Source organism: Haplochromis burtoni, unplaced genomic scaffold, assembly GCF_018398535.1.
Source record: "Haplochromis burtoni strain Fernald_Lab_line unplaced genomic scaffold, NCSU_Asbu1 Contig_454, whole genome shotgun sequence".
Lineage (NCBI taxonomy): Eukaryota > Metazoa > Chordata > Actinopteri > Cichliformes > Cichlidae > Haplochromis > Haplochromis burtoni.
Genome location: NW_024582815.1, coordinates 43,182 through 114,174, shown reverse-complemented (window position 1 = coordinate 114,174; position 70,993 = coordinate 43,182). Strand labels below are relative to the sequence as shown.

The following is a 70,993-nucleotide window of genomic DNA, read 5'->3' as shown; positions in this document are numbered from 1 at the left end:
AAGAAAAGAGATGATTTCATCCCATGAGTCATAATGATAAACAATTAGAAAACATTTGGTTAATATCTACTATGATGCAGTAAGGGGCAAAAATATAAAATGAATGCAGGTCCTGTGGTACCAGCAGGTGGATTCTCTGTAACCTGAAACAGAAGGTTTTCAGCTGAACGTCCAGTTAGTGGAGCAGAGAACTGTTTGGATCCGTTAATTATTCACAGCCACAGTCATTTGGATGACCTCTGAGCTGAATCCACAGTTTAACAGCTGCTGTATTGCCTGAATAGGTAGAGGTTACACTGGATCACCTCTCCAGTAGGAAGTGAAAATATGAGGGGACAGGATAGGCAAACACTTCCTTTCACCTTACAGCCCATTTATTCCTGTTTATCTATCATTACAATGTTGGTAAGGAAGTGACATGATTTCACCGATAAATAGTCCGAGATAAGCATTTTATGATCCTGAAGAAATATGTCAGCTACATAAATGATCACACTGTTGAGGAGTTGCGTTTAAAAGCTGTCTGTTTCTCTGATCACTGAGCTTCTCTTTTCCTAACTCCTAATTCTCCTTCACACCTCGACCTTGTGACATTTTCCATTGAGTGATCAGATATAGAAGAGGTCATTTTTTGGGGCTATTTGACTGCAGCCCTCGTCTAAAGCTGTCCCACATTCTACTTTTTCTTTACAGGTAAACTTTTAAATAAATATTCACCAGCTGGGACCACATCCTAAATTAGATTTGACTGCCAGTCCAATGAGATTTAGACTGGCGGTGGCTGCTGGGCTGGGCAGATCCTTCATCCACTCCCAGTAGCCTGATCATACTTTAAAACATAACAACCTACAAAAAAGTAAACAGGATTTAGGATTTAAAACTGTACTTTGTAATTATGACATTGTGCACCAGTGGGAGGAAAAATTTAAAGTAAAAAAAGTTTCAGAATAAATATATATAAACACAAATCAGTTAATAAAATGTAACTTTTATTTATCCAAAAGTTGAGGTTTTTAGGGGCCCAGCTGATAGAAACCTCGGAGACTGGTTGTTATTAGGGTGTTGGTTCACCAAAAACCACCAGAAGAGTTCATAATTCCCATGGCTTAACTTCTACAACAGGGAGGGCACATGCAAAGCATGATGGGACATGCCATAGATGCATTTGGCAGTTACAGTTAAAATCATGTGACACTTTGAGCATTTTGCCTTTGAGTATTTTTGTTGTTCTCTCAAACACATAAAGTTGCACAGGAAGGAATGCAGCCATCACACACAGACACACCTGTCTGCTGGCCCACATAAACACACACACACATGCAGGCATGCGCACACAGGCTCACAGGAAACTCCACTTCCTGACAAAGACCTCCTACACAAAACCACAGAGAGAAAATTAACATGTATTTGAACTTAATATCAAGTGATGACCAAAGCTACAGCGGAAGCTGCGTCTGGAGGCAAAAGTCTAATCTGTTCCGTTTGAAATAAAAATTCTAATTATTTAATTAACCTTTAGTTTTATTTGATTTTAGTACAGAGAGAGAGAGAGACAGAGAGATGGGAATGTCGATCCTCTGTGGTTAACTCTAAAGACTATGTGAAATACCCTATGAAAGTCTAGTAGAAGATGTGAATGCCTCATTATGGACACTCTCTACTGTGACCGTCACTGCTTGGCTATACGACAAACAGTCACAAGGAGCAGTACCCACCTTAAAGGACACTAGAAGCAAAAATATCAAACCAGTTTTTGTACCTGCAGAAGTCTGATGACAAAAGGGGCGCCTAAGAAGTACAGCAACCTGCCCGTGCCTAAGGCTTTGCAAACCTCCAAGCAAAGAATTCACCTAATTGTAAAGGTAGAGGCAGGCCAATAAATCAGCAGTTCTCCACTGAACCATCCGAGGTGTACTCTCAGTGGCAGGGGAAGAATATGAGAACAACCTTCCTGAACAGGATCTAGTAACCATCACCGTGGCAGGCACCCAGGAAAGAGAGTTGGACAGCACCAGGCCCTGACATGATTCAGACCCACTGGCTGAAGAAACTGACTGCACATCAGGAGCATCTGGCAGCACGAATGAACCAGCGGTCGAGAGATGAAACACTCACCTAGAATGGAAAACCAAAGGTCCGAAAGTCCTGATCCTGAAGGAGCCCCATCGAAGTTTCTTATTGTATTAGTATATTTATAAAAATTGACCATTGTGGTTGCTTTGAACTCTGGATTTGCAATACTGGATTCCACTAGAGCAGGAGTGTCCAACTCCAGGCATCAAGTGTCAGTGTCCTGCAGGCTTTAGATATCACCCTGGGTAAACACACCTGAATCAAGTGATTAGGTCTCTGGAGAACCTTAAGACACGTTGAAGAGGTAATCTAACCATTTAAATCAGCTGTGTTGGATCAAGCACACATCTAAAACTTGCAGGACACCGGCCGTTGAGGCATGGAGTTTGACACCACTGCACTACAGTAACTTTGCATCATTAAAAATTCTAAATGATCCTTATTTATCTTAAACTGGGCCTTGGTGATTCCTCTCAGGTCATCCTGTGTGTGAAACAAGCTTTTTAGCTCCTTCCCCTTCAATAAAGCTTTATTCTGATTGGTTGCCTCTTGCAACCACCACAGCCATATTAGGGATATTTACTCTGTGTGACATCATACAGAGCGCAGAGTGGACCGCCAGAAACTGAGTAGCAGTATATATTTGTAACAGTATATTTAGTATATGACCACAAATTAAAAATAAATAAAATAAAGAAGCATTTCAGTGTTGTACTTAATTCAGGTTGAGGTGGAAGGAGAGTCATCCATTCATCAATCAATGTTTCTGATTCTTTTAAACTGCAGAGAGTAATAGAAACCATTGAGACCATACATTGATGCATCAACTTGTGTTATAATCTGACCTCTATGTGCACCCCTATGTGTGGACACCACACATAGGGGTGCAAAATCCAGGGGTCCAGCATTCGGCCCTTTAATGTGTTCCACTCATGTGCGCTTGTTCACTTATTGCAAATTTTGGTGAAAGATGACTCATCTGACCACACTGTTCTTTTTCCACTAACTCTGGCTCTGTGGTTTTTAGCAACACTGAGCTCTCACTAATGCACTCTTCTTTGTAAAGAGAGCCCTGCCATAACATCTTCTCTCTCTCTCTCTCTTTGATTGTCTGACCGTGCGAACTGACAGTGTGATCACATCCTGCACTTACTCTTACAATCACCTTCATGCAACGTATTGCACTGAGAGCATCACGGCCATCAAATGAAAGCCATTGGCCACAATTTCCGTCGCTGCTTTTACGGATGTCTGCATGCAGACGACACGCTAAGATGAGCAGTGTTTTTGACTAAAGCTTCTGCTAGCAATAAAACTTTTTCAAAGTCATTCAACTCTCAAGTTTAAGCAACAAAAATAAAGTTGATGTAATTATCATGTCTACACCATATCTGTGACAGACAGTCTGAAGTGCTCCAATATCACTTAGACAGATAAGTATGTCATAGACCTCTCCTCATCAACACAGAGATCAGTGTATTTTATGTAACTGGGCCTCAAACGTCATCCAAACACCCCTAAAAGCCTGTCAGCGTTGGCGACTCAGTCTTTAAACCGCATGAAATATGAGATATCTCTAAATCTCGTTGTGCGTGTCTTAGTCGTGAGTGAACAGAAATGGAAAATTACATTGAAAGTCAATCAGCAAATGTGAATGTAAACCTGTGTTGTCATTTTATTTTTAAGTGGACTCAGGCAATAGCTCTCTAGACTTTCTGAAGGTCTCTCAGAGATTTTCTTTGGCTGCTTTTCCCATTCTTTTTCCACCCTACTATTTTTAGAGGAATATGGTTTTGTTTTGACTTAGGATTCCTAAGTCAAGTCAACTGTTGTTGTCTCATACATAAAAGTGAATCCAACTTGACTCTGGATGTGAGAGGTAAAAGTACTCTAGTAGTCAAAGCAGGGAAGAATAAATGTGTTGTAGCAGATAAGAGTGATATAATTATGGAAATTATTCTGATCTTAAGAGGCTAATCAAAGGCCTAGTCAGTGAAGCTAGCTTAATGTAGCCCAAGACCATAGATTTTTATTTTGAGGAATAACTAATACGTCAAGCTAAGTTGGAGAGATAGAGTTGAGATGATTTGAGGCATAGTGGATATATTAGAGAAAGGATGGTGAAGATGGAGCTAGTAGGTAGGAGGAAAAGAGGAAGACCACAGAGGAGCTACAAGGATATACAGTGATGAATAAGGACATGCAGAGGGTTGTGTGACATTGGACGATGCTAGGGATTTGCATTCCCTAAAGAGAGCAGTCAAAAGAAGAAGATGAACTAATCCGTTAGATTCATTAGTTTAGAAAGCTTCGTGGCAGATCAAAGCTACTGGAACTGTTTGATAGCAGGTGGCCATATTAACCTGCAGTGGTGAAAAAATGTTATGTCTTTGATTAATCTAGATTAAAAGAGGAAGAGGTATATTTGAACATAAAAGTATGCCAGGAATAGAGCCCTGGGAAACTTTTCTCACTAATTCAACTCTTTTCTCGTTTGTTCCTTTCTTCAGATCACTCTATCCGGTCGATCATCTGCTGCTGCTGTGCTGTTCAGACCAGGTGGGCATTTAAAGAGTCCAAAACAAACATAAAAAAAACCAAGGAGCTCGTTCATTTTATAGATACTGATCAAAACATTAAGTTATAACTGATTTAAAATGATGGGAAGAACAGGAGGTGGGAGTGCAGCTGGCACCAAAAACAGAATAACAAGGCAGGGGAAGTAGAATTAAACCCAAGCACATGAGACTCAAGACTTTCAAAATAAAACAGTGCTAACACAGACTGACACACAGACCAAGGCATGTGAAATAAAGGCTGCCTCAAACCTGAATTTTTAAAATGGTCACCAGGAGGCGACTCTGCTGGTTTTATTGCAGGGTCCTTGCCTTAAAATATAAAGCACCACATGGCAACTATTGTTTTGATTTGGTGCTATATAAATGAAACCGAAGTGAACTGAATCAGTTTGGGTAAAAACAAAAAAACATATGTGGCATATAGACTCACTGATTGATTGGTTGATTCCAGGGAGTTCAGCACTCGTGTGGAGCTGGAGAGCAGAACCTCCCTTTGTTTCCCAAACCGACGGTATTCAGGACAACCCACCCGGGTAGGTCAAATGGGTTTGCTTCTGTGTGTTTCAATGTTTCATTCATTTCTATGAATTAATCTTTACTTTTTGTCTCAGTTACAGGTCGAGAGGTCAAGGAGAAAGCTCCCCCTCCCCCCTCCCGAGGGTGAGGACGGTGAAGGTGAGGGCCTCTTGAGTGTCGTGGCCATGTACGACTTCACCGCCAAGGAAGACACTGACCTCACACTCAAACAGGTATACACACACATGCAAACAAATAGAAACACAAAAATAAACTGCAGAGATTTGTTAATCTTTTGTGTTGTGACCACAGGGGGAGGAGTACATCATACTGCACAAGCAAGACCAGCTGTGGTGGCGGGCGCAGGACAAGCATGGGTACTTTCAATTTAAATTTCAGTGTTTGTGTTTGTTACAGCAAGAGTATTTTGAGCAATATTACTGCTCATATAAGATATCATAGAGCAATTATTGGTGGGATTGTGCTTGATCAGTAAAACAAATAAATATTGCTTTGTTATAGGAATGTGAAGTTTTCTGGACACAAAAATATGTCTGTTTATTTTTAATAACATATAGTATAGATAAAAATATTTCATAGTGTATGAAATACACCCCACAAATTTTCATTTTGAAATGTAAATAAATTTTTCAATCTAGAACTATTTTTTTATTTAATTCTTAAACATCTTAAAGATTCTACATTATCAGTGTTTTTTCTTCCTACTCTGTTTCTATCAGAAATAAAGGCTTCATCCCCAGTAACTATGTGACAGAGAAAAACAAAATTGAGGCAAACCCGTAAGTTTTACCATATTTTTGACTTTTGCCTTCTTTTTTTCTTTTTGCTTTTGTTTTTAGTCATTTTAGAATCACAAAAACAATCCTTTAAATTCTCATTGTCCATCCTGTAGGTGGTATTGCAAGAACATCACTAGGACAGAAGCAGAGCAGCTGCTAAGACAAGAGGTATTTATGCACCTATTTAAATGTTCTCTAAGCCGAGCAAAAACAATGGTTTAGCAGTGAAGCGTTCATGTATGCTGACATGGCCCGAATCAATGAATATGAGGTACATCAACCATGCACTGAAGTTTTTACCCCTCTCTAGTCAGTGTTTTTGAGCAGTGTTTAAAAATACTACTACTTAGATAATTGTTGTTTCCTGGAAAAAATGTTTTTGTTTGTTTGTTTTATTTTTAGCTTATCAAATGTGAAAAGCTGTGTCTGATTGATTATTTTAGTCAAAGTGGATGCTTTTATGCACACACTCAGTATTATATTAGTGAAATTTTGAAATGTAATCTTTAGAGTGTTGGAGATAACCATGACCATATTTGGTCAAGAGGGCGGAGCATCAGATTATCAGCTAATGATGGCAAGTTTGGTTAGTAAACTGTCTTCGAAGATACGTACATGTGATAACCTGTGCAAGACAAGTACCAGCCTGATAAAACAAAACTAAAACTTTGCTCTTTAAAACTGTAGCAAAAATATCCTGAGCTGTCTGTACCGCAGTAATTACTGGATAATTCAATGTTAAATAGTTTAACATTACAAATGTTGTTTTTTCACAGCACAAAAAGTGAACTAAAAGAAGAATCCAAATTGAGACACATTATGTTATTTTAAAAAATGATTAACGATTACTCAAATAAATAATGTTTATTTCTTGTTTTCTTCCAGGACAAAGAGGGGGGATTTGTGGTCCGGGAGTCTAGTCGAAAGGGAGTCTACACCGTCTCTGTTTACACCAAAACAATAAGGTGATTCATGTAACCTGAAGGGTTAAATCTTAGCCTGTCTGACAAAGACAAAAAATACACTGAATTAAAATCACAAACAAAGCACATCTTAACCTACAAACTGATCAATTCTTCTGTTTCTTTGTCTTTAGTTCCAGCGGAGATGTCAGGCATTACCAGATTAAAATAACTGACAATGAGCAATACTACTTAGCTGAAAAACACATTTTCAGCTCCATACCTGAGGTCATACACTACCATGAACACAATGCAGCAGGTAATTGAGCACATGGTATTTGTAAAAACAACACTGTCAGTTTTCCATTCAATACTGCAGTTGATATGTTTGTTTGCGTGTTTTGTGCAGGTCTAGTGGCCAGGTTGCGATATCCAGTCGGACCAATGGGAAGGTGTGTCCCTGCCACGGCAGGATTCAGCTCAGGTATGTGTATATAAACACTTACAGATCCTCTCTAGTATTAGTCAAAAATACCTGCTAAATTTAGAGATGGAGAAACACGTCAGCTATAGTTCTTACTGAGCCATTGAAACGGTTTTCTGTTATACTCATTTCCTAACTCACACATTTTTTATTCTGGGACTGGGCTAGAGTAGCTTTGCATGATTTGCAGTTAAGATACTTATATTTATATCTATGTTTCTATCTATATTGGCTCTTTAGTCATGTAGAAGATCAAATGTCTAAAGATACTGAAGCGCACACAGAATTTCAACAATTTTGGGGGCTTTAACACATTTTGCCCTTGTAACCTTTAGTGCTTGGCCTGTAGCCTTCATCGCCCTGATGAAAGCTAAGGTTAAAGTGGAGTGATCAGTCAATGAATAAAGTTGTTCTTCTTACTAAAAGAATATGATGAACTTTGACAGCTTGCTGAAACTGGATCTTCAACCTCTGTAAAGTAATATATTTCCACATAACAGTGGAAATATATAAACAGCTGTAATTAGCAGCTTAAACGCAAACTTCTTTCTATCAAATTGCTTCACTGTTTGCAGTCAAGTTTTAAAATGTGGACAGAATTAGGTCATTCAGAAACTGGTTGTATAAATGTATGCAAATGCATCCTTAACAAGGACAGGAATGAGAAGCAAGCAGATATGACCAGAGCTACATCTAATATATAGCAAAGTAAATGAGTGAACACAAAAAGGAAAATATCTTTCATTTTGAAAATAGCTGAAAGTACCTTTCATTTTTGTAGCCTGATTTGAAAAAAGATACAGATTAGAATATAATGTCTGTTTGTAGATGATGTGTTATTTTATATCAGAATTTGTTCCTCTTTCATTTCCCACACATGCGACTAATAAAGGTTATCTCATCTTAACATTTCCTGTGGCATATTGCAATTATATTATTATCATAGACTAAATGTGGGTGTGTTCTTTATTTTTGAATTATTTTTGAATAAGTGTAATCATTATAAGCAATAGGAAAGTGAATCCAAAGTTAGAAACATTAAAAAGCATCTAAGTATTTAACTAAATAATATAACTAAAGTTTTTTTTTTTGTTTTTTGTTTTTAAGAATTAGCAGTTTTCATGAAAAGCACATGAAATTCCCAACTTGTATTTATTCTGTTTCTTATATACTGGTTGGTTTTTAGGTCTCATAGAGCAAAAGGTTTTGAGATGACCTCACTCTTGTCTTTATTCACTTTATCTTGTTCTTGTGTTTTTTCTTCTAGAAAAGTGGGAGATCAATCCCAGTGAGCTGACCTTCATGAAGGAGCTGGGTAGTGGTCAGTTTGGCGTGGTGAGGTTTGGCAAGTGGAGGGGACAGCAAAGAGTGGCCATCAAGGCCATCAGGGAGGGAGCCATGTATGAAGAGGACTTTATCGAGGAGGCCAAAGTCATGATGTAAGGATGTCGGGATGATCCGGATGTGGGAAAAGGAAGAGCAATTAAAGAGCTCCTTAAAAACATTTTGTGACTGATCTCTCTTTTAGGAGGTTGTGCCACCCGAAGCTTGTACAGCTGTATGGCGTTTGTTTGCAGCAGCGCCCCCTGCTGATCGTAGCTGAGTTCATGGAGAATGGCTGCCTGCTGAACTTCCTGCGGCAAAGGAGCAGAACTCTACCGGAGTCGTGGCTTTTGTCTATGTGCCAGGATGTGTGTGAAGGGATGGATTACCTGGAGGGACATAGTTTCATCCACAGAGACCTGGTGAGCCAACACAGTAATTCTATATAACATGAGTAACAGTCTATGAAATCATGGTATATTTTTTGTAAGATTTTAACCTGTACAGAGTTTGTACAGACTCCTGTATCATGCATCTTTGACATCTTCAGATTCAAGGTCTTTATTGTCAATATAACAATATACACAGTATTCAGTGTACCAAAATATCCCAAGATCCCATGGTGCATTTATAAGAGTATAATATTTAAGAATATAAATATATATATATATCTTCAAGAGAGATTAACTAGAAATTATAAATAAATAATAACTAAATTTAGGTAAAATAAAATATAAAATACTAAAATATGTGATTTGGTCGGCTAACCGAATTTCCCAGAGGAACCCACCCGAGGGATTAATAAAGTTCTATCTTATCTTATCTTAAAACAGAAGAAGGACAAGATTCAAAAAATAAATTTCAAAACTTGTGCTGCTCAACCCAAAGATTAAAATAACTAAAATGCTCAAACATACAGTGGCTTGCAAAAGTATTCGGCCCCCTTGAACTTTTCCACATTTTGTCACATTACAGCCACAAACATGAATCAATTTTATTGGAATTCCACTTGAAAGACCAACACAAAGTGGTGTACACGTGAGATCTGTTCTAGCTGAATATTTGGTTTATAATGTTTCTTTTCCATATCCAGGCAGCCAGGAATTGTCTGGTTAGTGAGCACAATGTGGTGAAAGTCAGCGACTTTGGAATGACCAGGTATGTTCTTTTTTTATTTTAACCACATTTGTTATGCAGACTACCTATAGAATCTAAAGCATGGTGAATAACTACTCCTGCCACCTGTTCTCTGGTTATATTAAAATTCTTCAACTATGTTTGCCAGATACGTTCTAGACAATCAGTACACCAGTTCAATTGGTGCCAAGTTCCCAGTGAAGTGGTCTCCTCCTGAAGTTCTCCACTACAGTAAATACAGCAGCAAGTCTGACATCTGGTCCTATGGTGAGGAAACACAGGCCAAATACACCAAGTGTATAGCTCCTGAGTAGTTGTAGCTTAAAATAGATTGCAGCTTCTCTTTGTCTTCCCAATCTCTCTCTCTCTACGTGTGTGTGTGTGTGTGTGTGTGTGTGTGTGTGTGTGTGTGTGTGTGTGTTATATGTGTATATGTGTGTGTGTTATATTTTTATATGTGTGTATATGTGTGTGTGTGTGTGTGTGTGTGTGTGTATGTGTGTGTGTGTGTGTGTGTGTGTGTATGTGTGTGTGTATATGTGTGTATATGTGTGTATATGTGTGTATATGTGTATATATGATGTTGTGTCTAGTATTACATATATGTGGCTATTTTTCTCCAGGTGTGGTAATGTGGGAAATATTCTCTGAGGGTCGGACTCCATTTGAAAACCGATCAAATGTGGACGTAGTTACTGACATCACCAGGGGGATCCGGCTGTACCGACCACAACGTGCTTCACAACCACTGTACGCCATCATGTACCGCTGCTGGCATGAGGTATTAAACATTTTGTATTTTAATATTTTGACTGTACCATGTTTCTGCACCTTCTATAAAGAAATGCATGACATCTTTCTCCTCTTCTTCTTTTCATCTACTATTACGTCTCCTTTTCTTCTTCGGTGGTGGTGCAGAAGCCTGATGGTCGGCCATCTTTCTCTGAACTGCTGGAGGAAATCCGAAAACTGGCAGAAAATCAAGACTAGCACACACATATTACTATATCGCTGGACTCCAAACTGTTTGTTTATTGTTGTCATGAATGTAAATATATTTTATTCTGTCTTTGTAAATAAATATTTTTATAAGGCCTTGCTTTAATGCTCTTGTTATATATTTTACTTAATGCACATCAGCTGTGGATACATACGAACAATGAAGTGATCAATGCTGTTCCTTGTTTGCTTTGAATTTGAAGGAACTTACTGTGCACATGAAACACACATGAAAGTGATAGTAGCACAAATATATCAGTAGTATGAGTATGCAGTTGTGTATATAAGGATTGAGTGACCAAATGAATAAGAGAATGCATCATTCATTGAAAATTTGAAACGGAACAACAACAACAACAACAACAAATTGGTGTCATAAAAATGTTAGCACATGTTTACATGTTTTCTATCTCCCTAGACCAGTGGACTAATCTTCACAAAGCATGGCATAATTATTTCAGAGGACACTGTGTCAACTTCCACAGGCCTATGGCTTTTATAAATATTTTATACAAATCCCACAATCATGTTTATATTTGTAGATTTGACAGTTCGTTCATCATCATAGAAGAGTGGACTAATCTTCTTGAAACTCTGTATAAGCATTACATAAATGTATCAAGAGCTTCATCACTAATATCTCTAAATACACTACAGGTTAGAAATCATAGAAAAAAGACAGAACTTGCCCAAGAATTCATGTGTTTTTAAGGTTTCTACAGTTTACAAGGACTTTAGTGACGCTTATCATAACATGAAGCGATACATACCCCAACTAAAGTTTAATGGTGAATTCGGCTTATTTAAATCCCTAAAATGTGAAATAAATACATGCTTAAAGAGACATTAAGCTAATTTACATGATGGTGGGGAAACTTCAGCAATGACAAGCGACAGGTGGCGTTACCATGGTGACAAACACACGGACACGGAGTCAAGTTGTCTTCTCTTGTGACCGCAACACGTTACGCACATCAGAGAAACGGTTTTTACTGTGAGTGCAGGAGCTCAGTGCGCATATTAAAGCGATCAAAGGAGATCCGTATAAGGTCAGCTTGTGGTTTGAGTGTGTCTAATATAACTGCCGCTGTTTGTTGTCTGTGTCATGCGCTCGTCGTACTTCTGTTTTTTTTAAATGTGTCTATTTAATCACGATTTATTCACGATGTTCAGTGATAATGAGGCATTTTTATGCATCCAGAATATTAATAATCTAACGGCGCAATTAAGTCAGCAAAACCCATTCCATATGTTACATTAAATTTATATTATTTTACAGGTTTAATATCATATCTAAACTTGTATGAACAAAATGATAAAAAAAATATACATCAAATAAAACATGTTAATAACTGGTGAGACATTTAGCCTTGTGAAAATATATTACGTTAATACATGAGTGATAATAATAATAAATCATGTAGTTGTGCATGAAAGTACAAGAGTGGACTTTTTCCGGCGTGAGGTACTCTCACTTGGATAGGTTATATAGATAATTTGCTTAATTGAAAGAACTTAAAAATTATGAAGTCGTCCATTAAGTTCAAAAGTGTGCAGGTTTAATGAAGACATTCACGACTCTGACTGCGATAATATTTTACTACTGTCTGTAGGCTACTCTGTCATTATTTGACAGGTACTTTTTTATATAACAAAACGGCAGCTGATTTTTTTTCATGTTAAAGTAATGTAATTATTTTGTTCTGAGTAATATTTTAGGACAAATTTTATATTTTCTTTTTTTGTTTCTTTCATATTTTAATGGCCTTTCTGTAGTTTGATATGGCTTTGTTTTCTACAGGCATTGCTTGTTTGGGTAGTAATTGTAAGCAAATGGGGGCGATCGTGGCGCAAGAGTTGGTAGTTTGCCTTGTACTCAGAAGGTTGCCGGTTCGAGCCTCGCCTCCGACAGTCTCGGTCATTGTGTCCTTAAGCAAGACACTTCACCCGTTACCTAATGGTAGTGGTCAGAGGGCTCGGTGGCGCCAGTGTCCGGCAGGCTCGCCTCTGTCATTGCGCCCCAGGATGGCTGTGGCTGCAACATAGCATGCCATCACCAGTGTGTGAATGACTGAATGTAGTGTAAAGTGCTTTGGGGTCCTTATGGACTAAGTAAAGCGCTATACAAATGCAGGCCATTTAAATATGAATTTGAAAACATTAATGGTGTTTTAAAATACATTTTCAATTATAGCTACTGATGAACACCAAACAGGAATCGGTTTTAAAATCCAACTTGTTCCTCTTTCCCTCTGGAACAAGAATTCGATGGAACGTTATGAATCTCTGGGTCCAGTCGGAGAGGGCAGTTACGGCACCGTGCTTAAGTGCCGTCATCGTGATACTGGTCGCATTGTCGCCATCAAGAAATTCATGGACTCTGATGATGACAAGACTGTGAAGAAGATCGCCCACAGGGAGATCAAGCTACTCAGGGTACCTGTCAATTAATCCATCAGCCTACCACTCATTCAGTCATTAAGTAAAACCTGAATGAAGACATTTACAATAACAAGAGACAAACAACCCTAAAATAACTGTGTCAGTTTCTTACCTTAAGTTTAAAAGTCACTATGAGATGATGTGTGAGAGGAACCCAACAGGTTATTGTAATCTAAAGGGAAAATTTGAATCTATCCACTAAATATTAGTGTTGACTTGACCATGAATAGTTTAATAACTTTACAGTAATCTGACATTGGACTTACAGGTTATATAAATTAGTATACAACACCTATGGTGGATAAGAGGGTTGTTGTATACTGAGCAAGTCACAGTGAAAGGAAATGAATCAGTCCTTATTTCTAAAAGTTTTTTTGTCAACAAGTGTATCTCAAAACATTTGAATATCATGAAAAAGTCAAGGTCCTTGATTTGCTGGGCCTGTGCAGCTTCGGTGACCCAAAAGCACGGATACCATCAATGATAGACTCAGTACTGTATGCATTCACAGAGTAACCACCCTTATCTTTATAAACTTCAAGCAACTGAGACACGAAAACCTGGTGAACCTCCTTGAAGTGTGGAAGCGCCGCCGCCGCTGGTATCTGGTATTTGAGTTTGTGGAACGGACACTTCTGGATGATCTGGAGCAAAATCCAAGCGGACTGGAGATAAACACATGCCGACAGTACCTGTACCAGATCCTAAGGGCTGCTGCCTTCTGCCATCAGCAAAATGTGAGGACATATGATTAATTATTCACAAGTTAGCTGTATAGTAAGAGAACACCCACACTAACTTCTGATGCCAAGCCAGCCATTTTGTTCTATAAGCAGTCCTGAAACATGAGAAAAACCAATCACAAAAAAGCTTGAAGGGTTACTCCTAGCAGGCTTTCAATGAGCAATATACCACATGATGCTGGTTCGTTCTTTTCATTTCCAGATCATCCACCGTGACATCAAACCAGAGAACATCCTCATCTCTCAGGACAGTGTGGTTAAGCTGTGTGATTTTGGCTTTGCCCGCACTGTTGCATCGATCAGTGAGGGCAGCGTCCTCACTGACTATGTGGCCACTCGATGGTACAGAGCCCCCGAACTGCTGGTGGGAGACATTAAGTATGGCAAGTAAGTATCTGTGTACTAACCTTGCTGAAATGACCTGTGCTATAGGGTGTTTGTTGATTAGAAATTTTAACATATTTGTGTGTTTGTGTGTGTAGACCTGTAGATGTGTGGGCTTTGGGGTGTGTATTATTAGAGATGTTAACAGGTCAGCCTCTGTTTCCTGGAGACTCGGACCTTGATCAAATATATCAGATCATCCGGTGCTTTGGTAAGCTCTTCACACAGCGTTAGCACATTGTCTTTCCTCTTCCCCATGCTAACTGCACTCTCTTTTCTCTGCTATAGGTAACCTTAAAACTCATCACCAGGAGCTGTTCTACAGAAATCCTGTATTTTCTGGAGTTACACTGCCCGAAAGTTCTGACAGACTCACTCTCCAGCAGCGTTTCCCTACAATCACACCTATTAGCCTGGATCTGGCCCAGGTACACTTTATTTTAATCTCAGTATATAAAAAATACTTTCTTTTTTTTAAAAAATTTTGTTCATGTGGTCTTTTCAGTAGCTGTAGCATATTGTGGATGTATCAGTTAATGGAACGTGACAACTAAAAGGCTGTGTGTGGGTTTACAGGAAAAGAAAAATATTTAGATTTAGAAAAACTTGGAGACATGTGAATCCCAGCATCTGTGGCCTTCACATGCATCTTTATCTCTTGCTTGATAACTGTTGGACTTCTGAAAGTATTTATGTATTTTTGTGTCAGTTTCAGGGTTGAACATATCAGTAATATGTTTGGTTTCTTTTTTTCTCTTCTTCTCAGAAGTGTCTACACGTAGATCCAGAAAGACGGGCTCAGTGTTCACAGCTGTTAGAGCATCCACTCTTTACACAAGACTCCTTCCACATCAGGTACCACTTTGTTTTAGATACTCTTGATGCTGGTACACCTTCAAATACATGTGAGCAAGAACAGCACCGATAGCGTGATTTGAAAATTAACATTTGGGCTGGTGAGTAGCCACTAAATTAGAATTACTATCCTGCCTTTCTCTGTGCATTTAGATTTTTGGATGAGCTAAATTCAAAGATCCAAAAAGACCACAGAGAAAACTCTACATTTCCCAAAATAACCAAAAACCCAAGAAAGGATGAAAGGGATGAGAAAAACTGTAATGGCAAGGACAAGAAACAACCTGAGGACATGGATGACAAAGTCAACAAGGAAAAGATGGAGAAAGTAAAGGGGAAACAGCCTTTGAAGTTGTCTAAAACCCCTCGTCAGTCAGAACCTTTAATCTCCACTAAACAATCCAAAGGAGGCAGCAAGGTTATCCACAATGCAGCTCAATCTCCCATGGCTTTGAAAAGTAAAGCAGGCAAAGCTGCTGGTGTAGATTTGAAGAAAGAATCAGAGATTCCAAAGATAACCAGAACCCTTACTTTTGACTCATCAGAGACCACCAAGACTGTAGCAAACCTGGATGTCACAAACAGCACAGTAGCAAAACCAAAACATGAGCAAGTGCTATCCTCAGATATAAGGGAAGACCCTATGAGAATTATAAAAGACATGCACAGCTCTGACAATACAGTGTCAGGTAGGACCGAGAAAAATACCCCAGAGAGCTCAAGACTGTATCAGTTTGAATCAAGCCAGGATTTTGAACAAAAAATGCATAAAACAATCAAAAAAGGTTCCCAGTTGTTGAAACAATCAACTACTGACCATCTAAATTTCTGCTCGTCTCCAAAACCTTCTGTGGAATCAGCCACTCATTGGTCCAAAACAGACTTGCCAATAAAATCCCCTAAACTGGGAATCAATCATCCCATTGAGGTCCATACCACACTGTCTATCACCAAACAGTTTGAGACCAATAGTCATACTGACCAAGCAGCTGATTCAGAAGAAAGAAAGACATCCAGAAGTACTGAAGTACTATCATTAAACCTCAAGCCATCTGTGTCTACCTCAAAAATGAACAACTCATCTTTGCACACATCATCTTCAAAGCTGCTTCCACAGCACATTAACTGTAGAGAAGATAAAGAAACCAAGCTGGGCACGCACGTATCACATTCTTCTGGTGGAGACTACAAGGTACATCCTGAATCTTCTGAACCTTGCTGCCTACATCAGCAGAGCACCAAACCTAAGACCTCCACAGAAGTCACAACACTTTCAAATGAAACCACAATAATAGGAGCTGGTCTTAGGACAACACTGAATGTCTTGAATAAAGAGAACCAAGAAGATTTAGCTCTCACTGTGCCCATTAGTGCAACAGCCAACTCGTCAGTGACTCAAACCTCAAATGTGTCTTCAGGTAATGACAAACAGAACAACAGCAGTGACTTTGAATCTGACATAAAAGGCTGGAAAGTTCCTCACTCCAAATATTTGGTTGGAGAATCTAAAACAAAGTCTGGATCTTTCAGAGACCACATGAGATCCACAAGAAAGATGAATGACAACCCAGAAAGAAAAGACAAAGCCAGTATATCCAGTGTCCCAGATGTGACTTCAGTCACATCTACAGAAACTCTACACCACAAACCTTTGACCAGAAGCTCTGTCCTTCACAACGAGAATAATGCAGACTTTACTGAGCTTGATCTGAGTGTCTCTTGTTCTTCTCCACCCCCTCGTCCACCATCCTCCACTCCTGCCCTCATCCCTTCATCCTCCACAACTCTTGTCAACTCCTTAGTCATCAAAACCCATGGCCCAGCCATCAGTGACCATTATATCCTAGGGGCAAGTTCCCATCCAAGAACCCCCACCCTGAGGTATCACAACCAAATACTACTGTGTTTTGTAAAATACTGATATGGTTATGTGTCAGTGTCTTCGTTATTAGACTGAGCTTCCCCTAAATTGGTCAGGCCTGTCAGGTGTTTTGAGTCCTGCTTATCTTGCCTGGTTTGGTACAAGGTTTTTGTCTTTATTTTTACAGGACTTTAGATAAGTTAAGACATCACGGTGGCATTTATACCCAAAAAACCCAACAGTTTCCATCAAGTCATGTTAAAGAATTACTCACCTTCCAGGTAACAGCTTTCTTTACAGCATAATCAGAAGATTAAAAAAACATTTGAAAATAACCTCTTTGTCCTTTCAGGAGCCAGAGAGGAGTCTAATCTGTGAACACTCCTTTGTATCTGACCGCCTCCAGAATAGCAGCGATGTTTCCAAAAATAATTCACACATACATTTCCCAGATTTAGGTATGTAGAGAAGGTATTCACACATGGTAACAGTTTTTGGCGCGCTAATGGTGACGATGGCAGCTCAATTTGACCCAGTAGTCCAGTTTCCAAGCTATATGTTAAGTGTGAGCAATAGCCCCCTTTTGGACTTACTGGGGTTTAAAAAGTCCAGTTACATTTGAGATTTGACAAGAAAAACACATAAAGAGAGCAGTTTGCTTTGTTTCAACCTGATGTCTTTCCACTTTGTAAGTCTGTGGTACATCTATGGGACATGCTAAGTTGCACTCTCCACCTCCTTTGTAAAGTTTCAGTGGACACCAACTGGATACTTAGCTAACAACTTTGGGGATCTCTATGTAGGGATGCCCAGCACTCTCACCTAATCACTTGCGCACTCATCTGCACATTCCATTTTGTTGGTATAAATTTTATTGTGGTATATGTTATTCTGGCCATTATTGTCAAATGAGTCAGAGTCAAGTGAGTCATGTCCTGTGTTCTCAGGAAAGCAAAAAGGAGCTGCCACAAACCAGCGAAAAGTCAAACAACCGTCCCATCTACCATCAGAACCACAGCAGCGTGGACACAACAGCACTGAAACACACTAAAACAAACATGAAATTTACTTTTATTTATGGACACAAATGTTTATCCTTTTGTCCATTATAAAGGTTTATTATTGGATTTTGCTTCTGTAACCAGATTTAGATTGAGTGATTTGTCAAATAACCAAAAACTGTTAAAAACACAGGATCAAAACAGTGAACTTTGAACATTTTTTCAAAGAGATAGACAATGTAAATCATTGTAACTTGTTTTTCTGTTTAATTACGATAAACCTTTTAAAGTGGCAAATAAACAGTTTGTAAATACATTTTCAATCACCGCTTAAACGAATTCATTACATTAGTGTTGTTGTTTTATTTTTTATGAGATCAAAGTAAAAGAGCCTTTAAGGATAAAATAAGGGATGGGTTGTGATTTGGTAACTAAACCTAAGCTAAGAACAATATCATCACTGAAACATCCCCAAAACAATCCTGTTACAACAGCCAGGTACAACAACTACTGTCCTAGCTGCTAGATGTGGTAGAGTTTAAAATACACTAATAAAAGAAAAACATTCACAAATCTGTAACAGAAAATCAGGTTCAAAACATGGTCATGGTATGATTTTAAGATTCATCACTTGAGTCCTCAGAAGAGAATGAACCTGCTTTCCAGTTTGCTGATGACTTGGCACTGCGTGATGCCATCTGTAAACGTCCTATCTGTCCTTGTCTATTGGCCAGTAAGTAGTAAAGGATTCTGAGGGCAGCGTTGGATTGGCTGTTAGGGATTGGTATCACAGCAGCTGGCTGTATCCTGACTGGTACTCCAGCATCTTTGGTCTGTGGTTTCTTAAGTGGCGGCTTGACAGCTGGCTTTTTAGTTGTAGTGGCTACCTGCTGCTGTAATACAAAGATAAGAGATTACATTTAACTGTAACAAAAATGGTTAAACTAGGCTACAGCTAATCTGTCAAGGTGCTACTTCTTAATATATCTAATACATCACCTTCCTGGTGATGGGGGAGGTTGTGGTTATCTCAGTGGGAGTTTCAGGTGTATAATCAAAGAAAATCCTGCAGGTTGCATCCACAGCTGAACCGTCGATCTCTGGAACCGCAAAACCCGTCAGATAGGAGATGGACCGATCTAACAGAGGGGAGGCTTATTTGTCAATTTCTTAACTTTGACATTAACAGAAACATCTTTTTTGATTTGTTTTTCTATGATAATATAGCACAACTTTGAAAGTATTACATTTAAACTGGAAGTACATTTATTGCACTTTGCATGTTTCCAAGAGTCTCTTAAGTCGTCACAGGTGGAGAAATACTGAATACATGGTAAATGCATTTTTCTTCTTGCTGGGAAAGCACTATTTACACTTTCTTTTGTGAAAAAATTCTTTGTCTGCTTTTATCCAAAACATAGGGTTCAGGATTTGAGTAGCATAATTACTATGAGTTGAAATTCAGAGGGTTAAGTTTTAAATTACAGCTCCACAAACTCATTCAGCCTGCAAATGCAGACATATTTACAATTTAAGGCCAGATTCAGTAGTCAGTGGTGAACCTCTATCTTATCTACACCAAGGTCAACAGCTCTGTTTTGTATCAAGGTGTGTGTGCCGCTATTTGATCTGTCAGTGTGCTGCATATTTCATGATGACAGGACTGAGGTGTGTTTTCTTTTGTCTTTGGTTTGTTGCAAAGCGGCCATGAAGATAGCATACTAAAAATAGATCCATTTACCAAATTTGTATTTACTGTATATGTTGTTTAATCATAAACATTTGCATCCTATGGCTTAAGTTCTTCAGATTAAAATTAGTTTACTTGTACTCACCATTAATTAAGTCCACACTCTGAACTTTGAGGAGGAGCAGGAAAATGAAGGGTGAACTCCAAGACATGACCACCGGTGCAAGGAAGGGAAAAGAAGGTAGACAGAAAGAAGACAGAGAGCAGAGTGACTTAGGAGAGCAAGGTGTTGAATAAAAGAGGCTGAAAGGAGGGAGGAGAAAGAAAGGGAAGACGTGTACAATGTCTAGACTGTAAATATTAGTCAGAGCAGGACTGACAGATTTGTGGTTCTGTTTTGCAACAGAGTAAAAGCCACTAATCCTTGCTGCTTTTTTAAACTTTATTCATTTAAGGTTTATGGAGCAATGTGTTCTCCATTGCTGGGAACTTTTTCCAAGATTTTGTCATATAAAAAAGACTTTCATAAAATGGAAATATAGTAAAACTCCTCCTCAAATCGCTTTTATAGCCAAACTGTATATAAAAACCTGGATATAAAAGATTTTTAAGTTAAATGTTGCCATAACTTTAGCCTGACTGTTATTGAGGGATTGAAGAACCTGCACATTCACCCAGACTACCTTCATCAGTCAGAGATTACAAAATTAAGGCAAAGCTTAGTGAAATACTGTAAAGATATCGTGCTAAAATTAGCATGATGGTACCTGCTGGCCAGTATTTACTGTATTGCATTTGTTTGAATGCGTTACACCTTATATTTTAGAGCTACATCAGATGATAAGAAACAAACATTCAATATTCAAAACTAATTCTGCAAGAAGGATTTAGTATATTTCAAAACCAATTTCATATTTTCCCTGATAATTACAAAGAAAAATATTTATTTAGGTGCTTTTTTTTTAAAACATTTTGCACATTTTGGGGTTGTTTTTTTTTTGTTGTTGTTGTTGTTGTTGTTTGTTTTGTTTCTTAGACAGAATAAACCTGCGACCTAAGCTACAATTAGGAAACTACCAAGCTCCTAGTGCAAGGAGCTTGGTACTTTCACTCAAACCAGAGATGACTTCCTTTCAATCCTACTGCGCAGAAGTTTGCTGTAGTTCAGTTGTGGGCACACCAGGGGGCAGTCAAGAGCTATTTAAATACTAATGATTTAAGGTTTTTTTTTTTCAATTTATCCTTTATTTATACAAGTAGTCCGACTGAAACTCAATGCCTCATCCACACCTGTTTCTGATAAACATTAAAATTACAACAATAAAAACAATGAAATACCAATAAAATAACAAAAATGCAAATTTTCTGTTTACACAGTCACATCCAAAATAGGAACAAGTTCCCAAGGATGATTTCACAAGGTAATTCGTACATCTTAAGAAATGTCATTACCTATTTAAACTTGCTTCCACACAAAAAGAGATACATTTTCCTTAAAAACTTTGCTTAATTTTTACAATTGTACCACAAAAGTATCACACAAATTACAACTGTAAAATAAGAAAAGAAAATGGCCTGTGATGTGATGGCCATAGTCAGCAGCAGGGAGAATTTCCCGGTTTGATGAAGGAGTTGAAGCTTGGTCGCTTTCATGTATATTTCAGGATAAACTGTTCTTGGCAGAGTTGGGACCACATCTTCAGACTCAGAGAAATAATTTCAGAGAGATAAATGACCGGAGCAACATCTTGCTGTGTGTCTCAGGTAAAATAGCATTATGTTACTATTTTTATATTCAGTGCCTGAGTGCATTTTGAGCTACAGCACACTTGTTTCCAAATGCAGTGGTCTGCTTGGCCAGATCTGGTTATTCAAATGCAAAGTATCACAAAAATTAAAGTTAATCCAAAAGAATAAAAATGCTGGACATTCTTCCTTTTTTTTGTGTCCCGTTTGGATCTTTAGCCATCAGAATTGTTGTCTTAAGGCCAAGAAAGATGCCAAGCGGATTTATTTTACCAAGTGGATCATCATGGCCTTGCCATATTGGTCCATTTGATTGACCTTTATTATAATTATGAATTTATTTTATTTTCAGTTGCTACAAACGGGACAGACATGACTGGGGGATAGGACAGGGAGAAAGAATGAAAGAAAGAGAGGGAGAGAAAGAAAACCAAAGGGGAGAAGAGACGGTGAGAAGGGGGGGAAGAAGAAAAAAAAAAAACAAAAAACAAACAAAACACCTGGGTCACCTGTATGGAGAAAAAAAACAGAAGAGAAAGCAAACAACAAAGAGCAACATAATAAAAAAAACAGCACCATCACAATAAACTAGCTAGCAGTAGATATCAGTAGATACTAAATAATAAACGATATTGTGCAGCACGCAAGATAGACAGCGCACAATGTGCTTTGAGGCAGCAGCCAAGAAAGCTGTAGTCCGCGTCTGTGAATACCCATGTGTACACCTGTGTGCATACCTGTGTGGATCAGCATGCTTGCATTCCAAAGGTTTCTCCATGTAACGATCTGCTAGGGAGTGTGGGGAGCCACAGCCCCGTCCTCCAGGGTATGAAGCAGGTATGGAGGAGATCAAAACTCCAGACATCCAGAGGCCCCCAGAACACAAGAGACCAAGGAAGACCAACAGAGGGGCAGCCGCGCCACTGTCCCAGTAAGAGCTGAGGAGAGTCCCAGATGAGGGTTCACTCAGCAGCCGCGGAGCAGAAGCCAGGGGGAGTTGCAGTGTCGCGCCCGTGAGCTCCGCCGGCAGCCAGCTGGACATTCTTCCTGCTACAGACTTTGTGGGAACAGTTTGGGGATGACTCCTTCCTGTTCCAACATGGCTGAGTACCAGTGCACAAAACAAGTTCCATGAAGACATGAATGAATAAATTTGATGTGGAAGAACCTGACAGGCCTGCACAGAACATCTTTGGGAAGAATTAGAGTAGAGACTGCGATGCGAGCCAGGCGTTCTCATCCAACATCAGTGTCTCTGACCTCACAAATGTGCTTCTAGAACAATGGTCAAAAATTCCCATAAACACCTTTAAACCTTGTGAGAAGCCTTCATAAAAGAGTTGAAGCTGTTATAGCTGTAAAGCGTGGGCTATTACACCTTATGAATCCAGAACAGGATGTGACTCGAGTTCATATGTGTGAAGGCAGTTGAGCAAATACTTTGGGCGAGATATAGAGTAAGAACGAAAAATGAATCTTGACTTTTCTGATCTAACACGAGAAACCCACAAATACATTTGGTTTAAAGAACACTTTGTTACTTTTACTTGTACATCAGCACAGATAGCTTCACAATACTTTTTGTCACCTTGGGACTTCAAACAAAACTACGGAGCCCCGCAAGGGACAGGGGAGAAAAAAACATTACGATGAACTTTTCGCAAAACTTTTGCGAGATCCCGAGTTTGTTTTGCGAGATCTCGCAAAAATCCGTCTTAATTTTATTTTTCTCCCATGTCCCTTGCGGGGCTCCGTACAAAACATCTCCACACACCATAAAGAAGGATAATGTTTGTCTATGCCCCTGTCTTATTTACATTCACAAATCTATCAGACTCCTTCGAGAACAAAATCTCCATCATTTGTTCTAATTTGCTTCACTTTATAATCTCAGCTGTTGGTTTGATGTTTTGCTAAAGGGCTCATTAAACGGTTTATGGAAACAGTTAATCATCCACTTACCACACAGAGGTTTTCCTACAGCAACACAAAGCTGTTCTCTACCTATATGTCATTACTGCCGTTACTCATGTTAAATGAGATTTCCCAACTTCACACAACACCATAAACATAGCAGTGGTTTCTATGGGAGCTAGTGTCTGTTTACCGGCACACACCTACTGTAGCCCTTTGATGTTTCCAGGTTTGTGTACACGTGCTCTACCCTCATGATCCTCTCCCATTATCTCATCACGTGCAAACAAAAGGCAGATTGTTTTTTGAGTCGCGCTTTTTTCATGGCAGAGATCCAATAAAGTGTTGGAAACATTCCTCAGGGCTGTTTGGTCCACATTATAATGATAGCATTGCACAGATGCCGCAGATTAGTCGGCTGCACCTCCAGGATTTGAATCTCTCATTCCACCACATGCCACCAGAGCTCTATTGAATTGAGATCTGCTGACTGTAGAGAACAGTGAACTCACTGTCATGTTCAAGAAACCAATTTAAGATGATTTAAACTTTGTGACATGGCGTGACTGGAAGCAGTCATCAGAAGATGTCTGGATATTTTCTCTGTTTTTGGACAATTCTCTGTAAGATACGGAGCCCCGCAAGGGACATGGGAGAAAAATAAAATTAACGGACTTTTGAGAGATCTCGCAAAACAAACTCGGGATCTCGCAAAAGTTTTAGCCGCATTCTTCGGAGGCCGCCAGCTCGAAGCCGACCGGGAGGTCGAGGCACGATGTGCCGGGAGAGCGGTGTTCCTCCCGGCTGTAGTAGGTCTCGACCTCCCGTTAGCTTCGAGATGGTGGGTGTCAGATCTCCAAAAACATCAGAGCACTTTTGCAAATATGTGATGTCTTGTAAACCGAGCAGATATTTGACGTTTACACAACTACATTCACGCCTCAAAATATCTTAAAAGTTTATTTTGTGACCCAGAAAGAGTAATATTACAACTAAGTAGCTGCCGCCATTGTTGGGATTCAACTTTTGAGAGATCCCGAGTTGGTTTTCTTGATCTCGCAAAAGTTCATCCTAATTTTTTTTCTTCCATGTCCCTTGCGGGGCTTCGTAGTAAGACTTGTAAATACTTGCGTGGGGAAATCCCAGATCAGCAGTTCCTAAAATAATAAGACCAGTCCGTCTGGCATAAACAACTACACCACTTTCAATGTCACTTAAATCCTATTTCCATTCTGATGCTCAGTTTGAAGAATCTTGACCTGAGCAGCTGTATGACTGCACCTAATAAAATGGCTTGTGTCCCTGCCTGTTGCTTAGTTCCCCCAGCACCACCATCAATGGGTTTTGACTGAAATGTTTTTGCTACAGCTGACTGGTTTATCACTTGTTTCAGCCTTTCATGAGTCCACCAGAATGAATTATAAGAACTTTGAAGGTACAGTAGGAGGAATTGGTTCAAAGCTCATGTATGATTTTTTTTTTTTACAGGCAAACATTTACAGCTAAATGTTGCTGCTGACACTGTATGTCCTAAAACGATCATGAAAATTTAAAAATGAGCAAAACAGACACGTAATGTAAATTCAAAGTTTATAAATATGAAATTCTTGTATTTGTGATGCTGAACTTTAAAGTGCAAAAATTATGATACAGCTGATGAGGCAATGACATTGTTAGTAAGGGGTGATCAAACAATCAGTTTTTATAACAATCTTTATAAAAAATTTACAAAAAGAAAAAAAGAAAGGAAAAAAATCAATATTATAGATCTGTATTTATAAACTGAATAACCTGAATAAATGACGTGAAAACTAGACCTGAACTTGAGAAGAACAAATAACACTAAAACATCCACGACCAACAGTCAGGAGTCAGCGGTGTTTAGGTGAACTTCTTGATGAAGCGCAGTTTCAGGTAAGTTATGATGAGGAAGCAGATCGTCATGATAAACAAGGCCAAGTGGTTCTGCCACATTCCCCAGAGGGAGTATTCGACGCCCTGCTCCTCCAGAACCTTCTCCCCAGAGTAACAGCTGGAAACAGAGCACAAAAGTTCCTCAAAAACAAAATAAATGCTGAGATATGCTGAGATACCAAAAGCTGCAGTTGCTCTGATATCACTAGAGGTGAGTCATTCCCCAGAGACTCCCAACTTTACAGAAGAAATTTGCTCATGGTACACCAGAACTGCAGTTCCTCTAATGACCACTTGAGACTGGCTTTATAAACGAGTCAGTCCCCACAGACTGATGTAAAAATGTCCAACTTCATTGCAGAAATAAACATGTTTACAGCCTGATACAAAAGCTGTTTTTGCCTAGTATCTATTTAAACAACATCTCTAAGGGACTTGAATTGTGTTAAGGCTTAATTTTAGATGTATCTGTTGTGTTAATAACTTTAATCCCTTTTTAATCCCATTCTCTAAATTTGTATTTTGAATTTTGATTGCAGCACAAATTTGTTTTTTAAACATTTTGCATTATTTTGGTAGTTATAGGCTTTCTGCTCACAGATGAGCCTGTTTCTATCTCATTTAGGAACCCACAGTGAACCTCATCACTTCATGTTAACTTGCATGTGTCTCAGTGCTGCTTACTATTGTTGGTTGAGAGTGGTATTCATTTTCTCACAGAATGTCAGCCCGGTGAACTCATTAGCCTGCAGAGCCTGGAGAGATTCACAGACAAATCAACAAACATCACTCAACAAGAGTTTCATCTGAAGAAAAAGTTTTTTTGAACCCAGAGTACCAACCCTGCTCACAGTATGCATGTGGAAAATGTAAAAACTACTGAAGAACTGCTTTTTTTAAAACAAAATGTTCTTCCAGGTAAGGTGATGCTAGCATTATTGCACAGGAGTGAAAATCTACAGCAAGTTAAAAGGTTTTCTAAATCTTTGCAAATGCCTTCATATACTATCATGGTTTATTTCTAAAAGCTGATCTTACCTTATAACTGATAATCAGCACATCAATCAATCAAACTTTATCTATATAGCGCCCTTTCAGCTGGAGACACAAATCATCTTTGGGGTTGTTTTAGGAAAGGTAGAGCCAAATGCAATACAAACTAAATGCAATGATGCATTTTGAAAGTAATAACAAAATGTCAAAGAGAAAAAAAAAATAGCTTGTAAGCACCACAGGAGAAGAACCAACAGGGAAAAAAATAAATAAGCAGTAAAACTTTATGTAAATAAAGACGGCCAGATAAAAGATCCTAAAAAGAGAGAAACATTATAAAATAGAATAAAAAGTATGATTAGTTAATAAAACAATGTTGCAATGTTGTGTATCATGGTGTAGCCCAACTGAGCTCAAATATGGTGTAAGTAACTAAAGTAAGTTTAACAGTTTAGTCGGTTACAGGCCTAACTTAAGGGAAGGGAAGATTTCTAAGTGATTATAAAATTGCTGCAGATATAATAAAACTGTTAAAAATAGATGTAATTGCCAGTGTTTGTACTTACACTGAGGCCATATCTGGGTATACTTAAGTACTTTAACCACGCGAGCCAGCTGGCGATGGAGGGGATGTTCACTAGCAGTCCTGCAAAGATCTGGAGAAAAGGAAACATAGCAGATGAGGCGAGTGGCGAGGCTTTGTGTGGTAACTTCAGGTTTAGCCTTGAGTTTTCATTTCTCCATAAGCCATTATTATTTAATACGTGATTCATTTATTATGTCTTCAACTGATTAGTAAAGCCTTGAGCTGACCACTTTTATGCTTTCCTCTTTACTTTTGGAGTCTTATGGAGTTGTGTGTGTTCATTTTGTATTTGATTTTATGTTACATTTGTAATTTTGTAATAGTGTGCCTTCTTTGCCCGCTCTTCCTTGCCTGCTGTAAAAAGAGTTGGGGTTTTTTGTTTTGTTTTTTTATTTAAAGGATCAAATAAAGCTTAAATAAAAAATAAACAAGTATGGGGCTAGTCAGCCTGTGAAGCCGAAGGACACTTGTGACTCACATGAAACAATAAACAAACCTATCGGGTCATGAATTAAGTCAAAAGTAGGGTCACTTTTACGTAACCTTCTGTACAATCAGACAGAGTCGTCGCCCCCTGCTGTCCATTAGAAAAAAATGCAGGTCTAGGAGACCTTCACATTGGCTTATCTTTTCAGAGCCAGAAGCTGCAGCCATCTTCATATATGCAGGCTATGGGTGTGTATGCACTAATGTTTGCACAGGTGTATGCTGATGTGTGTGCATCACCATCATGAAGACGCAGGAGATCGTCATAAAGATGTTAGCGATGGCCACCACTGTCTGGTCAGCTGAGATGGCGAAAGCCATGGAGGTGGCGGTGTAGGAACACAGAGCGACAGTGAGCATGTAGAAGAAGAAAGCCCCAGCTGTCGGCTTCAGACCTGTACATACACAGACGAAATCACAAATCAAAGTGCCAGAGTTATAAATAGTAACAAAGATGCACAAACGGCACATGATACAAATCCTAACAAACCTCTGATGTGTAAAACAACCTCGTCTTTATATGTTTTTTGCCTTGATTTCTGTGATATAAAAATCTCAGAGTCTAACAGTTTTTCCTTCACATATGCAAAGGATAAACAGATCAAGATCAACATTCATAACACAGACCATTAGAAACACTGTCACATCGGTTTACCAATCACATCTGCTCTACTCTGCATACAATTAAAGAATAAACACCAGGATAGCACAGCTTGTCTTCCACCTACCAACCATGAAGTATGCCACACAGGTGAAGACGATAGCGGGGATGGTCCTCAGCGTGATGATGTCAGACAGGATCTTACACAGGAAGTAGACCGATACCCTGTAGTAACCGCTGATATACTCATGACTGCAGAGAGAGAGGAGGACATACAGGAAACGTTGTGTTAAAAACAGCATCTGTGAAAACATAATGATAAATAGAGGTGAATGCCATTGCTGCAGACCTTTAGCTAATAAAGTTGTCAGAAGCATTTAATCTGAATTAGCAAGAAAGAAAATCAGCATAAAAATGTAAAATGTCAAAAAAATAAAATGATTGGAAATGCATAAACTTTCCATTTTTAAAATGCTTCTTAATAATCCTACTGATCCTTATTAATTGAAAAAAAAACATTAAATATAATGTGTTTTTAATAAGTAGATGATAGTTGTCATTATGATATAAAAAGGCACTGCAAGAATGTGTGTATTACAATTTCTCTTTTTTTGGCTAAACCTAAAATATTACATTTTGTGAAAGAAGAAGGCAATGAGAGGAGAACATATTGATCTGACTAAAAGAGAAAGTAAAGATGTGCATTTCCTGCAAAGAATACCGACTCGGGTCCCTGGATGATAAGCAAGTCCCAACAATTTCACTTCATGAACACATCTTTAAAGAAAGCAAAGATGCAAACTCCTCAACATGAATGAATGAGTGAATTTTACCCTCATATAATGAAAACCTTTCACCCCAAAGTGAATTAAAAAAGTTCCTTGAGTGTGAGACCCACATGAAGATTTTCCTTTCTGCGATGAAGAGTTCAGCAGCCGACAGGGAGCCGAAACACTGATTCACGACGATGAAGAACAGCGCACCAGTCCTGGACACACAACCACACCATCAATAATCTCACATCCCAGGTTCATCTTTATCATTTGTCTTTCAAATGTGACAAAGACAAAAGTACTACAGTAAATACCTGTTCTGAATCCCACTCGAATCATTCTGGACATTGAAGAAAAGGGCTCCGACAACCAGAGCGAGGAGGATTGTCACTGCTACCTAAACAGATTTTTTTTTAAAAAGACACTTATAACCACTTATCACAGTTATCAATGCAAGTTCATTATTCCTTGAGTTTGAGGCAGGGAGGTAGTGTATTTCCCAAACCCCTTAAAATGATCTGATGATGCAGTTTCAGTTATTGACACCAGGTGCTGCTCCTGCTACACTCCCACTGACTGATGACACGTGCACACAGGAAGAGATGAGCGGTGATGCAGTGACCACAGAAAAGCCCAGAGTAAATTCAACAGCAGGCAAAATAACAGTGAAGAGAAAAAAAGAAAACTTTCAGATAAATATGTAGTCATGTAAAAGACTAAGTGCCCCCTTACTGCTTCCATAGGACTAAGAGGACAAACATCACCCACAAGCTGCTAATCAAATGCACTTGATTAGAAGTCTTGTTATATATGTTGTCTGTTCTGGAGACGTCAGATATGCATTAACACAATGCCACAGTATTCACAACAGTGTCAGCCCCAGACTGTGCAGTGATGGTGGTAGAGGGGTGATGAATTGATGTCTCTGCATTATTCTAGGTCCTTTACCGTACAATGTAAAGTGACGGTTGTTGTGATTTGACACTATAAAAGTAAAAGTGAATTGAAAAAGACAACTGAGGGCTGCATTTTCTCTTCACAGCCACAGGACTGACAGCCATACCAAAGTACTGTAGTGTCAAATGTGTGGCCATCTATCCTATAGCTAAATCTTGCCTTGCCCTGAAAGCGTCTTATGTTTGGACTTTTTGAATTGTTTATTTTATACTCAAGTATAAAGACTTTCTCTTGTAGTGATAATCTGTATTTTACCATTTGTTCTTAATATCATGGTTATCTGGGATTGTTCTTGAGTTTTTTATATCTAATTTCAGGTTTCAGTTATCAGCCTTTCCACTGTGTTCCCCGTGTTTTGTAATATTTCCATCTGTTGGTTTTACTTAATTTTTTTGTCATAGTCGTTCGTCTCACATGCCTTGTGCTCAGTTTTTCTTCCTCTGTCTTGTTTTCCCAGATTATTTTCAGTTGTGTTCCCTGGCATCCCTCAGTTAATGTTTGTATTTGTTCATGTAGTACTGGTTGTCCTCCCTCGTGTTACTTTGTGTTCCCTTGTACAGTGGGGCAAAAAAGTATTTAGTCAGCCACCGATTGTGCAAGTTCCCCCACTTAAAATGATGACAGAGGTCAGTAATTTGCACCAGAGGTACACTTCAACTGTGAGAGACAGAATGTGAAAAAAAAAATCCATGAATCCACATGGTAGGATTTGTAAAGAATTTATTCGTAAATCAGGGTGGAAAATAAGTATTTGGTCAATAACAAAAATACAACTCAATACTTTGTAACATAACCTTTGTTGGCAATAACAGAGGTCAAACGTTTACTATAGGTCTTTACCAGGTTTGCACACACAGTAGCTGGTATTTTGGCCCATTCCTCCATGCAGATCTTCTCGAGAGCAGTGATGTTTTGGGGCTGTCGCCGAGCAACACGGACTTTCAACTCCCGCCACAGATTTTCTATGGGGTTGAGGTCTGGAGACTGGCTAGGCCACTCCAGGACTTTCAAATGCTTCTTACGGAGCCACTCCTTTGTTGCCCGGGCGGTGTGTTTTGGATCATTGTCATGTTGGAAGACCCAGCCTCGTTTCATCTTCAAAGTTCTCACTGATGGAAGGAGGTTTTGGCTCAAAATCTCACGATACATGGCCCCATTCATTCTGTCCTTAACACGGATCAGTCGTCCTGTCCCCTTGGCAGAAAAACAGCCCCATAGCATGATGTTTCCACCCCCATGCTTCACAGTAGGTATGGTGTTCTTGGGATGCAACTCAGTATTCTTCTTCCTCCAAACACGACGAGTTGAGTTTATACCAAAAAGTTCTACTTTGGTTTCATCTGACCACATGACATTCTCCCAATCCTCTGCTGTATCATCCATGTGCTCTCTGGCAAACTTCAGACGGGCCTGGACATGCACTGGCTTCAGCAGCGGAACACGTCTGGCACTGCGGGATTTGATTCCCTGCCGTTGTAGTGTGTTACTGATGGTGACCTTTGTTACTTTGGTCCCAGCTCTCTGCAGGTCATTCACCAGGTCCCCCCGTGTGGTTCTGGGATCTTTGCTCACCGTTCTCATGATCATTTTGACCCCACGGGATGAGATCTTGCGTGGAGCCCCAGATCGAGGGAGATTATCAGTGGTCTTGTATGTCTTCCATTTTCTGATGATTGCTCCCACAGTTGATTTTTTCACACCAAGCTGCTTGCCTATTGTAGATTCACTCTTCCCAGTCTGGTGCAGGTCTACAATACTTTTCCTGGTGTCCTTCGAAAGCTCTTTGGTCTTGGCCATGGCGGAGTTTGGAGTCTGACTGTTTGAGGCTGTGGACAGGTGTCTTTTATACAGATGATGAGTTCAAACAGGTGCCATTCATACAGGTAACGAGTGGGGGACAGAAAAGCTTCTTACAGAAGACGTTACAGGTCTGTGAGAGCCAGAGATTTTCCTTGTTTGAGGTGACCAAATACTTATTTTCCACCCTGATTTACGAATAAATTCTTTACAAATCCTACCATGTGAATTCATGGATTTTTTTTTCACATTCTGTCTCTCACAGTTGAAGTGTACCTCTGGTGCAAATTACTGACCTCTGTCATCATTTTAAGTGGGGGAACTTGCACAATCGGTGGCTGACTAAATACTTTTTTGCCCCACTGTAAGTAAATGAATGCCTGCAAAACCCAATGAACTGAATAAATTCCCTCTTAGACAGTGAAGATACACATTCCCCAAACTGGACAGTTCTTGTTTTAAATAAGTGAATAAATAAAGTGAACTTTACACAGACTTACCTGAGCAATGGAGGTCTGCGGGTTGAGTATGAGGTTGCGAAATGTCCTCTTGAGAACCCATCTGAACTGCGTGAAGAAGCCGGTGGTGTAGGTGATGGTTCTGAAGGGAGTAGTAGTGACCACCTTCTTTCCCTGGACGATCCTCTCTGAGACAGACAGAAGGTGGCAACGGTTTGAATTAATTTACATTTAAACAAATGCTCATGTCTGTATGAACTAATGTGTTTTGTTCACATTTAAAGTCATTAACATGTCCTGTGAAGACAGGACAGCAAAGTTTCACAGTAAAACCAAAATAAAGACAACATCAGTTTGAGACAATGTAGTCATTCATTATCTCTTTGTGGTTCGTTTACATCGCAATGCAATTATTTAGAGAATTTTTGACCAATTCGTACTCACTATACCTCTTTTTTGTAGCCATCTAGCTTTGTTTATCGTCACCCAACATATTTTTGTAACAGTTTCAAATACAAACATTAAAAATCAATAAATACTGAAGCCTTCTTTTGGTACCCACCCAGCTCTGCTTTGGTCTCTTTGAAGTGTTGACAGTTTCTGTACTCCTCCACCAGTTTCTCCCCAATCCCTCTTCGGGACTTCGACATCGATTCTGAATCCAGCTCTTGATCTGGATCTGGACAAAGAGAGGTCTGGTCAGGTCTACAAAAAACAGGGTTTTATATTATTACTTCTAATCATATAATCACTGGCATATGTCACAGAATCAGGATAAATCACTTTACAATTACAACTACAGTAGTGTGGATGTATTACTAACATGCAAGCTGCAAATATGTGAAATTAAAAAGCATTTTTTCTTTCTTTTTTTTAAGCTGTCACTTGCATAGTGTTCAAAACAAGCCAAATATTTTAACCCAAACAAATTCAAACTAATGTCAAATCAAGTCTAAATAATGTCATGTGTCCTACAGAGCCTGAATGCAGCATGTGTTACAGGTTCACTTGAGGGAATTTTGATTTTGCACATCTTTCTGCAGCACTTTCACACCTGGTTGACCAGTGAATCTAAAAATGTATGTAGGACAGAAGAGGGCACCTTCATCCTGCTAGCAGCTTGTCCATAGTTTGAGTTCATAACATTTTAAAATCAATGTACTTTTAGTTATAGTAAACATTTCTGTAAGTATTTTGAGTCATTAATAATACCTTTTTGGAGAACAAAAAAGGGAATAAAGTCAACCACTTTCACCTAACCACTGTATGCTGGACAGCTGGTTAAAACTTGTGTTTTGGTTTCCACATGAAAGAAGTGTAAACTTCTCAGTGCTCAAAAAGTTTCAGGAATATTTGTCTTCTATGTGTTTGGATGTTGTTGTTTCTCTTCTGTAACCTAATCATCATGACTATGATGGTTGTTATTATTGTGTGAATGCCTGTTTCTTTTTATTCTTTATCATTTATTCTAGTTGCTCCGTGGTTCTTCGCCGTGGAACTACTTCCACAGTTTTTGTGCAATTTTCATTGTTCAAATTTTAAACTATTCTGCTGTTTCTGCTAATGCCAGCTTTGGTGCTCATAACGTCTACACTTTTTGAGATATTAGTGTGGTCACTGATTTTGCTTGCCGGAGTACCTCTGTTTTAGCTCAGTGAGATGAGCAGCCGTTCTCAGAGCAGGAGGCCCGGGTTCAAATCCCGCTTATGGCAACATTTTTTTCGATTAACGGTTAAACATTTTTTATTTTTTTCAACACAAATTTCAACTTCTTCACCACTTTTCAGCAGAATTTTGAGTTGTTTCAGCCCTTTTCAGCCACGTTTCCGGTTTCTTCAGCTGTTTTCTGCAGAAATTCTGCTGATTCACAGCTTTTCAGCAGAAAAAGCTTTTTCACCTCTTTTCATCACAAATTACAGCCTCTTCTGCTCATTTAAGCAGATTATTCAGTTTCTCCATATCATCTCAGTATACTGAGAACTGGTTTGGCTCAGCGAGATGATTAACTGCCTTGAGACAAGGCGGCCTGGGTTCAAGCCCAGCTTGTAGCAACATTTCCTTTCAGGTGATAGTTTAACTTTTTCAGTACAAATTTCAGCTTCTTCACCCCTTTTTAGCACAATTTTTGTCTTTCACCTCTTTTCAGCACAAATTCCAGATTTTTGAGCTGTTTTCAGCACAATTTTTAGCTTCTTCAGCTCTTTTCAGCAGATTGTTCTCCTTCTTCTGCTGTTTTCCGATTCCACTACAAGGCATTCACACAGCATTTTTGCAGGAAATGCAAATGTTTCTAGTTATTATCATTATTATTATTATTATTATTAAGAGATTTTCCAAACAAGGTCAGGTTATAACCACGATGGCTTACACCTCGGAGGATCTTTTTTCCCCACTGCTGTCTTTTTGTCCAGAACAAACTTACACACCTTCTGTTTTCCCACTGTTGAGGGCGACGGCGGTCGAGTCTCCGTTGATGACATCCAGGAAGAAGTCAGCAGGGTTGTTGTGGGGCTCACAGATGTATCCTAGGAAACAGTTTTAAAACATAGTCACAAACATTGCCTTTCTGTCGTGTTGCATTTTGTTGGGTTAAAGTTAATCAGGCATGCTTACCAATGCCAGAGAAGTACTCCAGTGCACTCCGTGCTGGGCCGTGATAAACCTGACATGTTTTACAACAGAGAGAAGAAGAATTAACATGTCAGTCACAGTTTCCTCCACAGGTAGCTTGAAGTTAGCTCAGTGAAAATGTTTAAGTCTTTCAATAAGCAGTATTTAAAGGGGACCTGATGACCGTTGACTAGCAGGGTGAGGCTGTCGAAGAGGCGGTAGATGGTGTATCGAGGCTGGTGGATGGAGAGGATTATGGTGCGACCATTGTTTGCCATCCTGGAATAACAGTAAAAAACTGTTATTTAGGTTAAACTTATTCAATGGATTTTTTTTTCATTTATTATAGTTATTCATTTAGTGATACTACTATTACTACTACACATGATGCAGAGGGCTGCAGCTTGTGGCTTTCACCCTACATTGACAATTTGCTAACTGAAGTTACCTTTGGCCTGCCTTTCTTTCCATGTTAGGTCAGCCTTTGGTCTTCTCACTCATGTTTTTGGTTAGGATTACCCTAACCTTTCACTGTACTTTTGGTTTTATCTAGAGCATTTTCAGTTTCGGTACTGTTGTTTTTTACACTTAGGATGACAACCTGGCAACCTAATTGATAACCTAATGCAATTAAGCTCATTCAGCAACTTAAGCTTTGAAGATTTTTAACATTTTTAAGCATTTCAGCCAAAATCTTCAAATTTTCAGTTTTCATTTTTGCTAGGAAATGCTTTTTCTAGTTGCTTCTGCTCTGCTCCTAGAATAAACAGCAATCAGCGCTAGCTAGCAGTCTCCAGAAAAACACAGACTCCATGTTTCACCCAGCGAATGTTGTCTAATTGAACCAGAATTCAGCTATGCAATGATTACATCAGTCCTTCTTGCTTCTTACTTAATCCCTAATAAAACATTTTAAATTGGAAAATACAGTTATAGATAACGTCGCCCAGTTCATCAAAACTCCTGATGCAGATCTGGAAAAATGGCCATTTTTAAAAGTCAGTATCCTGCAAAATCATCACTATTTACAGTAGTGATGTTTGTGAGCTAGCTTGCCCAGTTACTTCATAGATTTAAGGACATAACTTCAGACTCAGTGTTAACGTTCAAGGTGTGGCCGCATGATATAGATGGACATCTTCATGGCATCAGCACTAAAAATATGTGCGTTTTCACCTCTTAAGCAGCAGCAGCACAGAGTTGGCCGTGCTGGCGTCGAGGCCTGTGGTGGGTTCATCCAGGAAGAGGACAGGCGGGTCAATAATCAGCTCCATCCCAATGTTTGTCCTCTTCCTCTCGCCACCAGAAATCCCACGAATCAGCTGAGTGCCCACCTGCACAAGCACACTACAATCAGACTTTTTCAATCTGTCTTCCAGTTCTTCTCATGCGTCTTTGTTTTGTTTTTTTCTCATTTCTTTGCGCTATTTAATCTTTTGGATACTTTCATCCTTCCTATATTTTAGAGTCATTTTTTATGCATTCTATTATTCTTTTGTACCACTTCTTGACTAAATGTTTTTTTATTTTTATTGAAGTTTCTTTCTTCTCACCTTGGAGTCGGCCACTCGGCCCAGTCCAAGCTCCTTGATCAGTCTGTCAACTTTCTGCTTCTTCTCTTTATGGCTGATGCTTGATGGGAGACGCAGGGCTGCAGAGAAGGTGAAGTTTTCTCTGACCGTCAGAGTCCCCATCACCACATCATCCTGCAGACAGGAAGCTACTGTTTAGAAAAAAAATCTAACACATTAAAAGTGACCAAACATTTACTGCTGCCAGATGCATTTTTGCTTCAAGGACATCTTTTTAACTCAGTTTAATTTCCACAGATGTGACTTATGACCTCAGTATTTCTAAAACAATTAACTTTATGCAACTCAAACAGACTTGGCCTAAGAAGCCAGTTTTATTGTTGCAGGAAATCTCTTCCAGCCCTGTCCAGGAAACTCTGCTAAATCCTGTCGAACTTCCTGCCTGCTTCACCCACCTGAACCACATAGCCAGACAGACACTTAAAGTTTGGGGGCTGAGGGGCTCCGTCAATCAGGACCTCTCCTGACAGACCTGCAGGGTCCTTTCTAGCTGCCAGAACATCAAGAAACCTAAAACAAAAAGGCAACATTCACAAATTGAGTCCCAGTCAGGAGGCTTTATGCAGACATCAGCTCACACCATCTATAAGGATGGTTGCTTTCCTGTTACACACCATCTGAATTAGCAAAGGCAAGAATAGGCAGTCTTTGCTAATCAGCTGGCACAAATATAGACGGGAAGTTTGAACGGAAAAATAGCAAAACGTTCTTGTTTTATTTCCTGTAATGTCTTTTCTATGTGGCAGGAAAATTGTTTATATATTCAAACTGTACTGGATAGAAGAAGACCTTATCTTTCTGTGTACAGCAAAGACACAAACATTTAGGTTTCCAGCAGTTAATGTGTACAATACTTCCTCTACACTGATGCATCAACCACCAGTTGTTCATCTCTTAACAAACAAAGACGTTTTCTTCAGATTTTTGCTAAACATGAATGGAAAACATCCCGATTTCTCCCTGCACAAACACATTTGCAGCACTCACGATGACTTCCCGCTTCCTGTCGCTCCCATAATGGCGTTGAGACCTGGCTTCATGATCCCACTGAGGGAGAGAGCGACAAAAATATTATCAGCGGTGAATCTGTAGATGTGAGTTTCACATGAAAAATGTTTTAATAATTCATTTAATAAACAGCAGCCGGGAAACGTTTGGACACATTCAAGGGTTTCAGCTTCGTAAATTTAAAAATTTCCAGTTTTTTTCTTTATTCTGTTTATGTTTCGCTACTTTTTAAATTTGAACTCTTGGTTGAATGAAGTCACTGTGGTAACTGTGAAATTAATCAGCAATAAAAAGAATAAGCTTCATTTGCATGAAGCATACAGCTCTTGAAAATTTGCATTCCTAAAGTTTAATGGATCACTAATAAAGATTAAATGTTGATCATATTTTTTACTGTGTAGGAATAATAAAATCTTCTTCTGAATTGGGGCAACCAAAAAATCCTGAAAGCAAAAACTCTGTGGTCATTAGTGATATCAGGGTCATTGTAGTCATCCCAGGCAGTATGCCACAGCTAAATCTCAGGGAAATAAGAGGAAAAAAACACAGCAAAAACAAAACAATAAAAAAAGAACCCAACCGCCCAATAAAATATTTACTTTCTGTAGACCTCCATCCCACTCACTCACCCTCTCTTCTCTCTACCAACCTTCATCTTCGCAGTGCTGCTTAGCCTAGGATTACAGTAATGACCCCAATATCACTTTAAGGCTCAGAGTCGCTGTTTTCGGAAAGCACTGGAATTCCTTCAATGAAACAAACAGTTCAAAAGGTTTGCAAAACACCTGTCTGACCCCAGTGAGAGGTTAGGCTCTAAAAAGTAAATTCCAGGGTTACTTTTCCCTGAAAGTTTTCACAGGGTTTTTTTTCTGAAATGATGAAGCAGTATGAGTTCTGCTTTTCTCTAGAGTGACTTTTGTGATACTACAGAAGTCATGCTGCTGTATTTCTGAGGAACTGAAATGGCTTTTTCCAGCAAAGTTACAACTTTAGTGGCCGTTTGGTTGAGGATGTTTCGTAACACTGTGATTCTTATTCTGCATTTTCCCTGACATGTACAGGGATGAAGACTTCCTCTTTTTTTTTTTAAACTGCCACTAAGCAAATCTCAAGCTGTAACTATGACACAGCAGTTTTATATGTATCTGTCTTATAGTCGCCTTTCTCTCCTTCATGCCTTTCAGGCTAATGCAGGTTTATTTTTTTTTTTGCTCTTGCTGGTATAGCTATAGTATAGTGAAGGGGATTGAAATTTACCACATGCATCTGAAACCCAAAACCACATGGGCACACTGTAAAGTGCCTGCCAGGGCATTAGTCAGCAATTTACTGTTTTGGAAAAGTAAAATTCATTTTTAGTCACTCAGTCATTCAAGTGAGTCTGAGAAACACAGGGAGGTGACTTCCTCCTGCTCAGAATCTGTCCTGTCATTCATTCAGCAGAAAACATGACTCTGCAGCGTTGTTTAGATTCCTGCAAATGAGAAACTTGCCACTCTTAATTCCAATTTTTTGATCAAATCCAATTTTTTTGTCTGCTTGTTCACACTAGAAATAAAATGTGACACAAGCACCTATTACTAGAGCTGGGCGATATGAGATTTTTTCATATCACGATATGTTTTTTTCATTTCAGGCGATAACGATATCTATCACGATATAAGCCAAATAACTATATTTGTAAGATTTAAATGTGCCGTTGCTCACAAGTAAAATGTGAAATAATCAGCAGCTTGTTTTGATTTAAATATTTATTTCCCATAATAAGTTCAACAGGGTAGATGTACTTAAGGAACATGAGACTTTTTCAGATAAATAAAGGCAAATATTGCAAACTACACAAAAGGCAGCCGCTAAAGCGTTTAAGTTTCAAAATAGAACAAACGAAACAGACTAAATTGTCAATTCCACTTAGAAACAAAATATTAATTCTAAAAATAAATCTTAGTTTGTTTTACAGAAGAACAGACAAAACTGACTAACTTTTGTCAATATCAAATAAACTGAGAACTAAAAGGAAATTCTCAATCTCTCCTTGTTGTATAGCTGAGCTTTTCAAACAGTTTTAACAGTTACTTTAGTCTGACAAAAGCCGAATGACGAATTAGCGCTTCCAGTCAGAGACTGAGGCTACGTCCACACGTACACGGGTATTTTTGAAAACGGAGATTTTCCGTTTTCGTTTTAAAAAATAATCCCGTCCACACATAAAGGCAGAAATGAAGGAAAACGCTGCTATGAACATGCCAAAGCAGCAGGTGGCGCTAGATTCCTAACCGTGCAGAAATGTTGGCCAATCAGAAGTCTAGAAGCCTCGGTGGGAAAAAGTAAACAAAGCTGGGGCATAGAAGCAGAACCGAGTCGTATGTGTGGAGGGACAGTAACTGTGTGTATATGTAAGCATTTAAACACTGCAGAGAGTAGAATTAACAGTAACAGTATTGTAGAAATTCATTTCACCGAAACAATAACGTGGCGCACAGTGTGACGCATGCACCAGTTTACCAGCATCTACTTTGCAAATGACTTATTTTTTTACACACTAGGTGTAGGGTAAAAAAAACATTCTAGTAATGAAAAGAAAACTGAGGGCGTACTGTTGAAACTCCACTTCTTTATCACATACTGACGTATGTCTGAGATTAAATGCACAGATAGAGTAAGTTCACTGCTCTACCGAGCTGCTCTAATGGACACAGTGAATGGATGGATTAGCTTGAAGAAGAAGGTGACTTGTTAGCTAATCAATCCAATGACACTTCGCCTACTGGTGTTGGCCAGAGGGGCCGATGGTGCAATATGGCAGCCTCGCTTCTTCATCAGTCTGCCCCAGGGCAGCTGTGGCTACAACTGTAGCTGCCTCACCAGTGTGTGAATGTGAGAGCGGAATTGTAAAAGCGCTTTGAGGGTCTCGAAAAGCGCTGTATAAATGTTATAAATATTATTATCTCTCATCCAAGTGAGTCCACTACAAAAGGTGGATGAAATCCTGCTTTGTTAACTTTACCTTCTTTCTATATCTTCCTCTCGTCCTTTGTTTATTAGGTTTTCCTTTCCACATCTTATCACAATTCAGAATACCTTGCGTGTATTCTCCGCGTGACAATGGCGTTGCTGATAATTTAGCTTCCATTACACCCAGACAGGTCAGTTTCAGGCCTGATTATAAATGCACAATCATAAATGATGGTAAAGTCAGTTTTAATGCGCTCCAGTATGAGCTGTCACAGCAGGATACAGCCCTTATTCTCATGCAAACAGGTTAAACGAAAGCACAGACCTTCAACTTTGTCAATGATTACACATGTCCAATAAAATCCCACAGGTACAAGTCATTAAAATCTGCACACACGCACACAAACACACCTGCTACACTTTGACCCATTAAAGCTTTCATAACTTACATATATAATAACACATTGATCTTTTTTATAACAGAGTATAATCCATGGCTTTGTCTGCAGATACGTGTTGGTGTAGTAGATTTAACTCTACCATTACCCTACATTTACCCTGACCCTACAAAGATAAAAAAAAAACCAACTATTTGTAAAAAAAAAATGTGAATAGCAATTATGGTCTTTAACACATTTTCGAAGGTAAATGGTCTCCATTTCCAGGTTGCACTTTTCACAGTTTCACTATAAGCAAATCGCAATTTGCAAACAAGGTGACATCTTTGTCGATCGTCAACATGAGACTGTGGCATGGTTAGTGACCGAAGCTAACAAACATTTCAATGTTGAATAACTTTTGGCGGCCAGGATTTTCACAGTGTCTAGTTATGACTAAAAAATGGTTTCAAAATGAAAGTTGAACAGACACTGAGAAAATATCAGCAACGTTGATTCAACTTTCATTTATTTTTGGAGTTCTTCTACATTTATGTTTGTTAGAATACAAATCATGATGTGGTTTTCTGTCAGAACCCTGCACCTATTTGTGATAGATTTCACCTAGTGACTGACAGGAACCACTCACCAATTGGTCAGAGAATAAACATTTTTTTCTAGTGACCAAAGGTTACCAGGGGAATAGGCAACTGGTCTCTAGGTTTTGTGAATAGGGCCTTACACCGCTGAAGTTCAGTTGTTCTCAAAAACTCAAAGACTCAGACCTCAGAAGATTAATGAAACTATTATTTGACTATTATAATTATTATTATTACATTATTTGGCATTTATTAGCTTTAACTCCAACATCATCTGCATGGCTCATCTGGCATTGTTTTAAGGACCTGAAGAAGCTTAACTGTCAACAACCTGGAGAAGTTTCTTACTAATCATTGCTTCAGTGCTAAAGTAACTGTCAGTTTAAATTAATTAATCCTGGCTGTTATAAAGTGTTAATACTTAGCATCTTTGATTCAGTAACCTTTACACCCTCAACGTTCTTGCCAAGTAAAGTTTCAAACAAACTGAGGCAGTACAGCATCCTGTACCCGTGCCTGTTTGTTGGTTAAAGCCCAGAGTCATTGTCTTCTCACAGGCTTTTGTATGTACAGTATGTGTATGTGTTTCACAGAGGCAAACTTAGGAACCTGAGTCTCCCAACAAAGCAAACTTCCTTCCTTTGCCTCCCAACATGTGGGAGTGTTTGAACCAAGCAAACCTTGATCGTGTCACGTTTGCATCCCAGGTGGGCTCCTGGCAGCACGTAGACAAATAAACACACAGTAGCTGCACATGCAGACTGTGCATTACCAGTTTACCACAGTATGGGCTCATGCTTACAGTCACCTGAGGGCTAAAGCATGCATTGTAGCATCACAGGAATTTCTTGTAAGACAAAGTAAATCCAAGCCAGCTTATTGCAGTTTGGTTGGTAAACTTTAAGAGGCAAAGTGCATCACTACAGAAACAGTGAGGTGACAAGATATGACTTAAAAGGCTGTTAGTCAAGTTGTAAATCCACAGTTTTTCCTTGAAGCTGTTTCATTATCACAAGTCCTGACAAAACCTGAGCATTTCCACCCTCTACACATATATACCACGTGACTGCGTAGTATATCCTTGGGTAAAGGGCGTGCTTTTTTTGCCGATTTTTATTCATGCTGTATGTTACTCTGCTGATTGTTAGAGCGTCTGATGTAAGACAAGGTTACATGTGCTCTAACAATAATGCATTACCCAAGCTGATCTTATCTTATCTTTAAAATACCTGACTGCATTTTTCTTTTAGTAGAGACGTGGTCCAACATGGGCCTGCAAAATCGTCTAACTGAACCCAATGGATTGGTTTGCAAAGTGTGAAAACTGCAGTGAACTTAGAAATTAATTAAAATACATTGTTAATTTTTTTTTATGATGGCTGAATAACTACACAGGATTGGAAAGTTACGAAATTTGTTGTCTCACAATTTTGAAAAAAGGAAGGTAAGCGGCATCTTTCACTTGGGCTTCTTTGTTCAGCTTTTTAAAAAAAAACCATTGCCTGCACCGAAACTAAAATTCTGCGAACATTAATGATGTGTCCTCATCATCTGCTCAGTGTCTTTTATGAACATCCACTGGACGTCCCTCTGAATCTTTCTAAAAAAAGAAGTCTGTATTCTAGGAATTTTTGTTTGTTTGCCTTTACCGTGATAAAACAATAGCCTTTCACTGATGTTGTAACATCATAGCCCACTGAGCATCACACAAGAACAATTCATAACCAAGTTATACCATTAACCAGAATTTGGGAAAAACACACCTGTGAGTGTTCAAAGGTCTTCAGTAAAAAAGATGAATATTTTTTTAAGATGAATGTGTGAACAACGTCCCTTTTATCAAAACATTCCTCAGCCACACAACTTTCAAAATGAAGCTTAAAGTTCTGAAAACCAATAGATAATTAGCCATTTGTGGGATATACATGGAAAAATCAAAATCCCAGACTTCATTTGCCTTTGTTACATTTAGGGATGGGTATCGTTTAGGTTTTATCTGATACCAGTGCCAAACCGGTACTTTTGCAACGGTGCCGGTGCTCAAACCGGTGCTTAAACAATGGAAACACAAACTTTGTCCAAAAACCTCTCATGTTTAGCTGTTTTCCACTTTTTCTTTGGTCATTTTAGCCTTTTTGGCCAGGGTGAAGGGAGTATCTGCCATCAAACAAGAAGACAGCCGCATGTAGCTATGATGATGTTTGCTAGTTCACCTTACATGCATTAATGTAATAACGTGGTTAGCCTACTCAACGTAAATTACACACGAACAACATTAAGCTACTCACGCAGAGAAGAACGGCTGCTGCTGCATCATCATCCTCATCATTTCTGCTACACTGGCAGGGCTAGGGGCCAGGACTCTCCTCTTCGGGTTTTTGGGGGATGTTGCTAACTCCGGGTCCGATAACAGGCACCACACCCGCAGTAGGTACGGTGCATTTCTCGGCTTTAAAAATACGCTATGTCGCCAGGTGTTTCATCGGATTCGAGGTGTTACCTCCTTTGCACAGTATCAGCTTAAAGCACTTGTTGCAGGCTGCTGAGTTTGCATATTTTGCTGTGAAGTACAGCCAGACTTTTGACCGCTTCGCCTTGGGCATTTTTAATCTGTAGCTCTGCTCTAAAAGAACGTACGTACCTGGCCCCGCCTACTATCCTCGGAAACGTAAAATGATTGGCTAGAATCAAAGTGTATCACAGCTCAGGAAAAAAAGCACCGAAATGTGCGCTGCTTTTCGGTCTGGTTACTACCGTTTATGTCAGAACCGGTGCCATCATGGCACCGGACACCGGTACCCATCCCTAGTACATTGGCTTTAATACTTGTCAAGTCTTAAAATGTCTTAATCTAAGTTGTACTTTTAGGCTGCATGAAGATGAGATATTGCAGCTAAGCTTTGCCCTCATTTTTTAGAAGTGTGTTTAAAATGACAAGTAGCCTGTTGTTTGTTAGCTTAAAAATAAAACGTCTGTTGTCCTCAAAGTTTAAATGCACCAGTCTACTCACTTGAGGTCGATGAGGATGTCTTTGGTCGTGGCCTTCTTTCGGCAAAAACATCCACCTCCCTGTTTCACCTTGTAGTGAATATTGTGGAAACTGACTGTTGCGCCGTGCAACTGTTGTCTTGAACGGGACCCTTTAGGGGCTCCGTTTATCCCCATTTCGATCGTATCTTCGTTGTCTGACATCCTTCAGTTGTCTCCACCTGTATGCCCAACACTGAAGAACATTTTTGCTGTAAATACCATTTCTTAATAAAAATCTAATCTTTTACATCTCTTGAGGCAACGGTTTTGTTTTTACATAACAAATATCACCATATCTTGTCATTTTTTAAAACCAAATTTGAAGCAATTTGGTTTGTTACAAATCCTTATTTTTTTAATTTCCATATAAAAATGCCTATTCTACATCAACATTAACAATAGTAGATTTTAAAAAATCATATTACAATCCTGTTGCTGCACTTTTGTGTGACTTTATGATATTACGTTCATTGCTGCTAAAGTTGAACTTGAAATGAAAGCTGCAGACAGGTCATTTACTCTCGTCTCCTCAGTGCTGCTGTCTCAGAATGTATTCTGTTAAATTTTGGGAATCTACAACAAAGCAAAGCCATATGAACAATGTCTATGCTTTAATGTCTATGTAGTTAAAATCAAGTATGTATTTCAACTATTACTATATGTTAGAGGTAAAACAAAGACCAGATGTTTAGATAACTGAAGAAATTTAAAACACATGCAGCAACACAGTTCACTTACTCTTAAACCCAGCACCAAGTTCGGATATTTCTTTAAGTGAGTCAGACCCACTGAAAAAGAAAAAACACTGTATACGGCTTTTAATTGTGTTTGCCCAAATCTCTTTCCTAAACACTGTTTGACTTTTAAGCCAACATCAATAAGTCCCGAGAACAACTATCTACAATTATCTAAAACTGTAAATGAATGAAGCGGGTGGTTTCCTGTCATTTTCCCAATTAATGTTTGGAATATTTCTGGAATCTGGAATGTCAACTTTTCTAAAACCATTTACATTTTTACATTATTGTTACTGGATTCGGTTTTTTAAGAATCATTACCCAAGCTTACAAGTTCACAAGATGTGTAAACTGAAGCTTGGTTTGTTGAAAATACCGTAAAGGTCAAAAGTTCATATGTAAATTGCTTGTGGCATCCGGCCTCTGCAGTAGACGCTTCCTGCAGTGCTGATTATCGGGCATCTCTAGTCTAATCTGATATACTCAGAAGCAACACCGTTTAATCTTAATGTCTGCTTCATACCACGTTAATAAAAACATGTTCTAGACTCTTCCATCTCAGCGAGAGCTGATTTTAGATTTTAAAAATAGAGAAAAAGATACACGTGGCAACCAAAACTCAAAACAAAGACACTATCTCTCACCTGCTTTAGTCGGAAAGCGCCAATGAAAACAGCTACGGACAGATATCCAAACCGCAGCAGGCTTACCAGGAAACTGCAGTGACTCAGACTGCAGAGCTAAACGCGTGCTTAGCAGAGCTAGAGAGGTTTGTTTAGTACATGTGCTCAGCCCGGTTTTATGTCTGAAAGGCGTGATAAGAGAAGTAGGGAGGAGGGCACTACTGTCTCTCTCTCTCTGTCCTACAATGGTGAGGTCCTGTTATTGCTTTATTGTGACATATGAGTTCCTGGGTAAGCAGCACTGCTGTTAAAATTTGCACTTGAGATTTTTGTTTACATCATTTTTCACTTGACAAGGGCAGGGCTTTGAACTTTATTGGTGACCCTGAGGGGCGGGTGTGTGTTTGTTTCAAAGGTCATTTACCTGCACTGTCATTATAAAACTTGTGACTTGAAGAGATTTTCTGAAAAAAAGACAATTTAAATAATATAAAATAACTTTATTTAACCCAAATGTAATACATTTGTGTTACAGCAGCCGAAATATCAAACAGAAGCTATAAAAAAATTAAATCATAGCCTAAAGTGTCTCAATGATCTAGAGAATGACATAACAAAGTAGGTCAATAGGGTGAAAATTATATAAAGTAAAGAAATAAAAAAATACACCTTAAAAAGCAGCAAACCAAGCAAAATTCCAAATGCCATGCTATGTAAAAAATATATATATACATAGAAATAAATAAAATGCCTATTGAATGTCTATTGCTGAGTCACTTTAATGTCATCTAAAGTGATTCAGCATCGACGAGTTTAGAATTTGGAAATCACCGTTATGTCACCACAGCTGTAAGCACTTTAGGGTGACAGAAAAAACAGGAAGCGGGAGAAAACCTACCAAAACCTCAGGGGGAATAAGATGTACAGGGTGGGCCATTTATATGGATACACCGTAATAACATAACAAAGAATAAAGTCACGTTGAAACCAAGCACACCATTGTTTTTCTTGTGACATTACCAATAAGTTTGATGTGTCACATGGCCCTCTTCCTATTGAAAAAACAAAAGTTGTATCCAAGATGGCCGACTTCTAAATAGCCACCATGGTCACCACCCATCTTGGGGAGTTTGCCCCCTCACATATACTAATGTGCCACAAACAGGACTTTAATATCGCCAACCATCCCCATGTTATTACGGTGTATCCATATAAATGGCCCACCATTTATGAAAGATAAGTTTCACCCTTTTCAGAAATGTTAATTTAAAAAAAAAAAAGACAGTTGGAGAATACCACAAACATAAGCCACTTTCCATTCCGGTACTTTCTTTTAGTACCTGGTAAAATTGTCAGGGATCATGCCGACTCTATACAAGTAGATGAAAATTAAATTATACAGGCTTCCATATTTTGCTTGACATAGTAGACAAAGTCTACTATCTGTAATCTGTTGGGGATTACACATTTTTCCCTCATGACCGATGTTCACCAAATGGCTGATTGTCATGGACTGGTCTCTGGGTCTGTGCAACTAAGGATTTTTTCACTTGATCCTGCACTTGTGCCATGATTGTCACGTGTCTGAAATGTCTGGCACGCGGCTAGTGATCACTTGTCCGCAAAACCTGTATAGAAGTCCAAAGGAAAACATCAATGTCTTGGTATCTAAACACTTTCCCAACAAGGATATAAACAGAAACCAGAATTTTATGCATTTATGATCCATTTGATCCCGGCCATTAAAACCACTGTGTGAGAGGTGAAGATCAAGAAATCGTTTATCATTAAACAAAGGTAAATGCTACACAGGTTAAATAAATGATCACATGTAAATCTTACGTTTTGCTGACTCGGACTTATACAACATAACATAAGAAAAGTTCCAGTAGTATTAGTTATATTTATGTGGTATGATGAAGTTGATTGCCTATTTTTCTGATGTCAGGTAAATCTTTCCTACATTTTAAATTACCCACCACTAACAGCTTGAGAGAAGCCGGGATTTGTTCGAGTTGGCATGTAAGGCAGGGTTGAGAAAGGTGTGCTAAAATACGCTGCCGTTCTGGCAGCCAGAAATGCACATGTCACAGTAGTGGGTCTGAAACACAGTGTTTTGTGTTTGTTGATTAATTTATATTCTTTTATTTAGTGTTATTCATGTTATAGTATTTGTATTTCTTGTTTCTTAGTTATTTTCTGTAGTTTCAAGGATTTAGGTTTTGTTTCTATGTCTCCCCGTATTTCACATCTCGGTCTCTCGGTCTCCCGGTCTCGTTGTGTGTGTGATTACTCCCAGATGTGAACACTCCCAGATGTGGGAGTAATCACAGCTGGGAGCCAGCTTTTAAGCCCTTCTTCTTCTTTCACCAGGTTTCACTCTGCGTTTAGGTTGTGTCAGTTTAGTCACCATCTTCCTGTGCTTTTGTTAGTGTTTGATATGCCTATAAATAAAAGGCACGTTTTTAGTTCAAGGTCACTCCCGGTGCTACCAAACATTGATTAAGCAGGGCTGTCGAACTCCAGGCCTCGAGGGCTGGTGTGCTGCAGGTTTTAGATCTCACCCTGGGTCAACACACCTGAATAAAATGACTGGTTCATTACCAGGCCTCTGGAGAACTTCAAGACATGTTGAGGAGGTAATTTGGCCATTTAAATCAGCCGTGTTGGATCAAGGACACATGTAAAACCTGCAGGACCACCGTCCCTCAAGGCCTAGAGTTGGACACCTGTGGATTAGTGTATCTGATAAAGCACAGTAGCTATCTGAGATTTTGGCGACGTTACAATCCAAGATATTCAAAGGATGGGCAGAGGGCAAGGGAGAACATATAGTTTTGGCCTCCAGGTCGGTGTGTCCCAGCTCTGATGTTACTTGAAAACTACAGAAAAGCAAAAGCACAGATACTGAGTGAAAGACAGGACACAATAGCACAGGTGAATCAGGTGAATTCGACATTCAAGATTCAAGATTCAAGATTTTCATTTGCTATTTGCGCACAGGACCAACAGTCCATGCACACTGGAAGTCTTGTGCAGAGCTCTCTAGGTCAAGTCACACTTTTTACAAGATAAAGACAAAACAAATAAAAAAGTAAAATGGAAATAAAGTAAAGAATGGAGCAATCATAGTATTTATCCATCCAGCAGGGGGCGCTGGAGCCTATCCCAGCTGTGATAGGGCGAGAGGCGGGGTACACCCTGGACAGGTTGCCAGTCTGTTGCAGGGCTAACACACCGAGACAGACAACCATTCGTGCTCACATTCACTCCTGAATTCACACCTATGGGCAATTTAGATCAATCAATTAACCTATGCCCACCAACTGCATGTCATTGCACTGTGGGAGGAAGCCAGAGTACCCAGGGAGAACATACACACTCCACAGAGAAAGACCCCGACCTCATGGTGGAATTGAACTCTGGACGTGTTTGCTGTGAAGCAACAGTGCTAACTGCCGTGCTGCCCCAATCATAGTATTTACTATATATAAAAACACTGTACAGAGAGGGTTGCAATACACTTCCTAGTATTAAAGTAAGGTGAGGTAGTGCTGTTATTTAAAGTGTTCAGTGTTTTTTGTTTTGCCATCAGTCTGACAGTTGTAGGGAAGAAGCTGTTGAAAAACCTTGTTCTGTGTGTGATGATGATGCTGTCCGCTCTGGTGTGTCTCAGACTGTATGTACAGTTTTTGTGTCTGAGCAGAGAGTGAGCTGGAAGGTGTGAGTCCCTAATAATTCTCTCTGCTCTTTTTGGGCAGCGTTGTGTGTACAAAAGGTCCATGGAAGGAAGTTTTGTTCCTGTGATCCTCTCTGCAGACTTTATGACTCTTTGCAGAGTTTTTCTCTCTGTCTGTGTGGTGTTCCCATATCAGATAGTGATGCCTGCAGTGAGGATGCTCTCTATCAATCCTATCAGGCCTGGGTGAGAGGGCAGTGGTTCATGCCGCCTTCTTGAGCAGCCGAATGATATAAAGCCTTTGCTGGGCTTTTTTCACTGTTGCTGTGGTGTTGAGAGTCCAGCTCAGATGTGATGTAACCTGCAGTCCCAGGAATGTGTGCCTGTTGGCCCTCTCCACCTCTGTCACTTTGACGATGAGAGGCTGCAGGGAGAGGGGTTTCTTCCTGAAGTCCAGTATTAATTCCTTGGTTTTGTCTGTGTTGAGGATGAGGTCGTTTTCCTCACTATAGTCAAAGGAGCTTGCAAAGAAAAGCGTCTGGAACTTCAGGAACTGAAGAAGCTTCTCGGATGAGAGGTGAAACGTCTTCAAGCAACTTAAAGAAGTCCAGACGCTTTTCTTTGCAAGCACCTTTGACTACAAAGACCTGGATGACTGAGAACCTTCACAGACATATTTTCCACACTATAGACAAGAACATTGTCTACTAGAGTCCTGTGAGAGGCAGCAGCCCTGTGGAGATCGAGTGCTGACGGTGAGCTCAGCAGACACACATCCTCCCATTCTCACCACCTGTGGTCTGTCTGTCAAAAAGTCCAGTATCCAGTTTCAGGTGGGAGTCAGGATGCTAAGGTCTGTCAGCTTCTCGATCAGCTTACCCGGGCGGATGGTGTTGAAAGCAGAGCTGTAGTCCAGGAAAAGCGTCCTGACATATGTTCTGCTGCTTTCCTGGTGTTGCAGAGTGTGGTGCAGGGCTATTGCTGTTGCATCATCCACTGATCGATTGGGACGGTATGCAAACTGGAGGGGGTTTGTGGTGTCCGGGACCATGTGATTGATGTGTGTGAAAACCATTTTTTCTGGACACTTCATAGCGACTGGTTTCAGTGCCACTGGTCTGAAGTCATTCAGGGCAGAGGTGTCCGGTCTTTTAGGAACTGGTATAATAGGAGTGTAGTAAGATCCAGGTGAAACCAATAAGATAATTACAGAGCAGAAGTGAGATTGGATGAAAGACACCTACAATTAAACAGAAAGTTACTGACAAATAGAGCTTAGGTGTACATATGCCCACACAGCAACATTACATGGAGGGAGAAAAGGCGAAAACTCTGAAGCTTTTTTTTTTTTACTTCAAAGTTGCTGTAAAACAGCACTGTTTTACAGCAACTTTTAAATTCTTACTTATTTTACTGTTGAGTGGTACTATGGCTATGACTAAACAAACTAGTTGCAACATTAATGTATACATGAATACGTGTATTATGATAATGGATAGAATTTGACTCTAAATAGTCTAAAAAGTACAGAGACTTGTTTTACCTGTTTTACCTAAATAATCATTACAGCATCTGTATAAGAGAGCAGGGCTGCACTTGAGCCTAATACTGATACCCAGTGTTTTCCACACTGGACTTATTTCTGATCACATATTCTGATTTCCTGTGACACTAATAGTAACAACTGCATTATGTTGGAGTAAATTCTCTTTAAAAGTCTAACTTTTAAAGGAAATTTGAACTCTTGTGTGCCTGTCTGTGTAGGTTCTCAGTCACCCAGGTCATGGTAATCCAAGGAGCTTGGAAAGAAAACTGAGTGGACTTCTCAGTTTCTTGAAGACCAGTTGGTCTTAGAGCTGAAGAAGCTTCTCAGATGAGAGGTGAAACATCTTCAAGAAACTTAAAGTCCAGACACTTTTCTTTCTAAGCTGCTTAGTTCTTCTGTGTGTGTTTTTCCTCTGCGTTGCACTACAGCAGCTTCCCCTACTGGACGCAACACATTACTACACACCTCAATTTTAACATTGTAGGGGAAGTAACAGGGTGGAGGGTTAGGTGAGCTTTAGGATTGAGAGTCCCACAAATTGTAAATAATATGTAGTAGAGACCACCAAGATGAAATACCCAAAATAAATCAATAAGTAATATTTATTTATTTCATAAATCACGTAAAATTCCCCATTAATTCCCAGACAGCTTCAGTCATAAAATCTACAAATATCTAAGCTGTAACTTGCAACCTATCAAACCAAAAAGTGAAAACAAATGTTGCTGCATTGCAAATTGCCACAGCCTATTTTAGAAACACTGCAATCAATTCACCTGTTAACCCCGTGTTTGCCTACTGGTGGTGGTCAGAGGGCCCGGTGGCGCCAGTGTCCGGCAGCCTCGCTTCTGTCAGTGCGCCCCAGGGCAGCTGTGGCTACAATGTAGCTTGCTATATCGCCAGTGTGTGAATGTGTGTGTGAATGTGTGTGTGAATGACTGAATGTAGTGTGAAGCGCTTTGGGGTCCTTAGGGACTAGAAAAGCGCTATACAAATGCCGGCCATTTGCAGGCCATTTACAAAGTCACACTGGTTTACAGAGTACATCTAGGTCTTGATGGACTTGACCATAAAAACTTGTGGCCACAGCAAAAAAAAATCCAAAACACACACTAATAATGACCACCTACAATGCTAAAAACCAAACAACTGTCTTACCCCAAATCATACCCACTCAGACCAGAGTGTGCTAATGGTCTCCAGAATTTCCCACAAAGGAAACATGCACCTACTTCCTTTTCAATGGTCCTTTTCCAATCACATGACAGAAGACAGCAAAGTGCCAGGTGGCTCTTGTTGCGAATATATAGATATTTCCTGCCATAAATATACATAATTGTGCATTACAATTTGTTATCTGTTGGTTCTGAACTCCACATTTGTAAGTCTTTGATTCTAACACGAGTGTCAAATCAAAGTTCAAACCAACCTTTAAACTTTAAAGGTCTGCCAGGTTTCTAAATCTCTAACTGGCCCTCTCACATGAGTATAAACACACACATGCACTCCCTCACAGAGGTGCTAACATTACAACATTTTCTGAAGGTCAGCAAACACGCCGTCCATCACAAGGCTTTCTGGGTCAAGTTCTTGTGTGTGTGTCACTGTTTTTTGTGGGTATTTAGTGTCACTGACACACATTATACATTAAGATACTTTCTCTGTGTGTGAGTGTGCCGTTGCAATGTCAGTGTCAAGTTGAGGCCATGTGAAGAAATTTAAGGACTCTCAATGGTTTCTATATTTACACACTGGCACCGGAACACCTCATTACCCACAAGGTGGCAGGAGATTCCTGCTGCTATTCTGAGAGGAAAATCCACCCAGGAGAAACTTTCCATGACAGCATTGTGTGTTGGGAAATCACAATGCTACATGAATATAGTCAGAAAGGCCAGCTGTGTGTATTCAGGCTTGTGTTAACAGAAACAAATGCAAACAAGATTAACCAGCACACCATCAGATCATATATGTCACTAACAGACCAAACCTTTGCCCTCTTAATAATTTAATTATTTTTAGCTACTATTTTCCTTATTTTAAAGTATTTCTTGTAAATCTTAATTACTTGTAAAGTAGAATTTAAAATCGCAGAATTGTTTACTTATACATATGTAGTTATAGATTATGTTTGCTTGAGAAAATAAAATATGTGCAGAATCAGGAAAGTTGTAAAAATATTTTGGAAAAAAAAACTATCCTAAAAAACTGTGGCAAGAGAGCAGCTAAGTTTCAGTTATTAGCTGCACTGATCCTACATGCATTTGTGTTATCGCGTTTAGATTATTGTAATTCCCTGTTTACCAGCTTGGATAAATCATCTCTTTCTCGCCTCCAAGCTATAAAAAACGCAGCAGCCAGACTAATAACTCGCTCTAGCAAGCGAGCTCACATCACTCCTATTTTATGTTCTTTACATTGGCTCCCAATAGATTTTAGATTTAGAGAATGCTCGCCGTCTCCGCTCACAGACTCAGAGTTTGTTAGTTGCTCCCAGAACACGTCTGAAGACGAAAGGGGACAGAGCCTTTCAGTCCGTGGCACCAAGGCTGTGGAACAGTCTGCCTCTACAACTACTTTGGTTGACTCTGTGGAATCCTTTAAAAAACAGTTAAAAACGTTACTGTTTAAACAAGCTTTCTGTTGACCAATGCTTTTTACATTTTATATTTTTAATTTACATTTGAACTCTATATTGTGTATGCTGTGCATTTTGCTATTTATTGTACTGTTTATTTTAATCTCTGTGTGCAGCGCTTTGTGACTACCTGTCTATGGTAGCGCTTAATAAATAAACTTTACTTACTTACTTACATGACACTGAAAACAAAATGTACAACAAAAAAAACCATTTCAATTCATTTTGTATATTATGGTTTCTGTTTGTTTGCATGCATTCAGTTGAATTTGGAATTGTTCTTCCGTTGTTTTTTGTAATAATATACATACAACAGCAGGCAACCATGAAATATGACATTTGTCAGTTTTTTTGTGAAGTCCAGCTGTGTGGAAGGCAAAGCAGGACCCATAGACCAAGGAGATTTACTGCTTTAGCTTGTAAACTCAACCCCCCCGAGTCAGACCTCAGTCATTAATAGATGCCCTCATAACACACTTTGAATAACCCCCATTTTCATAATAAAACAAAAATGTATTTAAAAAGGAAAGAAAATGCAAATAAAAATTCGGGGGGGAAAGTATAAAAACAACAAAGTAAAACAAATACAAAACATGAAGTTGTTTTCAAATATCTTTATTTTCCAATTCATTGTAATAAACAATTTAGCCAACAGTCAAATTCAATTATGAGCACTAACCTGTGAACGAAACTGACACAAGTCTGTGTAAGAAAGTGACACTGATAATAAAACAGAAACAAAATGATGTTTCAGTTTAAAATATCAAACTTTCTTCTTCCCTGTGTCAGTCAAAGGTCAAAGGTGAGAATGTGGAGCTGGGTGAGGATTTGTCTCATCAACACTGAAGTGAGATATGTGACCCAGCTAGAGATATTTTGTATTGGATTTCTCACTTATATTTTAAAACGTCTTTTCCAAACACAAATCAAACTTTTTACAAACATGATGTACATACAAACACTACAGCAAATCTCTGTATGTACAAGATATATATATATATATCTATCATTATACACTGTATAAATACGGACTTTCTTTTGTTAGCGCTAACAAAGGAAAGTTGATGCTAACATAATGTTTTCAAATAAATTTGATAGGGGTTATGGATCATTTTTAGTATAAAAAAAGATTTTTGTATCCTTAAAGTCATCTTCAACTTAATTCCAGAGCTTTGTGAAGTTATTGTGTCTTTGTGCCGTCTATGCCCATCTCCCACTTGAAATGAAGTTCCTGCTCATGCTGTACACTGTGGTGGAGCTCTGATGTCTCCCCCAGGCTCCGAATGGGATGATGATGATTGTAGCATTGTCCTCTGAGCCGTACTGCAACGCCTAGAAAAATATAAATCACATTATTTATGTCGGCAGACTTGGTGACTATTTGAATCTGAAAAGCCATATCAATTCAATGAAACACATTTTTACTCATTTTCTTTGTCTAATTTATAAAAAGTGGATGAAATAATAATGAAAAACCTGCTGAGCGATGACATCAGCAGCCTCAGTGGGGTCTTGGCATTGGTTGATGCTGTCACAGATCTCCTGATCACTAAGCAGGAAGTTGATACCGTCTGTGGTCAAAGCCAGGAACGAGTCGTTGGCATGTTGGACCTGCAGGAAAAGACAGGTGAGCTTTCTGACATTTCAGCCGTAGAAAGTACCGTTACACTTGTGTATAAACCATGTGAAATACCGTGTAAAATATGGATGTGACATCACCAGTCCCGTTATGAAGTGTAAACTTGACATGGACATGGCTGTGACTCTAAAGCCAAGGTCACCATAGACTCAGGGCTGTTTTCCCACAGACTTTATGACCTGAAGTTGTGTAGCCATTGGTAGGGCAGGGCAATATGGCCAACAATATTTATCATGATTTATTATTGAAAATTTGGGATAGCGCTATAACTGACGATATGGTTGACGCGAGACAAAATACTTTACAACTCCACAACTATATTAGTGCAAAAAAACCCATCAATGTATTTTCACTTAAACAAGCAGCTGTTTTTTATGTGCATTAAAGTTATATAAAAATTTAACAGTGCAAATGCAAATTCCTTGCTGACAGTTTAACCAAAAGGCATTTCCAGTGGGCTGACATATCCTCAGCATAACCATGTATAATATCCACAAAACTTAAAAGAGGTTATATTTGGTGTGTATCTGATGGACGAAAGCCAAACCAGTTCCACACCACTAAGTTGCAGCAATTCTGGTTCGTCCGTTTCATTCAACAATCCGCTTTCGCCCTTCTCTTCTCCGTTGCCGCCATGCTTTTACGTCATGTGCATATGAAAATGAAAGCACTGTGCATGCATGTTTTACCTATATTTTATCGCGATATTTTATTTTCTTATCATAGGCTAACATTATACCGATATTACCGTGAACTGTACGATGTGGCCCAGCCATAGTCATTGGGAAGGATTTGGGTAAAAAGACACTTCCGGGTTAACCTCACTTTTTAGACCTTGAAGCCACATCCATGTTTTTCTTTTTTAATTGTGTGGTATAATTCCTCCAGTGCAAGTAAAAGTATATAATTTTAAATAAATATTAAACTCACTTGAAAGTCAGCAGACTGAGGAAACAGTAGGAAAACTTACGGTGTGTCGTTGGGTATCTGGCTCTGCGATGACACCGCTAGCTTTCAGGTGGAAGTCTCCAATGCTTCGTGTCATGGCCAGCCTCCCGTTAACATTAGCCTGACCCACGCTGTTCCATGTCACGTAACCTCCAAACCTCTGGATCCTGAACAAAAATGCACACCCAGGATTACCGTCTCTATTCTGAAAGTCTGGGCACTCAAAGACCAGGATCAGCTGTGTGCAACTTTGTAAGGCTGTTGCTCTTTCCTACGTTTTTAGTAATTACTAGTTTCACAGTTAGTTAAACACTGAGTTGCACAAGATTTTCATTTTTACATATTATTTACAGCTACTAGCCACAAGGTGTATAGTAAACATTTACAGTGATAGCTATTTTTGTGGTTCAGCCTGCTTTATTTAAGTTATATGTCAATTGGGAACCATGAAGAACTGACCCAAGTGGCTCCAAAGTAGTAACAGTTGGAACAATTAAGGTCTTTAATAAGTTTATGTTTTTGCATTCTGCAGAATGAGAAACCAGACACCAAAGCGTTAACTAGCTTTGGATTAAGTTCAAGTGAAACAAGACTTGGTCTGCTGTTACATAATTCTAGCAGCTTATAGCTAAAGGTAAATCCAAACATCTGTCCCTGCACATCTCGTTTCGAGTACTGAATGAACCAGATCTAATTTCTGCAGGGATGTCCTGGAGCCCCAAGTCTGTGCCAGCTGTAGGCTCTCCAACATGCTGCAGGGTGTATTTATACACAATGATTTGACCAGCTGCTTTTGGGAAACCTGAACCCTTCTGAACTCTTTTATCTGTACAAATCTCTTTGGACTATAAGTGGTTTTGACTGAATCCCCCTCAAATATTCCTGCATCTTATTAAAATCTAATTATAATATTCAACAGGTCAATATTACTTAATTAATTATTAATTTATTTTTGTGTTGATTCATTAAGGTAGCAAGAACACAGTCATTTGATTGCCGCTAATAGTGCCCATAGTAATTGTAATAGCAGTACTGTACTGGTGGATGTAGAGAAAGTTTCATTAACCAGAGGGGCTAACATTTATTGTGGTAGTGGGGACCATGTACCGGTGTCTCTCGTCCTCGCAGTCAGGTGTGTGGTCTGTGGTGAGCTTGTTGGCTTTTCCATTCCTGCACAACATTGCCCGACTGTCACCAACACTACCGACCACCAGCTCTACGCCATCACGTAGTAAAGCAACCGTTGCAGTGGTGCCAGCTGTCAGGAAAGAGGCTGGAGAGGAAGAGATGCACAAATTTTTGATTGTTATATTATAAAGTCCAAAATGCTTTACAGAAAGTTCTAAGCTTGAGTTTTTCTTTAAGCACTTTTTGTATTGGTTATTTAGACATATATAGACAGTACAATAGCCCTTCAATAACTCCAAACTTTATTCCCTGTATATGTTAGTTTGATGTGATTTTAAACCAACACATTGCGTTATTATCTACACAAGTGTCAAAACTATAAAGATTAAAATGCTTTTCTATTAATTTAAGATAAAAGTTGTGATCAAAACATTAAAAATACACTTCAAGATTATCTTCTTGTCCACCTCTGGACTGTTTTCAGCTACTGATTACTTGCAATGGTGGACTGTGTCACAGCATCTTACAACTAAATGGAGACAAAACTGGCAGATAAGGTAAGTGGTGAGTGAACATTGTGTTGGGGCTCAAAAAGTGTATTTAGTACACTGTGAGTCAACGCATTCCAGCACACTCTAGCTTTCATATGTTTTACTCTGAATATCATTCCTCAAGTGTTTCCACACAGGCAAAGACTAGCATGACTAGCATGTCAGGGATTTGTAGCGACAATGTGTAAAACTTGAGACATTGTTATTCAATTAAAGCAGCTACCAATGAGAGTAATGGATGCTGCTGATAAAGACATGACATATGAGAAGATGGCAAAGATATGGTTACCTATGCAACTGGAGCCTGGAAAGTCCAGTGACCAACCATCAATCACTAAATTTCTGTTTATATGTGGTTTGGGCTTCACCCTTGGAGGTGCACAAGTTCACAGTACAGAAGCCAGGAAATATAAAAATGAGGGACATGTTCCTGGTCGGAGAAGGAGACGACCTTGAAGGTGGGATCCAAATTTAAACCAGTTATGGGTTTAGGTTCATTTGTTGGCTAAGTCACTTTACAGTTGCACCATGTCACCTCCAGATTTATCCACTGTGCTAACTTCAACTTTTCATTGAAAAGTCCATTACTCTCAGTGAATAACCATAATGAACTCTTTATTACTATTTACTTTCAGAGCATCACAATTAGAATTCAGTTGTCCAATACTTACCCTTTTTTAAATCACTTTGATTCACTCTTTATCAGCAAAGTCACAGTTCTCTATAGTTTTTTGTTTTATGTCTTAGAAACTACAAGACATAGTTGGTGTTAACATATTGTGTAACTTCCTTTTGGTATCTTAAAGATTTCACAAATACAACAAGTCACATTGTGCCTGCTGATAAGACCTGACAAACTCGAAACGTGAATCACTTTTTACCATGTTGGCTTCCAGCACTTTAATCTTTACGGCTTCAGAGAAATGACTTGTGTCTCACCATTGTTGAAGTAGCTGAGATGTGTGTGTAGAGCCTTGTCAGCATCTAAAAAGGCTTTCTTTAAAACTTTCTCCAGATCATCATCCTGTTCCAAAGCATCTCTGCACCAAAAAAATGAGTTTAGGTTTTTTGTTTGTCTGTTTTTGTGAAGTGCAGTCATTAATGACTACACAGCTTGTCCAGCATTCAGTTGTTTATGTTCTCATATTTAAAGGCAGTATGCTCAACCTGATAAATTTCTCCATGAAGGTGTAGCAGTAGTCTGCAGCATGCGGGCCACCATGGCCGTCGAACACAGCGAAGTACAGTAGGTTGTCATGAATATGGCCAATGCGGAGACGGTCCTCGTTCTGATTCCTAAGACCGAGAACAGACGTACTGCCGACCCGAGACAGACTGACCTGAGAGGTGGAGGAAGACAACCTTTGGTTGATAAACTGAACTGACTGATTAGCCATTTCATTCATGTGTCCCAACCATGGGGGGATATGTAACATGTTAGGTTAAAATCTTTTTGAACCTGTGACCATGCCCTTAAAATAGCCACTGAAAACAGTCATTGTATACTTCAATACTTAACTATTTGTGCATTTCTGAATATATCTATTCAACCTATGCTCTACAGACCTTTACTTTACTTTAATAGGTACACGGTGCCAGTACCCAACTAAACTCAAGTTCGCCTGCAGAAGTACTTCAGGTCTTCATGGCTTAGATTAAACAAGGTGCTGGAAATATTTCTCAGAGATTTTGGTTCATACTGACATGTTAGCATCAGTTTGAACTTTAGCCTAAAGCCTTTAGCCTGCCATGTGACTGACTGATAGATACTTGCATTTGCAGCTGTACCTGATAAAGTGGCAGGTGAGTGTATTTATTATTCTTTTATCCACCCACTGCTCTTTCCTACCTGTGGGATGGGTCTTCCATATCTGATACTGGAGGGTAGTAGTATTGGTTCTTCTATCCTGTTGTCCCAAATACCAAATGAGTCCCAGGTCATTGGACGGACGCTGATGTCACCGTCCAATCCGACTGATCCACTTCCCTGCCGCACGCCCACCATCCCAAACAATGCCCCGCCCACCTACAGGACGATCATCCAGGACAAAGTTAGACTACTGTTGTAGCTTGTTTGTGTAAAATCTGATCAGGGATTTATTTTTCTTATTATAAGATCGTGAGAATTGTGTTGTTTCAAAGAAGATGTTACATGGTTACTTTACTCACCAGCAACTAATCCATTTTCCAAAATAGTCATAAAATTTATGTCTAATGACAAAAAAATGATCTTTTTGTTAACACTATTGACAAAATATTTAAGCAATCTGTCTTTTCAGGTCACACTATGTCTAAAATGAATAAATCACATTCCTGGTTCTTCAAATGAGATTGAAGTGTTAATAGTAAATAGAAAACTCTGGATTTGTAATCATGCAAAAAACAAACAAACCCAATCTGAACAAATAATTAAATTCTGTTCCAATTTTCTGAAAGTAGGATTACATGATTTTATAATTTTGAAACAGAACATCACATGTAAGTCTCAGATTCACCTGTCCAGAGGCCGTGGAGGTTTCTGGTGAAGATCGTATGGAGAGGAAGGTTTGTCTGGAGATTGTGGAGCGACCACAACGCAGCATATTGAACAGCACTGCAGATGACATGACTGATTGCCTTTAACAGCTGTGGAGATTTTACAAAGGAGGAACGACCTCGCCAGGTGATGGACTTCTAAAAAGAAAGAAGAAAAATCATGTTAACAGGGCTGAGACTTGGTGCAGTAAATAAATTCACATTCTTCCATCCTCATGTTCCTAAGTGAACTGTATATGCACAATTTCCTTTCTTAGAAACTTGTGGAATTGTTAATGTTAACCTTCAAACCCAGTGTTACGATCATGCTTGTGGTTTTGTTGAGTTACGATTTGGATTCTTGTAATTTTTTTTTTTGTGATTTGATTTCTTAATTTTTCTTATGGTAACAACTTTTTGTAATTAGAAAAGTTGTGCAGAAAAAAGTATAGCATACTTTTTAAAAATATATATATAACATTACTGGTTTTTCCATCCAGTTGTCCAGATGTTAATAAAACCTATATTCCTGTAAGTTTGCAGGATGTGATTCACAACAATGTGACAAGAAGAACATAAATCAGGTATAATCATATCAGATAAATGCACATTATACTTTCTGAGAATCAGTTTTGAGTTTGTTGGGGTAGTTTCTAGGATGAGACCTTATTAGACTGAGAAGTGGTCAGATGTTGGTTCCAGTTGGAGTTTAATCTTTCAATTGTACGTAAATGACATTAACAAGGATTATGTTTCTCATTCTCTCTCTCTACTTTTCCATCCCTCATCATCTCTCTATATATGAGTATGTCCACAAATAGCCTCACGCCTCCTGCTGTGTTTTCTTAGCACATGATCCCCTATCTATTACAAGTATGGCATGGGCATGAGCTCTGAAAGTACAGAGAGTGTTACTTCTTTGGAAAGGAGTTTCCTTCCAAAGAGACACTTTTTTTAAAGATAAGTAGCCTATATTAGCTATAATTTAAATAATCGGAGAGACAGGTAGACTACTGAAGTTGCAACCTTTCCCCTATTTACCTTTGACATAATTTACATCTTGCCAGTAGTCAGTATGAACCTGTCAATATCTTTGGATTAAATTTCACTCTGCAGCTCTGGGGCGTGCTTAAGTAAAGCTGCCTTAACTCTGCACTTCAAAACAGTGTGGGCACAAATAAACACATATTGTTGACAAAACAAGGCGATGCCTGCTTCACAGATGAGTAAATTCAGAGGTCACATGCACTGACACACATAAAAGTAACAGTTGTAGGTCAGTTATTAGAATTTCGACCTGAATTTATTCAAAACCGAGCATTTTATTTATGAGATGAAAAAATAGCATATAAAAAAATTTAATGAGGAAAATTTAATAGACAAAAATTACAGAAATATAATTTTAAGTTATTCTATATGCTAAAAATATTTTTGCAAATACATCACACGTCTTGACATATCACAGAACATAACCTAAAAGAGTATAGCATGTTTAAATGAATATGACATAACTATGCAGGACTAGCAACTTTAAAAGTAAAGCAAAAACTGAACTGCAGCTGCACAAAACCACCTTCTTCCTGTTTCTTGTACTTCTGTTATTGATCTTCCCACCTTGTGCCGCCTCTGTAGCAGCAGGTGTCCAGAGTCCCAGCAGCTGCCTGGAGCCTTCAGCCGCTCTTGAGCTGTTGCTGTCAAAGCTCAGGGGCTCGGCTGGAGGGTATTTAAACTGAGCCGCACCCATCCAATGAAAACGTGAGATGTCCTGACGTCACAGTTGAATCACATGTGGAGGTTGTGACTATTTTGGGCGCCAAGCCAGTTGAAACACTGTGTGTTAGGCAGGTCTTTGTATGCTTGTTTTTACAAATAGTTAAAAAACAACAACAACAACAACAACAACAACTACAGCTCCAGTCCTAAAAGTTAGAGCAATTCAAAATGATTTAGAGAACACAAAAAATAAAGCAGGTGTAAAATTAATAACACTAACAACAACAACAACAACAATAAGAGTAACAAGAAGAAGAAGAACCAAACTCTGCAGATGTGTACATGATGGGTTGCTATGAAGGTTCTCATCTATATTAGATATTGTGACATCATCATGTTGCCTAGCATCTATCAATTAACAGCTTAAAATGGTGCATTTGTAACTTTTTTGCATTTACAGTATATGCTGTTGTAATTTGTTGCTAAATAAAGACATTTTTTGGATGGATGTAAGAAATAATAAAATAAAACTACAAACACAATCACTTGGAGCCACACATACGTCAGCTTTTCCTCCTTTATTTCCTCTTTTGCTCTGCCTTTTATCCTACTCTGGTGTGAATGTGGCAGATTGTCACCAACTGTGGGACGTCCTCCAGAGGGTTAAGCTCCTGCTGGCTCCTTACTCACACACCTGCTTCTCATTCACTTGTCATTCATCTATGATAAGAAGACAGTCTGTTCACCCAATTGACATTTCATTTTCCTAGTGATAAAGCATGTAAGTGCTACTTTAGCACTGTAGTACTTTGTCTTACTACTTACCCTAATATCTTTTTTTTTTCCTCCTGCTTCAGTTTACCTGTTGGTGTGTCAGTCAGGCCTGTTAATGGGTTTTCGCTGATGTGGCTGTTCTCCCTGGGTTCATGCTTACCTCCTGCAAACCTGCTCACCAACAGAACTTTTAAAGACTTCTCTTTTTGTTGCACAGTTGCAAACCAGGTGAGTAATGGGTTTGACTGGGTTGTGAGTGTGGGTCAAGAAGGGTTTTCTTGTTGCCCTGAAACTGATGCTCTCATTTGTCTTGGACCATTCTGACCTTTTGCACTTTGCGTCAGTAGGAACTCTTGATAGCATTTTGTGGCTTTAAAGGAGAAATAGTGAAAAATTAATATCGCCAACTGCATTAGGAAAAAACCAAAAAGCTGAACTTTGCCATTTCAACGATATATTTATTGTTATATGCTTTTTGCTTTATCAGTTTTTAAAGTGCCCACATGGGATGGCTTTCATGGCCCTATATGGCCTTTTTGTGGGAAAGACCACTGCAAGTTTCCCACAAAAGCCCATACAGGGCCCCAGAGAGCAAAATGACAACTCCAGCTGCTGTTTGGTAATCAACATCTTAAAGACAGTTGAAGAGGGTATGGTGAAATTGACTAGATATGGTAATGTACATTGATCAGGCATAACGCTATGGCAGGTGAACTGAATAACACTGATCTGGGAACACCTGGCACCAGGATGCACTTTGGTCTGCAAATCCTTGAGGCCTACCATCCATGTATGCCTGCAAAATAAGCATTGTTGCAGACCATGTACATCCCTTAATGGAAATGGTATTCCCTGATGGCTCTCATACAGCAGGATAATGCACTCTGCCACATAACGGAAATGGCTCAGGTTAGAGCACAACAAGAAGTTTGAGGTTTTGACTAGGTTTCCAAATTCCCCAGATCTGAATCTATCTGTAGGATGTACTAGACAAGTGAGTCTGATCCATGGAGGCTCCAATTCGCAACTTGCAGGATCAGTTGCTACCACCTTGATACCAGATGCCACAACACACCTTCAGGGGTCTAGTGGAGTAGGTGAATTGACAGGTGAGGGCGGTTCTGGCAGCAAGGGGATCAACATAATATTTGACAAGTGGTCATGTTTTGTGGCAGTTGTTTCTGGACTCCATTTGTTTAACTGTTAGTATGCAATTTTAACCCTAAAGCTTGAACTCAAGCAGTTTCAACTAGCCAGCCAGTCGGGAGTCTCCAGTGCTACTGAGCTCTTGACTGTTTTTGCTTTGTTTTGGGGGGTCCCTTGGAAATAAAGCTGGTGGAGATGAGCTTAAATTTACACCTCAGGATGACAACATGAGGCACGTCATCTGTGTGATGCTCTGCAAGTTGCGTTTTTCTGCTTCTTTCAAAAGAGTTCGGATGACTGTGGAAACTTAAATGTCTCTTTTAGACTCTATTTTATATAGTGCTGTCTGTCCACTTTTACCCTGGAAACGCAGTAAGCATCGATGGATCACAATCACATAGTGATCCATCAAAATTGGTTTTACAGTTTCAACTATAAAAACCTGAGATGTTAAATCTTAGTCTCTCTGAGGCTATAGTAGTAGAGTTGTTTTTTGTTTTTAATCTTTTTCTATTTCAGTATGACACAATAGTTGTAATTCTTTGCCATGAATGCATTTTGAATAGAAAAGTCTGCATAATTTATGTCATTTGCTCTTAACATTACAGAAACAAAGATTCTCTATGGAACTTGACTGTATGCTGAAGTGGCAGCCCTCAAGGACTGGAGTTTGAGACCCCAGGCACAGTTTGTCCCTTTTAATACATAATTTATTATAAATAATTATAAAGAAGGAATCTTATAATCATTTTTAAACTGCAACACTAAAATCTATTATCTAAAACTAATTAAGTTATTTTATGTTTGCATGTCCACTGTTTGGTACACTTGTTTCTTACTCAAGCAGATGTTGGGGCCAGTGAGGGAAGGAAGAGACAAAGATAAAGTTAAAGTATGCTTCAACATGACTAAAGGCTAAATGGCTCTATCTAGTGGGGAAAAGAAGCTAGTGTCAAGAGTTTGTTGGCATTAATCTAAATAAAATCCATCTCATCAATTAGACAGATTTTCTTCAGGACACACAGTTCTCATGCCTTTCCTCTTAGAGGTCCTGGCATCTCATATGTACTGGGTCCCATTACTCTTGAGCACATGGCAGTCTATAGCTGTATGGAAGGTGGCAGCGTGCCCAATGCTGATGTTGCAGCTGTGAACCATTTCATCTGGGTTACTGGTTAGCAATGATTTTATTTACTATTGTAGCCCTTCGTAATAAAGCTTGTGATTTATTTGCCAACATTCACAAAGTAATTCATAACTTAAAATGGCAGTTCATAATAATACTCAATTTATTTGCAATCCACAGCTTTACAAATTATGTAGTATGTGAAATGTAATGATTACCTTAAGGATATTTGTCATTAAAGAACAATGAACAATCAAATGGGCTACAATTCATTATGAAACAAATATTTGCTTCCCTTGCAGTTAATGTGAAAGATAAGACATGCTGAGGCTCCACTTTCACCTGCAAGCATAATAATCACTTAACCATATGAGCCTACAAAATAATATACCGTTACAATGTAACAGTGCACCTCTGCAGTGTAATTACAATATAAGAAATGGGGATGGTGTCATTTCATTTTTGAACGTTGTTCAGTGGAAAAACTGTCAGCTTTACTTTAACTCTGTTCTCTTCACACAGACAGACCAGTACAGCATACTTGTCACTAGACATGCTGCAGTAATCGGACTCATGCTCCACTCGTGAACCCTAACCTCTGGAAACATTCAAATTCCAGCTGATTCACTTTGAATTTTTAAACTTTGGCCTGAACAAGATGCAGTCTTAACATATTTCATCACTGAATGAGACCTGATTAAATAAAATGACCAAATGTTGATGCTAAATGTGATTTCAGACTGTGTTGTCTTTCTCTAAAGCAACACCAATAGAAACCAAAAAGAGATCACCTCCAACTTTGACACCAGCTTCTACAAGGGCTTTAGTCCCATCAGGTAAAGCTATTTAATGTGCTGAGGTTTCTGCAAATTAACACCTTTTGTGTATCCCAGTGGAAGCTCTGAGTCGGAGGGCAGCGTGACACTGAAAGCTGTGACCAAGACTGATCAAGGATTCTACATGTGCCACCACCCAATAGCAGGACGGACTAAGGACCTCTGGATTACTGTTAAAAGTACTGAAAAGGACACCGGTGCAATCCCACTGACACGGCAGAATTTGAATCTTACTCTTGGCTTCACAGCTCAACCTGAAAAGGAGTCTTAAAGGGAGTGATGGAAGCATGATGCCATCAAGTCAACTGCTTGCCGATGGGCAGTGGCTATTTGAGTGGCTTTAGTGACTGTGCAACAAATATTAAAATTACACTTCAGTGTTTTTCTTTGTCTGCCTAAAATGTATCTTCTGAACATGAATTAACATGGTAATATTTATCCATGAAATGCCAGCCTGCTGTAAACGTGGGGTAGAAGTTATAGTATTAGGGCGTACCAAGGCTTTCCCAAAACTTCAGGTAGTGGGTGTTGTGTGTCTGGTTTGTGGTTGTTTTTTTTGTTTTTGTTTTTTTTAAATAGACCTCTCAGATTTAATTATCGATTGGCTTAACCTCTCCTAATTTCCAGGTGTTTTACAGGAAAATTGACACCTTTAAACACTTTTAGAAAATTGTTTGAACAGTGATTTGTGACTGTCAGTATAAAGTCACATAGGGAGGGATTTAAAAAAATTCATAATACAATCCTGTACACTGGAAAATATTTCACATAAATTGCACAATATTTAAAGTTGTGCAGTATTTCAATTCATTTACAGTCAAATTATTATTATTTTTGGCTTTTTTTTTTTAATGGAAACATTACCCTTATGCTGATACGCCTGACTTGTAGGAAAGTCAAACTGAACAATAATTTTTACTGTACTTTGTTATGTCTGGCATTTGCCTCACAGCAAATCCCCAAAGGAAAACATTTCACTTTCCCAGACAACTTAACCTGGTTTAAACATGTAATAGTGGATATGGTAACGTTGCTGTTGTGGCACTTCTCAATATTCAGCTGCCTCCCCAGAGAATCAAAGCCTGAGGTCACACCCAGTCCATCTCCACTCCAGACTGCAGCTGATGTCAGCAACCTCCCTTTGGTGAACTCTGATCGGAGCCTGCAGTAGGTGGATGCTCTGTTTAGCTCAGAGCAAAGATTTGTCACCAGTCAGATTTGCAGACAGTGGAAGAGGACTCTTTGTTTTTCTTCTTCAAATGACTCATCTTGCTACTACTTGTGGGGCTAGAGTGGGTCAGACTGGTTAGTTTAACCTCATTGGTAACAAAGTTTAAAATCTTAGTTTCAGCATAGTGTGGCAGTCGACTATCAAGTGTCTCATTAATAAACAAGTGCAACTCCCCCTGAAAGGCAACATCTGAACTTTGTTTTTGTGGCAACATGCTGATTTCAGCCTTTTATCACATCATTGTAACAAACTTTGTCATCATTGTCAACTTTTACCTTCAACACTAATGAGGAATGTCAATGTCAAATACGTATCCAACCCAGGTGCTCATGATCCCCACGGCCTAGTATAATATTGTAAAGTCTGAAGATGATCCATAAAGAATTGTAGGTAATAAGGTTTTTACTGATGTTCACATTTGTGGTTTTGATTTTGAAACCTGTGGACACTAACGTGCTAACAGACAAACTAAACCAATTATATACTCCCTTTTGCAGGAGTGTAATTCTAGTGGAAACATTACAGGCCTACTGCCCTCCACTCTGAGCATGCAGTACTGCATGACACAATATGCAGTTGTTTTTGAGTTAAACTTTTGTAGAGTTACAAACTAAAAATTCTAAAAATGCAGCAGCACAAAAGTGGTTTTCTTTGGAAATCCAATATCACTGATGGACAGTCGTCTCACTGTGAGGGGTTTTTCCTTACATACTTATACATACATACATATATAGTGTAAATGTACCCAGTAACATATGTAATGCACAATGCAAAATCATTTTAGATGGATTTTACTTTTCAAAATATTAAATATTTCTTTTACGTCATTTCCTGGAAAAAGACAAAGTCAGCATTTTAAAGGGGCTTTCAAGGCTAAAACTACAACACTTTGAACAATAAGTCAATAGATGAGATAATCAGGAGTACTCCATCAATAAGTAGCTCCAAAGTCAACATTACAGAACCTCTTTACTGAGAGGATGTAGTACTCATTGCAAAATGCACCAGTGGGATCAGTTTGAGCATTTTTTTAAAGGGACCAACACTAAAAATCCCAATAATGCAGAATTTTAAGTGGGGGTGGGGAGCACACACTAAAAAATCCACTTCACAAGTGATTAACATATATTTCACCAGCAGGGGGTAATGAAGCGACAGTGCTCTTCAATACTTCTAAACTGTAAGGGAATTTGAGTTGAGACTGTTTAATCATACACAGGTAAAACTAACATTTTCTTTTCATGCACACAACGAACTAAAGACAATCACATCTCAATGATAACGGAAGACTTCAACTGCAATTCATAAGACATTAACAACCCAAGAGTATTTCTTGAATGCCATGTCAACAATTTGGTTGTCAGTGCATAATTTGCATGTTTTCTGAGTGTTTTTGGAGCTAACACTAGCCAGCTTGGTAAACCAGTAACCAGTGCAGCCAAATACATTAACCAAGTACATTAACATAATGAGTGCCAAGTATGAAACGCATAAAACACAGTTTTAGTGACCAAACTGGTCTGTTAGTAAAATTAACTGTATTTTTATTTTTCCAATAAAGAGCAAGCTTATTGGCACTGAAGACATAAAAGCAGTAAAATAAAGAGCTGCATTTAAATAATAGCTTTTTGTAAATATATTCTGGTGTTCCTGAACTCTAGGAAATATTCAAACATTTTAGAAATGTCATGACACAACAGTTTGGAAGTTAAACACTAAAGACTTTAATTGTTTATTCATCACATTATGGTCACAGAGACCTGTCTCTAACAATGACCACAAACTTGCTCAGGGTCAGCTTGTTCTATGTAAAGATAGTTACTGTTGGCTGCCAGCTGTCTGGCTATCAAGAGTCAGTGGAAAATAAGGAGGCTGCTAAGGTCACCATAATCTATCAAGAAGATATGTTGCAGCAGGTCATGAATAAATACATAGAAAGACAACAGAGGAAACAATTGGTACTGTGGCTTGTTTAGCTAGCATGTAAACTCTTTTTTTTCGCCCTGAAGATTAACTGAAGGCTTTTCAGGATTTTTACTATACAAAGGAAAAATGGGTGATTGGGTATTTTTGGATTAATCTGAAGGATATTTCTAATTTTTAGGAGATGACTGTGCAAATGGCAGGAAGCAGTCCTACATATTTGTTTTATATGCACATTGAAAGACGTGTTGTGTTCAAAAATGTCTCCTAGAATATCCTGAGGTAGTGCCATCCACACTAAGCATCTGAATTACCATATTTCTAAGACTTTTAGGGCCAAGTCCAATAACTTCAGCTTTATCTGAATTTAGAAGCAGGAAGTTAGAGCTGATCCAGGTCTTTGTGTCTATAAGATATTTATGCAGTTAACTAATTGGTGTTTGTTACCTAGCATTGATAGAGACGAGCTCTACAGAGGGTTGTGCGGTCAGCTGAGCGCACCATCCGCTCCGAGCTCCCTGACCTGCACTCAATCTACAGCAGGCGGTGCTGGACCAAGGCCAGGAAGATCGTGAAGGACCTCAGCCATCCCAACAACAGACTGTTCTCTCTGTTGAGGTCAGGAAAGCGATTCCGCTCCCTGAAGACCAACACAGAGAGACTGAGGAGGAGCTTCTTCCCGCAGGCGATACGGTCTCTCAATCACACCACCACACAGTACTGACCCACACATATGGTTCTTACACACACACTGGACTTTCTGGACTTTGTTTTTGCACAACACTGGTCACTATATTCTTCATTTCCGGTTAATACTTGTACAGCTGCTGTTATTGTGTATATATTTATTTATATTTAGATTTCTTCATACATTCTTATATAGTTCTATATTGTGTATTTTGTTGTACAGTTATTTTATTTTCAACTTTAATTTATATATTTTATCTTATTCTTCCCAGTTAAATTTACCCTTCATTCTAATTTGTGTTGTACAGTTATTTCATTTTTAACCTTAATTTATATTTTATTCTGTCACGGCTGCCGAGGCGAGCCGTGTGGATTTAGAAGGAGGACCCAAGATGCAGGCAGTGGATGAGATACCGGTGGTTTTATTTACAGAGGTGTAGTGGCAAACAAACAGTGGGGCATAACAAACAACTAAAGACACCTAAACTGGGAGAACTAAAAATAACAGACCTGGGAGCATATGACAACGGATGATGAATAGCAGAGAGACGCAGACGAGGAACAGGACACCGTGACCGGAAAACGACACGGAGTACACAGACTGACACGGAGGAACACAGACGAACCGGCAACAGGCAGGAGAACACACAGGGCTTAAATACACACACCAGTAATCAGGGGATGAGAGACAGGAGGGCAACACAGCTGGGAGGAATCTGGGCTGACGGGACAGGGGAAACGTAAACTGAGCACACTCACATACGACACGGACCTTCACAATAAAACAGGAAACTCAGACACATGGAACCAGACAAGACATTGAACTAAACAGACAGATTCACAAACAGATGGGGAGACACCATAGACAGACAGATACAGACGCAGACTCAGAGGCAGATCGAATATAACACAGAACTTAAACAATCATCATCTAGAAAATGATAACAAACTAAAAGCGCTGGGTCACCGACCCAGGACCATGACATATTCCTTCCTAGTTAAATTTACCCTTTTTAATTTTTCATATTTATTTCCTATCTTATTCATAGCCTTTTCCTTTTTTGTTTTCTTTAGGTCACGAGCAGTTGTCCAAGCATTTCACTACATATCGTACTGTGTATGACTGTGTACGTGACAAATAAAATTTGAATTTGAATTTGAATGAATAGAAGGTAGGTATCCTCTGCATAGCAGTGAAAATGTATGCTATGTCTTCTGATGATGCTGCCTAAGAGAAGCATGTATAGTGTAAACAGAATTGGTCCTAGCACTGAACCCTGTGGAACTCCATAATTAACCTCGAATTGTTTATGGACTTTCCATTTATATAAACAATTAGATAGATATGATACAAACCAGCTACGGCATG

At 39.0% G+C, this 70,993-nt stretch overlaps 4 protein-coding genes across 7 annotated transcripts in view; 2 read left to right on the top strand and 2 right to left on the bottom strand.

Annotated features, from left to right (window-relative positions):
• The window catches only part of txk (TXK tyrosine kinase), a 26,144-nt gene extending 15,232 nt beyond the window's left edge, over positions 1-10,912 (top strand). The window contains exons 2-16 of the mRNA XM_005949683.2: positions 4,584-4,632; positions 5,104-5,185; positions 5,264-5,401; positions 5,481-5,545; positions 5,909-5,968; positions 6,082-6,136; positions 6,854-6,933; positions 7,065-7,189; positions 7,280-7,354; positions 8,622-8,793; positions 8,883-9,099; positions 9,771-9,835; positions 9,963-10,081; positions 10,438-10,595; positions 10,733-10,912. Coding sequence (XP_005949745.1) covers positions 4,584-4,632; positions 5,104-5,185; positions 5,264-5,401; positions 5,481-5,545; positions 5,909-5,968; positions 6,082-6,136; positions 6,854-6,933; positions 7,065-7,189; positions 7,280-7,354; positions 8,622-8,793; positions 8,883-9,099; positions 9,771-9,835; positions 9,963-10,081; positions 10,438-10,595; positions 10,733-10,804 — 1,532 coding nt within the window. The 3' untranslated portion in view covers positions 10,805-10,912. The remainder of the gene's footprint in view (positions 1-4,583; positions 4,633-5,103; positions 5,186-5,263; positions 5,402-5,480; positions 5,546-5,908; positions 5,969-6,081; positions 6,137-6,853; positions 6,934-7,064; positions 7,190-7,279; positions 7,355-8,621; positions 8,794-8,882; positions 9,100-9,770; positions 9,836-9,962; positions 10,082-10,437; positions 10,596-10,732) is intronic.
• A 105-nt stretch (positions 10,913-11,017) lies between these two features.
• LOC102296890 (cyclin-dependent kinase-like 2) lies at positions 11,018-18,380 on the top strand. Of its 3 annotated transcripts, none has more exons than XM_005949686.3 (11): positions 11,018-11,862; positions 13,076-13,249; positions 13,798-13,992; positions 14,201-14,385; positions 14,481-14,593; positions 14,671-14,810; positions 15,152-15,237; positions 15,391-17,118; positions 17,286-17,379; positions 17,451-17,556; positions 18,046-18,380. In XM_005949686.3, the coding sequence occupies exons 2-11, from the start codon at positions 13,082-13,084 to the stop codon at positions 18,147-18,149; spliced, it is 2,919 nt and encodes a 972-aa protein (XP_005949748.1). In that variant the 5' UTR covers positions 11,018-11,862; positions 13,076-13,081; the 3' UTR covers positions 18,150-18,380. The 3 variants fall into 3 exon arrangements, with proteins under 3 accessions (XP_005949748.1, XP_005949746.1, XP_005949749.1); XM_005949684.3 differs by having other exon boundaries at positions 15,149-15,237; XM_005949687.3 differs by lacking the exon at positions 15,391-17,118 and having other exon boundaries at positions 15,149-15,237.
• A 6,648-nt stretch (positions 18,381-25,028) lies between these two features.
• LOC102299160 (broad substrate specificity ATP-binding cassette transporter ABCG2) lies at positions 25,029-45,714 on the bottom strand. The gene is made up of 18 exons (XM_042213562.1): positions 45,567-45,714; positions 44,166-44,378; positions 37,204-37,263; positions 36,612-36,726; positions 36,178-36,330; positions 35,801-35,958; positions 34,801-34,903; positions 34,628-34,676; positions 34,441-34,539; positions 32,577-32,693; positions 32,057-32,202; positions 29,117-29,199; positions 28,928-29,017; positions 28,157-28,281; positions 27,669-27,823; positions 26,923-27,012; positions 26,048-26,118; positions 25,029-25,481 (listed from the first exon to the last, which is right to left on the bottom strand). Exons 2-18 carry the CDS (start codon positions 44,345-44,347, stop codon positions 25,331-25,333), a joined length of 1,947 nt encoding a protein of 648 aa, XP_042069496.1. The 5' UTR covers positions 44,348-44,378; positions 45,567-45,714; the 3' UTR covers positions 25,029-25,330.
• Positions 45,715-54,007: 8,293 nt separating this feature from the next.
• LOC102298015 (protein phosphatase 1K, mitochondrial) lies at positions 54,008-61,894 on the bottom strand. 2 transcript variants are annotated; one of them, XM_042213564.1, is made up of 9 exons: positions 61,803-61,894; positions 60,170-60,347; positions 59,524-59,700; positions 58,842-59,014; positions 58,614-58,714; positions 57,103-57,268; positions 56,018-56,162; positions 54,885-55,019; positions 54,008-54,740 (listed from the first exon to the last, which is right to left on the bottom strand). In XM_042213564.1, the coding sequence occupies exons 2-9, from the start codon at positions 60,278-60,280 to the stop codon at positions 54,609-54,611; spliced, it is 1,140 nt and encodes a 379-aa protein (XP_042069498.1). In that variant the 5' UTR covers positions 60,281-60,347; positions 61,803-61,894; the 3' UTR covers positions 54,008-54,608. The 2 variants fall into 2 exon arrangements, with proteins under 2 accessions (XP_042069498.1, XP_042069499.1); XM_042213565.1 differs by having other exon boundaries at positions 61,762-61,881.
• Positions 61,895-70,993: the final 9,099 nt, after the last annotated feature.

Excerpts from the sequence above, each read along its gene's own strand:
- LOC102296890 (XM_005949684.3), top strand. The coding sequence starts at position 13,082 with ATGGAACGTTATGAATCTCTGGGTCCAGTCGGAGAGGGCAGTTACGGC. Across the intron at positions 14,594-14,670 it reads TCAGATCATCCGGTGCTTTG|GTAACCTTAAAACTCATCAC; the intron begins GTAAGCTCTTCA and ends TCTCTGCTATAG. Across the intron at positions 15,238-15,390 it reads CAAGACTCCTTCCACATCAG|ATTTTTGGATGAGCTAAATT; the intron begins GTACCACTTTGT and ends CTGTGCATTTAG.
- LOC102299160 (XM_042213562.1), bottom strand. The coding sequence starts at position 44,347 with ATGTCAGACAACGAAGATACGATCGAAATGGGGATAAACGGAGCCCCT. Across the intron at positions 34,677-34,800 it reads TGCTAGTCAACGGTCATCAG|GTTTATCACGGCCCAGCACG; the intron begins GTCCCCTTTAAA and ends AAAACATGTCAG. Across the intron at positions 26,119-26,922 it reads TACCCAGATATGGCCTCAGT|GCTCTGCAGGCTAATGAGTT; the intron begins GTAAGTACAAAC and ends GAATCTCTCCAG.
- LOC102298015 (XM_042213564.1), bottom strand. The coding sequence starts at position 60,280 with ATGTCATCTGCAGTGCTGTTCAATATGCTGCGTTGTGGTCGCTCCACA. Across the intron at positions 59,701-60,169 it reads CCTCCACGGCCTCTGGACAG|GTGGGCGGGGCATTGTTTGG; the intron begins GTGAATCTGAGA and ends ATCGTCCTGTAG. Across the intron at positions 57,269-58,613 it reads TCTCAGCTACTTCAACAATG|CCTCTTTCCTGACAGCTGGC; the intron begins GTGAGACACAAG and ends CTTCCTCTCCAG.